Source organism: Scophthalmus maximus, chromosome 18, assembly GCF_022379125.1.
Source record: "Scophthalmus maximus strain ysfricsl-2021 chromosome 18, ASM2237912v1, whole genome shotgun sequence".
In the NCBI taxonomy this organism is placed as follows: domain Eukaryota; kingdom Metazoa; phylum Chordata; class Actinopteri; order Pleuronectiformes; family Scophthalmidae; genus Scophthalmus; species Scophthalmus maximus.
In genome coordinates, this window is record NC_061532.1 from 3,635,760 (window position 1) to 3,707,848 (window position 72,089).

The 72,089-nt window shown below is 43.4% G+C and overlaps 3 protein-coding genes across 4 annotated transcripts in view; 1 reads left to right on the forward strand and 2 right to left on the reverse strand.

The window, feature by feature from the left end:
* Positions 1-13,986, reverse strand: part of LOC118290093 (gamma-aminobutyric acid receptor subunit rho-2) — a 22,687-nt gene extending 8,701 nt beyond the window's left edge. The window contains exons 1-6 of the mRNA XM_035617459.2: positions 13,713-13,986; positions 11,055-11,206; positions 3,850-3,917; positions 817-1,040; positions 612-694; positions 1-7 (exon numbers count right to left, since the gene is read on the reverse strand). The exon at positions 1-7 is cut by the window's left edge and continues 134 nt beyond it. Coding sequence (XP_035473352.1) covers positions 1-7; positions 612-694; positions 817-1,040; positions 3,850-3,917; positions 11,055-11,206; positions 13,713-13,834 — 656 coding nt within the window. The 5' untranslated portion in view covers positions 13,835-13,986. The remainder of the gene's footprint in view (positions 8-611; positions 695-816; positions 1,041-3,849; positions 3,918-11,054; positions 11,207-13,712) is intronic.
* A 2,652-nt stretch (positions 13,987-16,638) lies between these two features.
* ube2j1 (ubiquitin-conjugating enzyme E2, J1) lies at positions 16,639-51,080 on the reverse strand. Of its 2 annotated transcripts, none has more exons than XM_035616733.2 (8): positions 50,705-51,080; positions 37,880-37,953; positions 36,401-36,532; positions 35,810-35,894; positions 31,191-31,296; positions 22,575-22,704; positions 21,937-22,071; positions 16,639-18,827 (listed from the first exon to the last, which is right to left on the reverse strand). In XM_035616733.2, exons 1-8 carry the CDS (start codon positions 50,733-50,735, stop codon positions 18,528-18,530), a joined length of 993 nt encoding a protein of 330 aa, XP_035472626.2. In that variant the 5' UTR covers positions 50,736-51,080; the 3' UTR covers positions 16,639-18,527. The 2 variants fall into 2 exon arrangements, with proteins under 2 accessions (XP_035472626.2, XP_035472625.2); XM_035616732.2 differs by having other exon boundaries at positions 16,639-18,830.
* An 11,238-nt stretch (positions 51,081-62,318) lies between these two features.
* Positions 62,319-72,089, forward strand: part of LOC118289750 (gamma-aminobutyric acid receptor subunit rho-1-like) — a 19,355-nt gene continuing 9,584 nt past the window's right edge. Inside the window, exons 1-3 of the mRNA XM_035616731.2 lie at positions 62,319-62,631; positions 69,597-69,647; positions 71,138-71,244. Coding sequence (XP_035472624.1) covers positions 62,525-62,631; positions 69,597-69,647; positions 71,138-71,244 — 265 coding nt within the window. The 5' untranslated portion in view covers positions 62,319-62,524. The remainder of the gene's footprint in view (positions 62,632-69,596; positions 69,648-71,137; positions 71,245-72,089) is intronic.

Here is a 72,089-nt window from a genome sequence, read left to right on the forward strand (position 1 = left end):
TAGGCATCTGGTGGACAGAAAGCATAGAGCATAAGGGATGAAGCAAAAAAGAGTTTAACCAATTCCAGTATCGTCATCATAATCAGCCGCCGCAGCAGTAGTTGGATCTCTGTTAAGATTGCGAGAGACATGAGAGAATAGAAAAGATGATTAAACAAAACTCAGCATTTGACTGAGGGCTGATTCTTAAATGAAAGCTGAAATTAGGGACAGTTGCTATGGTAATTGAATGAAACTATCGAGTGGTGTTGGTGCTACGCCAAACGGGATTTACAGGTAAACATGGACAGAATTAAACTGACACAGGAGCACTAAAATATTCCGAAACCGTATTTCCAAATCAGACATACTGGAAAGCTTCTATTGTAAGGCTGTTTGAATTAAAGGCCTGCTCCTCTGTACGGTCACGTAAATAAAGCGACTATTTTAGAATATTTGGTAACCAGGGGTATCGTTTGTGACAGTAATATCCATTTATGTGGACACATAAATGGAATAGTATCCAGTGTAATGTCTGTGTGCAGTGTCAGCGCGGTGCAGGTTGAGGCAAGGGCTTTGGGCCTTTAATAATTGGGGGCAAAATATGATCGTCGTCATTTGTGAATACGTACAGCTCTCCAACTCCAGCGTGCATGTCTGCGAGTCCAGAGGGAAGCGGCTGAAATCCATGTTGCACGCAGCGGTGACTGTAACCCTGGGGAATTAAAGCGGAATGTAAATCTCCCCGGCTCCACACATGCCACGTCTCGTTCGGTTTGTGTGAGGGCAAATCCCTGCGAGGGCAGATGTCCGCGGGGCACCTCCTACTGTCCTCACCGCAGGCTGTACAGGACGTGACCGTCGGGGAAGACCCGCAGCATGATGTTGTCGGTGGTGGTGTCGTGGATGAACGACCTCTTGGAGTGGACGAAAAACACGTCAGGCACCCAGATCTTCTTCACCAGCCGCCCGTCGAAGGTCATGCTCTTGTTGGTGGAGCTGGGGAAGGCCAGCCTCTCGTCCTTCCAGTAGTGCCTCAGATACAGGGTCATGGTGAAGTCCTGGGGGAGTAGGGAGGGAGGGTCGGGTGTCAGAAACAGTCTCTGGATTACGCCTCACTACAAGGATTCTCCTCGACGAATCTGGTTCATTACATTCCGCCGGGATTACACGGCTGCGGCCTGCGGCTGCTGGATTATATGGATTGTTTATGACTCAACATTCGCGGTGGACAGAAGTGCTGAACATATGTCAGCTCGGCACAGTCCACCGCTTCCATTGGTCTTAGATTACTCTTGTCTTCACGCCTCTCTCCCTCCCTGTTGCTACGCAGGCCGCATGTCTGCACTGCGCCCTGCCGCGGGAGATCATCCCCTATCCCATTCTCCTCGTGGCATTACATAACAGCAGATCAGTCTATAATAATGGCTGCAGCAACACATTGTACTCTTGGCACTCCCCATCAAAGTACCTTTGATGTTGCGTAAGATGAGTTCAGGGGCATGTCGGAATCCCTCCAGCTGAGTAATAACTGTAATGTATTAGAAATGTATTAATTGAAGTACTTGGTATAGTAGTATGAGCAGAAGGTAATGGTGGCTAATGGTATAAAAATCTTTGCTGTGCAGCTGGATTGACTAAGCCTAAATCATTTATTATTTCTATTATTATTCCTTACTTGCCACAAGATGAAGAAGTACTCTATAGCAACAACAAAAAAAAAAGCTTAAACTTTATGCTCCAGCCTCACTTGTCTGGTGAGAGCATGATGTTGGCTAAACTTAACCAAAGACAAATATGCCATGCAACTGACATTACTGGGTCACGGCTTGATAACTCTTCTCTCCTTGTGCTAATTGGGGCATTAACCATTATTATACCATAATTGTTCAAGAAAAAGCCTCTTAATATTGTGTAGTTCAGTCATCTTGAAATTCATAATACTTATTAATTGGTCCAGTGGTTTGCCTCCTAGTTAAAACAGTAAATGGGTCTTTCTCTGTCAAGATAGGGAGCTTCTCCTCCTCTGCTGCCCCAATCACTTGTGGAATACCTCAAGGTTCCTTTTAGGGCCACTTTTATTTACTTTGCTCCCCTTAGGCTCCAGCTTCCTTCAGACAAAGACATTAGCGTTGTAACCACTAGTGCTGCATCTAACGAGTATTTTCATAATCCATTAATCTGTCGATTATTTTCTTGATTAATCGATTAGTTGTTTGGTCCATAAAATGTCATCAAATTGAGAAAAATTAAGATCGCGGTTTCCCAAATCCAAATATGATGCTTAGTTTTTTCCCTCATATCAAAGAATTCAGAAAATATTCACATTTAAGAAGGTGAAATCAGAGAATTTTGAACCCATAAAAACTACTTGAACCTATTAATCGATTATCAAAATAGTTGGCGATTAATTTAATAAACGATTACTAATCGATTAATCAATTAACTGTTGCTGCTCTAGTTGTAACATTAAGTGCACAGTAATTCAAACGATTGCTTGAATAAATCATTAGTCAGTTAAGCTCACTCAAAAACAAAAAGATCGTCTGTCAAACTATGGTATGTTGTAGTTATAATTTACGTATGGCATTATGGACGTAAAATCTTTATAGCAGCCATCGAACATATGCCCTCCTTCCTCCTTATTGGAGTGTTGTTTGCTAAAAACCACATCACCCAGCTGTTTTAGGATTTGTGTTTTTTTTCCAATCAGCAGCCATTGGGCTCGGGGCTAAAAGTCACAGACGGGACAGGGAAATCAGAGGCCGATTAACATGTTGCTCTTAGTTTATTCATGGAATTAGGGGAAAATATAGAAATAAATTCAGCCTTTAAATCTTTTTTTAGCAAAAAAATGTTGTGAAGCTTCCTGGAGCTTTGTGAAATGACATAATGTCATTAACCCTCATCTGGAATCATTCTTTTTTCTTTTTTCCCCCCCCTCTGTTCCAAATCAAATAAAGACAGCCCTGGGATCCAACTGAAATGTAATCCGTGGTCGTCCTCGCACACAGCAGTTTACACAACATCCGGATGACAGTTTTGGATCCAATTTATGGTTCCTGAACAGAGGGTTGATTTAATTACATTACTCAACATTCATTTGGTATGACTTTGAGTTGAATAAACAATTTCTAACATTGAGCTTTCATAATCTAATTCTGATTATCCAAGTGAAAACAGTTTAATGACTACAACTAACAGGATACAGTCATATGTCTTTTCAAACAGAACGGAATCCCTCAAATTCCAATGGCACAGCTGATATATGTTCGTATCATTAGTGTTTATTATTATGTATTAGACTATGTTTGATTTGGTGTGTCTAATTAAAATATATGCAGGAGACAAGTGTTACCACAGTCTTTTATTCACTATGGTGCATGAGTCCATTCTTATGCTGTTAATATAGAATCTTCCTGTAACGCCTCTATAGCTGCTTGATCTGACGAGAGCTTCTTCCCCTGGTGTTGAAGCAGTGTCATTTGTTAGTCAGGGATTTACATAACTGCAAACTGAATATAACACAGACTCACTGGTTAAATCTGCCACCGGCGACATAATCCACTGGAATAGTAGCAGTCACGATGAAGTTATGTTTTTACTTCTCACCATAATCTCCTCATTTTCAGTTTCTGCTGGTCTTTGTTTTCAAACCTGATTGAAAGCGAAGTTAAAGGGACAGAATAATCCAAGTTGTTCCACGTTTCCTCCCACGGAGTTAATCCATTTCAATTAGTGTCATTTTCAGCATCTGCGGCAGATTTCAGTTCTTTTTTCGCAGTATGATTACAACTTCTTGTAATCCGTTTTTTACCCATAACCTTACCAGGTGTACCGTGTGGCATTTAACATGTCCAAGCCGCTTACCATGTCGACCTCTGATATGCTGTCCAAGCTCTCCACCTGAACATCCACTCCGACTGGGACAGCAGGACCTGCAGATTTACAGCAGTTAAACAGATTAGAGTTTGCATTCATGTCGTTCTCTGAGGGGGGCGGGGGGTAATATCTGGTGTGAGTTGTGTGAACATATGGACGGGTGATGATTTCAGTATGCACGGCACAGTTGGAATTAAGACTTAAAGAAAAAGTCAGTCCTAAACTACAACCACGTGTCCTTCAGTCACATGCGGTGTTATATGCAACAAGTGGGTATCAAACCTTATCACCCGAGAGATTTGAAATGAGATAATTCTGCAAAACCCCAGATTAAGTTTTCAAATATGCAATGTAAATGTTTTGAAAATATTTTCATTTTAAAGCTACAGTATGTAAAATTTAGAAGAACTAATTCACAGAAATGTAATATATTGTCCATAACTACGAGTTTATATATGTATATGTGTTTATGTGTATCTATCACCTGCAATAAAGAACCAATGTTTTTTCGTCAACAACTAAGTATAGTTACATGAGGTGGACCCGACTTCCGCGTAAGTCGCCATGTTTGTTACGTCGCGTTGAATACGGTTGCACAACGGTTTACCACTAGACGCCGCCAGAAAAAAAATCAAAAATTACACACCGGGGCTTTAAATATATACTGCATAATATCTGTACATGGCAATTACAGAATGGAAAAGTGATGATAGTGGGAAAATAAACTGGTGAAAGTTAGTGCACACATTGCATTGGCGCTGAACACCCGGTATAGGTCAGTCTCGCTCACTAAGTTCAAGGGGGATACTCAGCTGAGGCTGTGAATTGTCTGACCACCTCCAGTTAACTATGTATATCTCGTCTAAGTAGTTAGCCAAGCATTTTTCCTTCATATCTTCATAATGACTTGGTGGCCTTTCCTCCAGCCCCACCAGCAGGTCAACACGTTCACTTGTTTGAGATTGTCCTCATTAGGAAAAGGACATCATTTCTAATAGGCCCAAATACCTAAAATCAGCCCAAGTATTAATGTAATAGAGGTGGAAGATCAAAAGAATGCTTGTTTCTGTAATGGTAATAGGTTACATTTTGAAAGATGCAGAGAAGGAACTCTCATCACTTTCTGATTTATGTAAAAGGTCTGGACATATAAAATTCTAATGGACAGACTGTCACTGAAAATGAATGAGCGCACTCGTTTACTTGAACTGAAGAAGAAGTGAACAGTCACGAGTTTATATACACAGATGAATGGAAGTTGAGGACAGTCGGGAAAGAAATGTGGTTCTTACACACACAGAATGAATGGTGGCAAGTCCCAGCTGCCAATGTCAACCATCTGATAAATCCAGTAGTCATTCTCTTTTACCTCTGTGTTTGGTCTCCACCAGCCCCCGAGGAATACATCTGACTCTCTGGCTGATAAAAGCTCCACAGCGTTAACCAGCTAGTCTCGCTGTGCCTGTGCGCCTGCTCTTTGTCGCTAAGCTGGTAATGTACTGTGGGCTTTTTAGAGCTTTTTCCGCCGAAGACAGCTGCGTGCTGCTGCCTTAAAACACAAAACTGTGGGAGGCTACCACAGCAAAGACTTCACGTTGCTGAACTATAGGGCGAAACCTACTTTAAAGCCATTTGACACATGACAAATAATGAAATAACAAATCCATTTGCAAAGATATTATTTTGCAGTCACTGTTGCCTTTTGTATTCCTGTCGTCAGCCCATCCTCTCTCGCACAGTCCAAAAATAACAACCGTATCCCGCTAGGCCATGACTAAGAGCTCCAATCATTTCATATGGTAACTTGCATTACACAGACCACAGCGTTTGCATATTTGATGATGTGTGTTGTTCAGCTGATTGAGACGTCTATATTTAATGCCATCTTATGGAAAGCTATCCCATCGGCCTCATCATCACTGGCACAAAAAGGAAAAAAACTCCCTCACCCTTCGGTCATTTGTTGTATTGAAGTCACATTGGCCGCCGTAGTATTTTTTAATCTGCGGCAGTAATGGTGCCAGCCTTTACATAACTGGTGGCACAGCAAAGCTTGCTACCTGGACGAGGGGATATTAATTCGTGCCCGGTCCCAGCTGTCGGGCAGAGACTCCTCCCCACTCCCTCTCACACCATATGCCACGCATCACGTGCCAGACCCGGCAAGGCCCCGGCACCTGCTGAAACCAGGGCGGCCGACGTGCAACACCAGACACCTGCTCAGCAAAAAGAAAGAGAAAAAAAGCTCGGAGCTCTCTCTCTCTCTCTCTCTCTGCAGCTGGGTCACAGGAGGCCTCCGAAACCAAGAGCCCGGCGGGACCCTGAGCTGGACTGCACTGCAGGGCCACAGCGGCGAGCCTATTTACTCCGCTTCAGTGGGGACAATGTTGGCCACAGGCTGAGGCCGGGGAAAGCGAGCTTCATGCGTTCAGACGGGACAGCCCGGGCCTGCGTGCGGTGTTGCCAGAAGATTTTCCTTTTGCTATTTTGAGCGCTTGGGCATCAGCGAATTATTCTACGTCGCCGGGTTATCGGACGAGGCCCGCGGAACGCGTCACGGAGAGATGCTCCACTCCACAACTCGTGCTTGCCCCTGCGTGTATCCCGCCGCCGCACTCTTTCAAATGGGGCGTGGAGGAAGGAGCGCGTCAGCCAGACAATCGACGGTCCGGGCGAGCGCGAGCGCCACGGCACTGTGACGTGCCGACGCCACAGAGGAGCGAGCACCGAGGGTCAGGGTTCGAACGCAGGACAGACGTTCTCTGATGGGCCCGTGCAGCGCCGCAGCCCAGGCACGCTGACAGCTGCTCCGCTGGGCCTCGGCAGCTTCGTTCCCAAAAAAGGCCTCACTGTTTAAAATGAAACTGCCGAATAAGGCGAGAGGGGAGAAAATTAAAAAACAAAAAAAAAGCACATAATCCATGTGCAGTCATAATGTGACAAACAGGCAAACATTATATTAGCCGTGTGGGAGTTTGTCCGGCGGCAGGATTGTTTTTCGGGCTGGTGATGAGTTTGTTTGTCTGCTGATTATTCGAGTCTCTGTGTACGCGGGCTTTCAGTTCTCCCTGTGGACGAGGCTTCCTCACGTATCTAATTAAGAGATCATTAAAGGTATATTAAGTAAGTTTTGAGCATTCAAAAAAAGGCCCTAAAAATGACAAGAAACATGTTGCATATGTTGAGTTGAGTTCCCACGTTGTTTCCGAGTGTTTCCGGCCAATTTCAAACGTAGATATAATCCATATCTTGAATCAAGGAAAACAGTTTAATTTGGTTGCTTCCCAGTTGCGTCATACCTCGCGTCCGGGGTTGTCTCTGACTGCCGGAGGAGTCCAAATATCAAAACGGACATTTTTGGGTCTTGTTTAAAGGCTCTATTGCAGAGCGTATGGCTCTTCACTTGTAAGAGAGAAAGAAAAGCCGAGGAAACGTGGGCAGGGACTCCGAGTCGTCCTGTGTCTGCCAAACATTGTTGGAGAAATGCTCATTGTGAAACTGTGTAACTCCTTTATTTCTGCTTTTTTTTTACCTCAGGATCTCTTCGTCACGCCACAATGCAACTGCACAAAATGTCCTTTTTTTTGTTTGTGTTTTGATTAAAGGACCCCTATTGACAGAAAATTACACATTGTGCATGTGATGTGAGAAGAAAAGGATGAGGTTGGTGAGGAAGACCTAGCAAAACCAGCAAATGTTCACGGGTATTAAAGTGTAAAGCCTGAAATTAGGCAAAAGGGGAATATTTCCCTTGTGTGACAGCTTCCTGGGTTTCTACGCCTCTGAAGAAATGTGCTGCTTCACATCTTCGATCGGATCGTGATGTGGCTCTGAGTTTCTTAGCGCACGTCTAGCAAAAAAAGGACTTTAATAGATATTCATCCATCTGATCGCTCATGGATGTCAATCTGCGCCTGTGCATTTTGTGCAGGAGGGGGTCAGCTAAGCTTGAAGGCGAGAAAGATGGAAGGGAAACAGGTAGCCTGGCTTGTGTGTTGCGTCTGTGCAGCAGGGCCGGCCCAAGCCTTTATGGGACCCTAAGCAGAATCTGATTCGGGGGCCCCCGACCACCTCGGTGCCACCAATACTATTTGATTATTTTCAGTGCTTTACACTTCTCTACCAATTCTGACAGGGGCAATTGATTAAAGATCCCCTCCAGTCACGTTTTAGAGTCTATAAAAATAACATTGTTTACCCCCCCCCAAAAAACGAATGAATATTCATGATATGCAAATAACACAGGCCCCGCTCAGAATGTGCGCAACAAGACGGCCAGCGGCAACATCGGCGAGATTCAGCCACGAAACTTTCACGAACTGCTAATGCCGACGCGGACTGTCTGCTGACACACCTGCCGTCCTCTCGTGGACGCGCTGCCTCTGCGTGCACTTGAAGTTTCCAGTTTCCCTCGCCACGTTTACATTTCACGTACCAAATCTAGCTTGAACGGGATTCGTTTGAATTCTCGCATTGCAGGGAAGTGCAACAGGAATCTCCTCCTCCAGGAGAGGAATGCACAAACGCCTGTGTAGTGACAAAATGTGCTCAGATACAAGTCCCTATAGTCAATGTCAGACATTTTAGAGGACAGAAACAGAAGAGTAGCACTTTTTTTCGGAGTGGAGGGGGACATTAAAGCAGTAGAATAAAAAAAATAAAGGGGTAGTTCAGTGATTTTGAAGGGGCGTTGTATGAGTTACTTATGCATAGTTAATGTGGAGGTGGTCCCACCGGAAAAACGTATTATTATATACATTTAAAAGAAAAAAAACCTCCTTCAGCGTACAATTGAATGGGTATAGATTTTTTTTTAGGTAACGTTTTAAAATGTGGCGAAAGAGACGTTTTTTTCCCGTGGTCCCCTCTGCAACAGTGGGACTGGGACTAACGCTACTTCCACTTCTCCTCCAAACTCCATTAAATGACATCGCTGGTCACCATCTCCATGAGGTCACACATTAACTATGCATAAGTAACTCATACAACCCCACTTCAAAATCACTGAACCATCCTTTAACATGGCGACATGGGGTGTGTTTACATGGCGCTCTTTCTAGTCTTATCAACCACCCAAAGTGCTTCACAGAACGAGTCACATTCACCCCGTTTACACACATTCATGCAGCGCTGCTGTTTATCGCGCTTTTGTTGAGATCTAACCACTGACTTTTTACTATACATACATAAATAATGTCAAAGGCAACACATGCATTGTATATGTTGCCTTTGGCATTATTTCATTCATCAGAGCCCTCGTGTGGCCACAGGGTGAGTGAGTTAGGCTCTGGTGAGTTATGCTGTGTTCACATCTTGTTTTACTTTTGAGATAAAATCATTAAAATGTGTATTTGTGACAAATGCCAAAACATGGTGTGGCACAAAGTCAGTGAACTAAATCAGTGGCATCAGTTATACAACGATACGTGGGTTAGGGGTTACTGAGGGTACTGAATTGAGCAGAGGTGTGTTTTATTGCTTAATAATTCTTCTTATTTGTTCTTTTCCTACAGATTGCATAATTTGGCCGTGAGGGCTGCTGCCGCCCATCATCCTCTCCACACACGCCGAAGGTGATGCCGAAACACGAGCTCACTGTGAATGAGCCCGTCGGAAAAGCGTTCACGGTGAGCTACGGCAGACGTAACTCCGTTTGCAGCTGCTCTTCATCTAAGAGGTTTGCGCTCCTCAGTCACACACGTCCATACATACCAGGACTTGTCCTCGTGTAATTCCTGCAAATGTGTTCGAGAATAGACGGAGAAAAACACGGGATCCACTCCGCCTCGTGATACTGGACTGCTCCTCTGTTCATGGATTAGCATCTGTAAATCCACAGCTGGTCCCCCCCCCCCCCCCCCCCCCCCCACCAGCTGGGCTGGTCCATTAGGCACTGCACCGACAGGGCCGGAGAAACCCCAGTTGGAGGATGTGTTTTGATGGAGGGTGCTTCAGAATCCACAGGCTGAGATAAGGGGGGGGGGGGGGGGGGGGGGGGGGGGGGGGGGGGGGGGGGGGGGGGGGGGGACGCACGCTGTTCCTTTAATGCAAATGTGACTAATGCATGACAGGCCTATCCACCCCATCAAATGTTTGCTGTTGTTGTTTTTCAAACCTGCGGCAGACAGAGAGGTTTAGCTGCCATAAATAGATATACCCAGGGAATCAGAACTTGGTGTGGTGGCAGATATTCTGTTCAAACAGCCGCCGCCTCCTCCTCCTCCTCGTCTCCGTGCTGTGTGCCGCAGCGGGGGATCCCGCCCGATGACAACCTGCAACCTCTTGATAGTACAAACCACCTCCACCGTGGCTCACTGAAGGATACCGTCGGAGCCAAAGAATCATAACCAGGCAATTAACATTTCTCTACTCGGCATCTTTGTTCTTCTGGGATCGGGTTTCCCCACACAGAACAATGTATTGTGCTTGCTTTTGGACAATAACATGCTCCACGTTCGGGATTTTGTCTGATGATGACTTGGGAGTTTGCTTGTGAAGCCTTCGACACCCCCCCCCCCCCCCCCCCCCCCCCCCAATCGGCACACGAAAGCTCTCATTCTCCAGGGGATCCACCAACAAACAGGAAGTGGCTGCGTAAGAAGCTTTCATTAGTAACACTGCAGTCGCTCCTTTTGCAGTCCTGGAGGATCCATGGGGGCTGCTGTGCACACACACACACACACACACACACACACTTCTCCCACAGCCAATTGAACACTCGGCGGCATCACAGACGGCAATGGGACGCCTTCTGATGATGTTTGAACAAGAAGGTCCCATTCCTCACTTTCTTCTCCCCTTTGACTTGAATCTTCTGGCGCCGCGGATCCTGCTGACGAAGCTCCAGCAATCGAGAGGTGACGGATGCGAGGCGGAGAAAAAAAACCCAACCCCCGGTCCGCAGTGGGGGTCCCGCTCCCATCTGCGGCTGCAACTGTGGTCCCTAGAGGAGCATGAAATTCCCCCCTGCGATGATCCGTTCAGTTCATCACCCCCTCTTGTATGCACAAGAGGGGGTGATAACCTGTTTCTTTTTGTTTCTTTTCCAGGCACACTCAATGTTCAACACAGCGTGTGTACCTTGACACGTCAAGAGCAGAGAGTGGGTCTCGACAGACTGCCAGGCTGAAACGCCTGAAGGACAACGGCACAATACACTGTGATTGTCCTCGCTGCCAGCTCCAGGAGCTTACCTGCGAAGGCGGGCCTCATGGTGAAGTCGTGGTCGTCGATGCGCAGGAGGTGGCTGGTCTTCACCTTTCGGGATTTGGTTCCATCCGCAACCTTCTTCGACAGAGGACTGACGACGGGCAGATGGTCGGACAGAGAGACGTCGGAGTTCATCCTCAAAGGGGAAAAGGGAGGGGAGTCATTCCATCGGCGCAAATCACAGTGAAAGGCCTAAACATTTTTTCAGACTTCTTTACACCAGACCCTTAACCCCTGACTACAGCCAATGCACACATCTTCTGGTGAACACGGTGAGAACGCAAATGCTCCGAGTGTGTGTCTGCCCAGGAGGAGTGACAGTGTCACACTGCCGTGCCTTTGTCAAACTGACCGTCATTGTTCCACCCAGCTTTCTTTTCTTTTTTTTTAATGAGCATTTTCACTTAGCTAACAGAGTCTTAATATATTGCAAAACAAATATGAATGCTTTGTAGAGGTGGTAAAGCTGGTCTGTCTATAAAAAGGTACATTTGGCTGTACTGCAATGGAAACAGATTCAGCGAAGAAATGGTGACGTCGGTGTCACTCGAGCTCCTGGAGAAAGGAAAAATTACGGCGGGCAGAAAAAAAATGAGCGCCATCTACTGCTCATTGTGACGAAACAACTCCAAATTATTTTGCTGACATTCTGAAAATTTGCTCAAAATTGCTGATATCTTTGGATAGAAAAACCCAATTGGAACCACGACAAAGATTGTCTGCTAAAAAACACACATATATATATATATATATGTAATACAAACAAGGAGGCCCGAGGCATAAGCGAACTAAGCGGCTGCTTAGGGCCCCCATGGCCACCAGAGGGCCCTCAAGAGCACTTGAAACCTAATTAATTTGATTATATACATTTTATATTGTGTCAATGGCAATCATACAAAGTTTGCAGTGCACGGTACTACTCCACTTTGAATAGCCAAAGTATCTCCACAGTATACAAAATTTTCTCTGACCCAACATTAAAAACTATGTCCAGAGGAGAAGTTATTTGGTGATAACTATATCTTCATCGTTTTATCGCCCAGCCCTAGTGCAGAGAAAATATGGGGGCCCAAATCAAATTCTGCTTAGGGCCCCATATAGGCTAGGGCCGGCTCTGATAATATACATTTATTAGAAAACGCTATAGGGGGGAATAATGCAACAGTTGGGGACTATCTTTAGCGGCGGATTAATCCACACTCGGTCCTCTAATGGCTATTTCAGGCGGCAGCGGTGTAATTTATGTGGGATTGAGTCCAAATGAACTATACAGTGTGTGAGTGTGTGTGTGTGTGTGTGTGTGTGTGTGTGTGTGTGTGTGTGTGTGTGTGTGTGTGTGTTTTTCATGGTGATGAAGCCACATGTCACTATAAGTGCAACAGTTGATGTGTTTTTAATCATAATGCGCATGAGATTTTGTGGAATAGAGGAAAATGATAGAACATCACATCACTAGACATGAGTTATACTTAAAAGGAGAGGGAGGGAGGAGGGGGCGAGCCAGGCAGCTGTCCAAAATCTAATTTCCCTTTGCGCTTGTTAATAAGAGAAAACAGGTTTTCATGTTTGATTAAATGTGCATTCCCTGTTGTTTTTTTCTTCCAGGTGATAGATGTCCTGCAAACTTTAAAACGCGGCAAAGCTCATTTTTCCAACCGACTGCTGCAGAATTTATCAGGGGAGGAAAACTTAGGGGGGAAATTATCAACACCGGCAGCAGCAACTTTTGACACGACATTGATTCATTACTAACACGAGCTTGTTGCAGCTTCCCAATAATGAACCTGACGGATGATTTCAGGTCCAAGTTTTGCCCACTTCTCTCAATCCGTGCACTTGATTACATAACACAATAGGGGGAAACTGCACGCAGGGGGGATGTTTAATGCTCTTTGAAAAGCTGAAGGGGGGGGGGGGGAAACACCAGCCAAACAAAGGGTTTAAAGAGAATAATCTCCCTGGAATCCCTCTACTTTCCACGTCTCCGCTGTGTTACCCTCGAGCCGCCCGGCTGCACAGAAGCGACGGTCAGGGTCGCTGTGGCTGCACGCGCTCGGGAGATGGAGACGGAGCGCGGCGGGGTCGCTGCGCTCTGGCGCCTATTTTTACGCACGGTTTGGTGCGGACAAAGCAAACCGACACACAGCAGGCGTGACCGCGGTGTGTGTGTGTGTGTGTGTGTGTGTGTGTGTGTTTGGCGGCTCGTTTTTTTTTTTAGTTTAAAAAACCTCAGACAATAAATCGATCTGGACTCCCCAGACGGGGGATCTGGCCACCCATCGGGCAGATCGCAGATATTGACTAATCTGTGGAGTTCTTGGAAATGAAGCAGGGGGGGTGAAATCCTCTGACCAGCTGCCCGGGCATCTGACACTCTCACGTTTTTTTCTTCCTTAAAAAGGCTGAAACGAATCCTGACCGCGCCACAGACCAACCCTAACCCGTGCGGTGCCACACGGGTTAGGGTTGGTCTGTGGCGCGCGGTTGGAGCATGTCAGCTCTTCGACATGCGATGGAGACAGCGCTAGAGATTGACCCCTGGTGATCTCTCGAGAACATAGTTCTAATCACAGTGTCACATAAGAAGTATATATATATATATATATGTATATTATATATAAAAATAACATTCCCACACTTACTTGCCCTGTTTGTGAATCTCCGCCGGCGCCGAGAATCGCTTTTTCCTACTTTTTTGTCTCCGGCACTCCGCGACGAGGATCAGGCACCAAAGTAGGAGCAGGAACCTGGCGTAGCTCGGCATGGTGCGTTTAAAACTCCCGCAGCGGGTCGGCTAGTGACGACTTGGGTCCGCGTAAAGGACGCGCGGTGCACGGTACCATCTTCCTTTCGGAGGCAGGAGGGCGAGAGTGGGAGCCGCGGGACTGACTGACTGAGCGCGTGTGTGTGTGTGTTTGTGTTTGTGTGTGTGTGTGAACAAGCGCGTCGGCTTGCTTCGCAGAGCGAGAGAGAGAGAGAGAGAGAGAGAGAGCGCTGGAGTCTGAAACGCGCTCTGATTGGTTTGGTGTTCAGACTCCAGCTGAGGAGCGCGCAGCATCAGCACCACACACAGCCTGATGTCAACACTACAACCAAAAAAATAAACAAAAGAGAGGTGTGTGTGTGTGTGTGTGTGTGTGTGTGTGTGTGTGTGTGTGTGTGTGTGTGTGGTGGGGGGGGGGTGGTCTTTACAGTCTGCATGTAGAGTGAGAGGTGGTAAGAGAATGATGATGACAATGATAAATCCTACAGTATAGTGTTTAGGATTCAGCGATATCCAGTGGTGGGTTTGCAGGCTGCAGCCCTCTGAGTACCCCTTGCCTCACCCCCTCACCCTCTGGCGGAAGAGGACCCCCACCTTAATGTACAAATAGAGTGCCCTATTTTAAGGCTAATGAAAACACAATGATTTTTCATTGTTTCAGGTGAATCTGCACGAATGAAAACATCATTGTGAATATTATGTTACACCTAGAGCCCTGTGATTCCCAACACACTGGGACTTTAAAGGGAAAGTTACTTTCTTTTATAAAAGGCGTCTGCGTGAAATCTCTGCCGATGACAACTCTGTATTCAGAAACCTCAAGGCTCTGGTTTTATGATAAATCCATATTTATATATTCGCATTACTCCGTAGGTGTAAGGTACACTGTTCACCCCACAGTCCACAATCTCCAGTTTTATTCTGCATTTTTTAGCTGTGGGGTGACTCAATATCTTGAATGATTTCATCACTTTTTTCGCCATATAGCGATCAGGGCCTTTTGTATTGAAGTAAACATATTTCCGTCTCACTTGCAAAAGTCTCATTTGTCAGATTGGAACACCAGAGATGTGTTAGTGAAGATGGGATGGGATTTGTTTGTTAGGTTTTCTCTGTAATACTGTAACATTAACCTCACTATGTAAAGTGCCTTGAGACAATGTGTGTTGTGATTTGGCGCCATACAAATAAAATTGAATGGAATTGAAGATGATGATTATCTTTGCAATGTATGAGGGCGTCATCATCTTGCACTGACATCACAGGCCCACAGGCTGGAGAGAAAAGTTCTTCATATGAAATTGCATTAGCAGCATGTGGAGTATATCCTTCTCAAACTCAGTTTATGAAGGAGTTATACTTTTTAAAAATGGGTTTCGTGCAAAAAGTTGCGATTCTCCTTCCCAAGATGCCACTTTCCAGTGGAGTTCTGATTTTATTGCCTTGACCTTTAAGCTCCACTTCACGGCTCTGACTCCTCACGCGCGCTCTCCACTCCGGCGAGGAACATTCTGTTCCGTCCGCTCGACAAAGTGTTTTTTTTTTTATCTCAAAAGATTAAAAAGGTATTATCAAGTCAAAATCGTATTTTCTAGACGACTGTGTCCGGGCCAGATTAGTTCTGAGCATTCAGCGCCTGGAGGAGCTTCATCAACAAGAAAAGATTTCCCTCTTTCTAGGAAAAAAAGAAAAGAAATGAAAAAGGGTTTGAGGCTGACTGACCAAACTGTGGAACAGGCAGATTAGTTCTACCGCCGTGATTTTTTGTGCCGATTGAGCGCGATCACTTCTGTTCAAATTTATCGACAGACTTATAGTTCCAGAAACTGAAATTCGCTCTTCAAGTGAAATGTTGTATCTATAAAGAAAACTTGTCTTTCTTCAGCTTTTCTTCTCTGCTTGAGAAGGAAATACAATTTCATAGGCTTAATACATTTGAATCAAGTCTTCAAGTCGCAAGTTAAAGCTACACTATGTAATATTTAGGGGACTTTATTCACACAAATTGATTATACAGTATTGTCCATAGCTGTGTATGTACACCTGCAGCAAAGAACCGATGCCCCCCCATTAGCTTTGAATGAATTAATGGACTTGACTCATGAGTATGTTGCCATGGTTGCTCCGCCATGTTGACCACGGTTGCCCACAGCGGACAAACACTTCAAGCACACACGTTGAACTTTCAGCGCGGCCGGAAACCGGAAGAGAACTAAGTTGACTAACTTAGACTGCGGCGGCCCATCATAGACCTATATGTCCCGCCACCGGTTCATAATAAAACCCCAATTTTTGACACACTCATAATCACCTATACGTTGGTGTTCTGTTCATCGCTCACTCCGTCGGCTCGCTCTCTTCCTCCCTCTCCCTCTTCATCAGCAGCCGTGGGAGAAATGCCGCCCGCCATCAAAACATCCACAAAGAGTTCGCCGTCCTCGCAGGTTGTTGCGACTTCACCACCAGATGTCGCCATAAATGAAACACTGTAGCTTTAATAGAAAGAATTCCAGGTCCGTGGAAACATCTCGACCCTGCTACTCTACGTTTATGCAAGTTACACTGTTACAGATTACTAGTGGTACTTTTTTGGTTCTTCACTGGGTTTGGATTTTTTTTAAAGTCTTTTCTTTGCAGTTGAGAAAATGAGACCTCTAACTGAGGTTCCAATTTCTCGGGGTCATGTTTTCTCAAACTTTTGTGAAAAAATCAGAACCTGGAAGTGACCCAGTCAAGCAGGAGAGCAAGATACTCCCTGAGGTGTGTTGGTAAAACATTATTAAACCTCACACATGACAAATACATTGTCTCATTCAAGTCATTTATTTTCCGTTTATATGCCAGTAAACCAGCCGAACTGAAGAGGAAGATATGGAGAGGTTCTGTGAATAGTCAATGGATATTCACAGAGAATCTTGTGCCGCCTTCAAGTAAAAACCTGGACACAAACAAACAGGTGTAAGATGTTGCTGAAAGAAGAGGAAGAAAAAAAACGACCAACATAACGTCGTTCCATCCAACCTCCATGTGGCTATTGGTACGCTGAGATGCTGCTGTACATATTAAGAAGAAGAAAAAAAAACATCCAACAGAAGGAATTCAAATTGCCTCCCAGGGTCTCATCAGAGAGATAAACCCCTACTCAAAGTTTATCAAAGAGGGTAAATGTGAGACGGTGTTCGGGTCTGTTTGTACGAGAGGGAGGGGGAGGCGGGGAGCTGTGTTTGCATACAGCTTCAGAGAGTGTCAGTCAAATGAGATTAACGCATGGGGGGGGGGGGGGGGGGGGGATTTCTGAGATACACGCAGAAAGAAGAAAAAAAAAGACTCCCTGATTCAAACAAAAAAACAGATGTCGACCGTTCCAGGTGTGGAAGCAGAGCCGGGCTGAGTCGAACCTGAACTGAACCCGGCCGGTTTACCGATGCAAATAATCCCCTGCAGTGATCTCATCAGTACACGTTGCCATGGCGATATTTCAGCTGCCCTATTCTGGAACAGTTGCCTCATTCTGCTGACAACCGTCCGTGGAGAGCGTGGTGATGTCCACGCCCTGCAGCCCTGCAGTCGCACACTGCAAATGGTCACAGATTATGGAATAATGTGCTCAGCCTGCAATGATCCGTAAGTGACTCCCGTGGATTTCTAACAGTATACGTTATCTACAGCTGCTTCAGGCTGTACAGGGGGGGAAAAAAAACAACTTCTCACCCGGTTCATCGAGTCCCTTGCAGAGGTCTGAAGGCAGCAGGACACAGTGTGCGTCCATAAGTCTGCGGCCTCTGATCGGAGACGTGCAGCCGCACACACACGCGCGCGCGCACAAACACAAACACCAGGGTCCCACATCAGATCACCAGGCCTCACCGATCACTGCCTCCTTTCCTCCTTTCCAACATACTACAGTGGGATTCTATGCTTTGTTCTTGAAATCACATCGACTACAACGTGATGTGACCATTTACAATGTGAGTTACGGTGCAGGAGAATTAAAGGTGACATATCATGCTCATATTCAGGTTCATATTTTTAATTGGGCCGACAACTTGAAAAGGTTTACATGCTCTGATGTTCAGAAAAGGCATCAGTGTTCTTATACTGCCCATTCCTGCAGCTCCTCTTTTCACACTGTCTAAAACGCCTGGATTTCTTTTCGCCCCGCCTCCAGATAAAACCCATTCTGCTTGCTGGCTCAGTCTGTTTTGATTGATCAATCGATTTCAAAACATGTAGGAAATGTCACGCCCCTTCACCAGAAAATCCTGTTATACTGTCATTTTAATTAAATAAAGATAATAAGCAGCAGACAATTACACAGAAAGGGGGGGGGGGGGGGGCTTATCACAAGCAACAAAACTTCCCATTCTTTAAAAAAAAAAGAAGAAAAAAAAGCATGATACTCTGGAGAGTAAAATTCACATTGATTAAAAGACACCCTGGAGGTGCTGTGGTGAGTGGAGCGCCTCCCCCTACAGGAAGCAGAGTTCCTGGAACCCTCCGCTCGGACACCACAGAGGGTGTGTTGGCCACTGCCCTCGGCCCGGCTTCCAGTGCAGCTGGTTGTAGTTCAGTCAGGGTGGCGGCAGGAAGGGCTGACCCGGGGGTGAGGAGGAGTGGTGGTTGTGGCCTTTGTGTGTGTGTGTGTCTGTGTGTGTGTGTGTGTGCGTGTGTGTGTGCGTGCGTGCGTGCGTGGTCACAGCTCGTAGTCAAACTTGTACTCTTGAGCCAGGTAGATCCTGCGAAAGATGAGCGCAGCCAGGGCCAAGGTGAGCACCACGATGAGGACGGCCGAGCCCGCGTGGCTCTCCTCCTGAGGCTGGCGGGCAGCCGCGGCGAACGCCCCCCCCGGCCTGCTGGCTGGCTCTCTGCTGTCTCTCCGAGCCTGTTGGTCCTGCTGCTGTGTGCGACGCTGGCGGGGGCTGAGCGGACGTCCGGTGCCGGGGGCCGCGTGGGGCTGTGATGCCTCCACTCCTGTGGCTGCAGGCGCCTCTGGCTGCTAAGGAGGACAGAATTGGGAGTTACTATCAGAGAAAGAAACACAACTAGGCAGAGGAAGTGAAAACAATAACTTTATGTCCAGTGGAATCTGTGATTGTTGCCTTTAAGTAGAGCTACAGCTTATTCACGGTGATGTTTGCTTATGTTTCTGAAGTCTGTTTGTGTTTATGTTTCTAACATGTCAGAATCACAACCTCTGCTCTTTAGCAGCCACATTCCAACCTAATACAGAGCTCATTTTCTGTCAGTTTCCAGGCTGAACAAGCATTACTACATGGTGCGGTCATTGTCTATCACTATGTGATCCATGATGTGGTCTAATGAAAAGGATTGCCCCCTGGTTGACAATTGTATGCCCCCGCCAACAACTCAAATTGTCGTTCATATCCACGTTCGTCCAGACTTTTATCACAAACATAACAGCGCCGAAATATTCGGGTGCTACACTTCAGCTTGAGTACATCATTTACAAATGTTCACAGGTTTGGAGATTGCTGAGGATTATTTATAGATGTCTGTTGCTGTGTCCTCTCTACTTTGCTTTAAACAACATCTGTTTTCTGGCTCGCATAATTTCTTAGTTGTCAATGACAGTAATCTGAATATCTTTGTGTTCTGAACTCACACACAACAGCATGTTTGATGTCATCGTCATGGGCATTTGTCAATTATATTGCCTCTTTTTTTTTTGTCCAGGCAATTGATTAAATGAGAAATTAATTCGTAGATTAATCAGTAACAGAAATTATCATCATTTGCAGCCCCACTCTGCAATTATGTGCTCGCACGCACGCACAAGCATATGTGAAAAAGTGTCTGCCCATAATAAATACGTAAATAAAAATGGACAAAGTCAAACGTGGCTAGAAAATGAAGGAGGAGTTTATGATCTCAGTCGCTAGTTTCTTCTCCAAAACAGCGTGATGTCCATATCGTAAATTATGGTCTCACGATAGAGCACCGTATGCATTGGGGCGTGGATGCAGCGTGATTGACAGCTGGTTCGTCCAATAGGTGTATGGTTGGAGGTTCATGTGGACGCACAGTGGAAGAGCTCTCAGTCGGACCCACCCCCAATTCTACATCCGGTTTCAAAATAACCCACGGAGAAGCTCGATGCTACAAGACGTAAACCAACAGGTGACGTCAGCCTGGGTTGCCGCTTGGCTAGAACCCTGAATTCAACTGTTCTAAATGTCTGTGAGACATCTTGTTCCTTCAGAACAGAAATGATGTGTAATTCATGAACCCTTCCCTGCTCAGCACAAATTTTTTTTTTTTTTTTTTTAAAAATCGCTCCCATTTTTAGCATAAATAACTTAGTATCCGTTCGGTTATGATACTCATGTTCGTTCAAAGTGACCAGTGGCGACAGTATGAGTCGTCAGAGTGAGGGTGCGAGGAGGACGACTAACCAATGAGCTGCGCTGAGGGCCCCAGCTTTTTACATAAAAAATACTAACTTCCCCCAATTAGAGAGGGGCTGGAGGGAGACCGGGGAGAAACTGGGGGAGGCACTGAGCAGTACACAGACATCTCACATATCGAGGGACTGCGGGCAGGCCTGCTTCCCCCCCACCCCCCCCACCGAACCACAGCGACAGATGGCGGGTCTTATTTTTGACTCACAAACATTAATCTAAGTTCGCCCTCTGCTCTGCACCAGACGGACACTGTGGTTCTGTGGGCAGCAAAATCAATCCTCTTTAGGCAACCACGCTTTTCCCCAATCTGAAGCCGGGGGGAAACCCATGGCATCCAGCTCCCACAACACATCGACTACGATGTTGAGAGAGAGAGAGAGAGAGAGAGAGATGATGTCTGCGCTTGATTTCACACACTAACCCGCTGCAAATAAAACACGGCTGGCCCCGCAGAGTCATTTCCTTCCACGCAAATTTAAAATGATTTTGGAGCGCGGTGGGACGACAGCAGGTGGTGAAGAGTGCCACCAATTAAAAGGGAACAATGTGAACGACGGGTAAATGTCTGCCTTTTGATTGCACACCGTGGAGCTTCAGGACACCCCACTGCTCCGACCAGTACGTCGGAGCTTAAGTGGATTGAGAGGCAAACTACAGAACGCTGACGACAGGTCTGCTCCTTGATTATGCCAAACATCAGGAGAAGGAATTAGTGGGGCTTGGAGACAAACAGAGACGTGTCATATTTTTCAGTATGTCAACAGACGGCATTTCTGTCCCCCAGTAACAACACAGAGGAGCCAAATTGAAATTTACGGACAAACCGTTATCTGGAACAGTGTCTACTTGGTGCTTTTCATCCATGTTTTTCATGAATGAAATTGAAAATGAAAATTGAGCATGAGTGAACAGGGACCACCCCCCCCCCGACTCACTGTGAATCACTGCAGCAAGGTGAGAGGTTAAACATGTAACATCATATTTAACATCAATTTTCTTACACTATTCATTATTAGCATTTTAGCTCTCCCTTTAATATCTCTGGTTGTATTAAGACATTACTGGCAATGCTGCAAATTAATAAACACAACTGTTTTAGAGCAGCATTGGATTTTTATATAAGGCTGAACATTTAATTAACTTGGTAAAATAAAACATAAAAACGGACAGAAATGATATGACAACGATATTACAAACGTAAAACACCTAATTTGTTACAAACCAGAATAACTCTGCGGAGATGTTTCTGTTTACTTTGATCCCTAGTGGTTTGTTACGTAGGCAACAACTACTGCGGTGCACTACAAAGACAACTGTAGCACAGTACAGTACAGTACAATATATGACATTGGCAGACATGATTAAAAAAAAGCTTAATGCACAAGTAAACAAACTAAATATAACCTTGACAAAAATGTATAATTATAAAAAGGGTCTCACTGTGATGAATCTCAAGTTGAGTGACATAGCATGATGAAATTAACTTAAAAAAAGGGGCTTGTTGGAGGACAGTTCAACCACGAGACAACGGCGTGGTTTGTGAAATGGTTGCCGGTGATGTTAGGACATTTGCGTCGCCAATGAGGTAAAGACACGGTGTGTAAATCCAGAGGGACGGTCTGCTCTGTGGGTGGTGGGTCGGGCTGTGGGCGGGTTATTATGTGCTGTGTGAACGCCTACCTGCTCAGCCTGGGGCCAGTCAGCAGCTTCCTGGCCGGCGGACGTGGAGGCGTCTCCCTGGGTGAGCGTGGACGTGGACGCCGTGGCTTCACCTTCGCAACTCTCACTCGCCTGTCTGGATGAACTGGACTCTGTCTGCATTGACACCCACAGAGAACGGCAGTCATCGACATGGCGACAGGATAATATGAACTTCAACTGCCGTCAATAAAACTCATCACTGTATCACGTTTATATAGTTTCACATAAACGTTCATAAACTGTTGAGTTTCTTTGACAGGAGCTAAACGAAGATTGAAAAATGTTTCCGTATTGTTATTAGTATTTATTACAATTTACATTAATTAATATTAGTATTAGAGAACAGCTACAGAATATAACATGCAGTTAATTTATTTTGTCAACATCTGTTTTCAAGGAACAATTTAAATTTTAAACAAACAAACTGCATGTGATATCCTTAGAGTGCTTATTAAAATATATATATGTGAATATTTCGCACTCCCATGACAACTGGACAAACTCACTAATGATCATGTGAGATCAAAATCCCCACAACAGCTTGTGCGTGGCCCTTGTGGTGGCAAGTCAGACGCGGCTGTCTTTTGTGACCCGGTGTAAATTTGCAGTGTTCGTACCTTGAAGTTGATTTGCTGAGCCAGTTCTTTGGCCTGGTGGTCCTCGGCGCTGGGGTGGCTGTTGGGGGTCAGGGCCAGGAGGGCAGAGCGCATGGAGCAGCCACACGTCTCGCAGCAGAAGTCCTGGGACCTGCAGGAGAACGGAGGGGTACATGGTGAGGTTATCCTGCTGCAAAGTCACCTTTCAAAACATTTGGAGAACACTGCCAATTTCCTTTAATAAATTACAAATATAATTTTTTTACTCAAATGTCACACTTCCCTTCCCTTTATGCAATGCTATGGCGTGAAGTGCAGTTTGGTGTAATACAACAGACCTATTTCACTCCACTGGCAGCAGCACCTTCTCTTAAACACACAGCTGTGTGACAGCTGTGTTCTTCAAGGTCAATTCTGGTAGTTACTCCGGTCTTATTCTCCTTTTCATTTAGCAACATGTAGACGCTGTGGTAGCACCTGCTATGAGGAGTTAACTCATTGTAGTTAATAAAATAGATACGGATTATAACAACGCTGTCAGTGTGGGCGGTGTAGCTAGGTAGCTGGCAAGTGATGCAGGAGGATGACGTTGCCGGATCGTAACACCAAACTATGAGTAGGTGATGGTAATTCAAACTGCTGGAAGACGTCAAGTGGGCAAAACACCAGATTCTGGTGATTTTGAATCTCTGAATAAATCAGACGTGTGTGTGTGTGTGTGTGTGGGCAGTAATCCACAAATCTGGAACCGCACTGAGGTCTCATTACTTTGGTGAGTTAAACTTCTCAAAAAGACCCTTGAAGAAGTGATGATTTCCCAAAAATGTCCTCACTAGGGCAGTGAAAACATCCATTAAAACACGCACGCACGCACACACACACAAAGAGCTCTAATTACTCAGGTATTTTAATGTTACATCACACAAAGTTAGCAGCCTGTGCAGAGGCTGATATCATTGATTCATCTGGACAAAATAATGTAAGGAGAGGAAAGTTTATTTGTATACCTCATTTCAATTCAAACAAGGCAGTTCAAAGTGCTTTCTATAAAATACAAAAGGCGTCATGAAAAGCAACATAAGAAAAACTAAAAAGACGCGTTTAGAAAGAAATTAAAAAAACGTAAATTGAGAATAAAGAAAAACAAGAAAATAACAATACATAAAAGTAAACAGTGCAGTGCGGTGTAAGAAATGAGTAATTATCTGATTTAATAAAAGGCTGTGGCGAACAGGAAAGTCTTCCGCCTTAATCCGCAGCAGACCTGCAGGTCTCTGGGAGCTTGTTCCACATATGTGGAGCATGAAACCTGAAGGCTGCTTCTCTCTAGGCTCAGTTTGGACTCTCGGGAGAGAGAGCAGACCCGCCCCAGACGATCTGAGGGGTCTGGGCGGTTCAAAACCTAGCAGATCAGAGATGTATTTTGGCCCAAAACCATTCTGTGCTTTATGAACCAACGGCAGTTGTTTTGAAGTCAATTCTTTGAAAGACGGGAGTCAATGTTAAACTCTGAGAACTGGATTGATATGATCCACTTCATTTACAGTCGATAATAACAGTCGTCAAGTCGACTGAAGATAAATAAGAGGTATGGACAAGTTTTTTTCAAAAGCCAGCTGAGACATGAGTACTTTGATCCTTGATATGTTCTTAAGGAGGTAGTAAGCTGACTTTGTATTTTGTTGATCTGGCTGTTTAAGTTAAGCCCTTTCTTTAAAGGTGACCTATTATGCCCATATTCAGGTTCATACTTTTAATTTGGGTTACCACTTGAAAAGGTTTACATGCTCTGACGTTCAGAAAAGGCATCAGTGTTCTCGTACGTCTGTCTAAAACACCTGGATTTCTTTTAGCCCCGCCTCCCGATAAATCCCAGTCTGCTCTGATTGGCCAACTGGCCCAGCCAACTTATTCCTATAAAGGTGTAGGAAATGTCATGCTTCACCCTGTAAGAGAAAAGTGGAGATTCTCAGATTGCAAGCTGGGTCACCCTAAGAAGGCCCAACTGTGGCATCAGGGTGGGAAAGAAATCTGAACCAGTTGTTCAGAGCTTCAGGCTGTAGGGTTTAGCCAGCTCACGACAAAATAAAAATCACAGGGTGGTCTTTTTTCACAGAAAATGGGATTTTTGCATAATATGTCACCGTTAAATGGTAAGTGGACTGTATTTACATGGCGATTTTTCTAGTTTTAACGACCACCCAAAGCATTCTAAAGTTCAAATGAAATTCACCCAATGAGACAATCACCCTTCTTTTTTTAATCACATCATTCTTACACTGGGGCAATTTAGGGTCAAGTGTCTTGCTCAAAAACACCGGAGGCCACAGGGATCGGACCATCCACCTTCTGGTTAGTGGGCGACCCGTACTATCTTCACAGCCATACATCCTTGTTTATGAAGTTTTACAGATGTTTAGACTGAGCTGCCCATACAAGACGTGCATTGGCATCTGTGTGAAGTAAACATGAGACTGTGCTTATGGCACTGGGTGTTGCCTGGTTCTTTGTCTTCACCACCATATTAACATGCCAGGTCCTTGCTAAGGTTTCAGACTGTGGCCTGCACCTTTCGGCCCTCGTGTCAGGCCTGGAAGTGGGACTGAGTGCAATTTTGCCAAGAGAAGGATCAACACAGCCGCTTTAGTGCAGTAATGTGAAAAAAAACAGATCATAATGCAACACATGAAGGAGGTTTCTGTGGATTTTTCATGTAGAAGCTAATCATCCTTTTCAGCAGCTAATGGACTGATGTTATAGCTGATGAATCATGCTCTAACTCCACATCACAGCTGTACAACCCCTCGGGCTGAAGCTGGCATGGATACATTTGGATACATTATTGGTATTAAATGATCCAAACCGCCATCTTTCTCTGGAGCAAAACGGAAATTGGATTCTATTTAAGGGAAGTGAATACGTACACGGGGAAGAAGCTGGGCTTAATAGGAGTCGGGCCTTTTGCGAGGCTCAGCAAATGTTTCCTTATGCCTCCAGTCATCTCGCCACTGGACTATGACAGCTAAAACATGCAGTCTATTATATGTCTCCTTCAGTGGACGCCATGCAGACAGGCTCGTGTCCCCTTTTAGACACAAGCACTGATCATCAAGAACACATCTCAGCTCAGAGAGATGCCAGAACCGGAGATTTGGTTTGTAAAATCCGAGATGCCCACTGAGAGGACGGCATGAGTGAGTGACCCGATCACCGGTTCGCGAGTCATGAAGTGGGAGGGTTTTAGAGTCCAGAGGCAGTGATCTTCAAATCCTTTTTAACAGCAGCATCAACTCACATCCTGATAAAAAAAACCAATTCTGGTAAAGTTCCAGAACAAGACAGCCCAACACTCGTGTGTGCACAGGCAGAGATTCGAGTGTAATCTTCGCTTATTCTTCACTGCCTTCATGTTTTGTGTGGCTTAAAGTGTGCGCACTTGAATGATTGCTCGAGTCAAGATTACAACGACGCAGAAAAACATGGGTGTTTGGAGAGATTGTGGCAAGGCAGTAGGATGCGGACGGAGGGAGGCTTTAATAGAAGTCTTTTTGCTCTTTCTTTCGAGCCTTTGAGAGTGGCCACTCAGAACAATTTGTCACTTGGATGTGGTTTGACTTGCCATATCTGTTAATTAATTTCATATGGACCACTCGGTTGGAATAGTCTTATCAGAAAATAAAGGGTTGTCGAGGAAAATGGTGGACCTTAAAAGTTTGCTGCACCACAATGCCCTGGCTAATTAAATGTGTGTTAATGCACATTCGTTTTAGATACTCCAGGTAGATATGTTGGAGGATAAAATTGGAATTCAAAGCTGCTGTGTGTTTGCGTCTCAACGCTCTCTAAACTCATAAGGCGATTATTAAGGGTGGGCTTCATGGACTGAATGTCATTTGTAATTGGCACCTACTGACATGTTGCAAAATGATTAAGATTCTGCAGAAAACACTCTTTCTTGTGTCAGCCCCAATTTATCTGTCGAATTGCCAATTATTAATGCACACTGTGACAAGTGCCCCCCTGGCCCACCACAGGCGAGTCATGGTCTACGGCCAAATCACTGCTTACACAATGGCAAGGAACAGGAACATGTTGGCGCCGTAGCCCAGGGGTAGAAGAACATAATTACTGTACTGAACTACTGTACCCAACACACATATTGTATCTTAACATAATTCAGCAACTAACGAGAGGATTAACCATTATGAGCAGCCTTTGCCATAGGTAAAAAAAATACTAAGGTGGATGGACACACACAAGCTCTTTTAGCAAAATACATTTATATTTATATCTTTTCAATTCGGATTTCTTGTTAGGATTCTTTGACACAACATGAAGGAAAAAAAGTGATTGCCAATAGATGGTGGTAAACTGTGGCCATAAAGGGACGAACAGAGTCAGCAACAATTGCAGCACCACCAACAGCCTGGACTGTTGACATAAGGCAGGTTGGGTACATGGATTCACGCTGTTGATGCCAGATTCTGACTGTATCATCTGTAGCCTCAGCAGAAATCCAGATTCTGACCAGACCGACCAGGCTACATTTCTCCAGGCTGTCGAGGGGGCTGTTAGTCTGTGTCTCAATGCAGCCTCGGATTTCTGCTGTTGGCTGACGGGTGGAACCTGACGTGTTCTTCTGCTGTTGCAGCTGATGCGCCTCAAGGTTTGACATGTGCATTCTGAGATGCTCAGCACTCAGGCTTCGTTATCAAAACTTTTCTGTCAGATCAAACCTGTCTCCTCTGACCTCTCTCGCCAACAAGGTGGCTCTCAGAAATGGTGCAAATAAATGCAAATGACTGAGTGTGAAAATCTCAGGGGATCAGCAGTTCAAAAAATACTCAAACCAGCCCGTCTGCCATCAACAATCATGTCACGGAGATCACATTTCTTCCCCCACTCCGGTGTTTGATGTGAACATTAACTGACGCGTGTACTATCTTGAACTGTATCTGCAGGATTCTATGCTTTGCGCTGCCTGGAAAATTGCATGAATTACCCGGTCTACAGGTGTTTGAATAAAGTCCTCTGAGAATGTATATCACATTCAACAGTTTTGTCAACCTTTTTTTTGATAATATTAATTTTAATTCATATTAATTCATATTAAAATACTTCCGTTTTGAGTTTTAAAATGGAAAGACGATAAAAACAGAATGTTGATGATTTCTGTAAATGCTGTTTAAAAAAGTTTTAAACTCGAGTTCGTGTGACAGTTTCAGCTTGAACCGACAAAGGTCATGTACAGGAGAGAATCCACTGTCAACGCTCGAGCTGTCATCTTCTGCACTGTACTGTATCTGCTGTAATAAAAGACACTTCAGGGAGTGATATCACTTTGAGCTCAGCATGACTGGAAGCATCCCATTAAACTTAGCTTGAGCTAAAAAAAGAAAGAAAAAGAGAAGAATGATAGTAAACTGATCCCCAGACTGCCCTTAAACATTACTAGACTAAAACATTTTCCCCACTGACTTCTGCTTCCATCATGAGCTGCAATTTTTCAATGACCAGGGGAAAACATCACACTTCCTCTGAAGGCACGGAAAATAATTTTTAAAAAAAGTGTGCTGACTCCTCTGAAACACCATTCATCAAATCCCACACTGTCAGACAATGTGAGTCAGTAGAATTGTCAGAAATGTCATCTTTCTCATGTTACCTGTATACATTTGAATCATCTGCACTAGTGAGTCAGAACTAGGCGAAATAATCTACACAAGTGCATACCTCGCCAAGGCTATCGCCTGATTTTACCATGTTGAAGAAAATGAAAAAAATTCCTTTATCTGAAACCCCTTCCAAAATGTAATGGGTTCTTCCTTCGTGCCTCGAAACGCTGATGAAAACAACCCCCCCTCGAATATAATTATTCACTGTGCACGAACATGACTTACCAGATGAGAACATGTAGTTTGATTACCTCTACCTGTGTGCAGTTACTTTATAATGCACACCAGGCTAACAAATCCTGCACGTTTTAGTTCATATCTCCTTTTACTGCTCAAACATGTCCGGAGTGTAGCCAAATGATCTGCTGCTGCGTGAGCCACCAAAACCATGCAGCTGATATCACGGTGCTCTGAGATGAGAGCGAGGCACTGACGCTGTGACTGAGAGCAGGTAACTTCTGCACGACGGAGGCGTGGGCCGACAGTCTGGGTCTGAGTAATAGGAGCCCGCCATACACTGACGACAATCATCTGTTCTCACATATCAGCTTCTGAAGAGCTTTAAGACGAATGCCAAGTCAGCTTCCTTTTACATGCAGCAGCCTTTTGACTGTGTGATTTTAATACGGACTACAATCCCATTTATCTGTGAGGGTTATTAAGGAGAATATTACCTCAGTCGCTGACAATCTTGAAGCTGAAATGAAGAAAAAGAAGGCTGCTGGAGAGTTACCTGCTGCTACTCTGTCCAATGAATATAAATATCCACCCCCTCAGTCACTTTAATTAACCAGCTCATATATTATATTATACTTAGGTTTTACCTCACAGCGACAAACACCACCATGCTGAGAGCTACGCTAATGTTTAGAGCTGCAACGGTTAATTGATTGATTGAAATTTTGATAATTGATTAATCGGTTTGGGTAGTTTTTAGGGAAAATCCTGTGATTTCAGGTTCTTAAATGTGAATTTTTTCCGGTTTCTTTGCTCCGCTTTGACAGTTTACTAAATATGTTTGGTGTGTGGACTAAACAAAACGACATCTTGGGGTTTGTGAAACACGATCGTCAAAAAAACGTATCGCTTAATCGAGAAAATAATCAACAGATTAATCTATAATGGAGATAACCATTAGTTTCAGCCAAGTAATGTTTCTCGCATACCCACTCGCTGATTACATTAGCATTAAAACTTTTACAAACTCCACTGTCACAATACCCACATGTGTTTATCCTCTGGAGAGCACAGTGAGCCATGATTACTTTACTTTGAGTCCAGGTCATGGATATGATTAACCTCACTTTCTGCATTTACTGTGTTTACGTAGCTGCAGCTGTATTGTGTCTGACCTGCTTGCAGCTGCGTTCTGCAGCGTTACCTCTGCTGCTTGTCTAAAAGTGGGATTAAAATTGTGCAAAAGAGTACTTACATGTCTCAAGTCAAGCATAATTCCTGGGAGACTCCGCGCACAAACAAACTGCACTGCTAGCAAAACAAGTTCAGACTTGTGTTGTTGTCAGGTCGACACACTGTACAGTAGGAACTCCTCATTCTGCCATTTTTCTGTGGAGTTTTGTGAAGCTTTAACTCCTACTGAGAGTTGAACAAGAGTCAACACAGGAAATAACAAGTTGCAGTAAATGTGAAACTTATTTGCGTGACTCAAATTAACAAAAAGAAAAAGGATGATTAATATGGGCAAAGAAACTGCACCACTGATGATATTTTTTCACTATATTCTTCAGCAGCCTTGTCGCCAGTTTTCAAGGGTTTGATGTGCAATTTAATTAAACTCAAACTATCCTCATGTGTGTAAATACTGTCTTTATTTGGCAATGAATATCTTAATTCAGTATTTTTGCTAAAGCCTAGCTTCTATCTTTTCCAGTAATTCGTTGAAAGTTTATTATCTTGAGTCTACTTTAATTTTTCAACGGTCAACATGACCCTCTGGTAAAAACATGCAAAATGACCTCCAGTAATATCATGATATATGAAACGACAGCAAGTCTTGTGTTTTTATGAATCGGGCACCCGGCTGTCAGGAATGACTGACATTTTTCATATTTATTTCTGTGACTTCCCTGACCTCCGCAAGGCCCCACGTTTGTTGGTCCAGCTACATCTCAGGCTGGCCAACTCCTGTAGCAGTTTCCATGTCAGTCGTAAACTCTGAGGGAAATTTTGGACAGGAGCCTTTTTTCTACTGTGCTTTCTCTGATTGACAGCTCTCCCCGATCACCAGGGGCATGAAAACAGTAGATGAGAAAACCAAAGGGAAGTGCTGTCTCAGCCTTAGACCGAACAGAGAGAAAAAAAAAAGTTTTCCATCAGGGAGATAAGCAGCCATGTATTTATAGCAAAGAGTGTCTTAGAGTCTATCTCATCTCCATGTGCTAATGAAACAGCCGGCTGATCAAGACCCCGTCTCACCCACTAATAGGAGAGTGGCTTTAGCTGGAGCCTCTCATATTCTGGCTTTGTACCATTTTTTCTCGGGAGGGAAACGCAGTGTGAAATGAGGAGCTATGTGCCCACTCATGCTCCCCCCAGAGACTGGGTATTTTGGCGATAATGAATTTGTCATCTTGCAATGCGGCTGACTTGGCCGGGCTCCTTTCCCTTTGTGACCGGGAAGTTATTAGAAGGAGCCACGTCCACGGAGGCCTCGGGTGCTGATTATGTTTACATGTTTGTACAGTTTGCTTTGTTCCCATCCTCAACCTGTGTGTTTGTAAAATCCCACATGCAAGATCATATCATCAGGGAATCGGTCTATCAATGCATTGCAATATATACTTTTTGCCAATTCAATATTGATTCAGAAAATCTGTAAATCAATACCCAGCCCGACTCCTCACATTCCCCTCATTGTCGTTCTCGATCCACAGCTCTGCATTCACAACGCACGCTCTGCCCAGAGTAAACACCATAAATATGTTCATCCACCAAATCTTACTTTTTGGCAAGGGCCCTCCTCTCCTCCGGGGTATAATCAAGAGATCCTATCGCTCCCTCTCCTTTTGTTGGCATGAATCCGATTATAGCTATTAGGGCGGTTCGGACTGGAAGAGAAACAGACAAGAGAGACAAAACAAAAACAAAGAGGAGATGAGATGAGGGAAAAATTTGAAAACAGAGCACGTTAAACATTGCTTGTTAAAACAGAGTTGGTCAAATTACACGACAGGCTGCACATGTGGTCATGTTCCGAATCCGCGTTACATAAGTGGGAATAGTGCTTTGTTTTCCGAGGGTAAGCCTGGATTTACCCCGATGCCTGTGCAGACAGTCACCACCAGTCTGTCCTCACACGTTCTCCAGCTGGCAGGGGACACATTTTACAATATGGTCAGGGTCAGGGGTTTGCTGGGGTTGATCCAATACACCGAATAAAGCATCTGGAAGCCCATTATATGTGTTTCTGATAGATAAGCCCACTTTACAGGTTTTTTTAAACTTTGAATTATATTTTAATAACCACCAAATATTGACACCGACAATCGCATGGACACTATTTTTCCAGAGTTTAGATGTAAAAGAACCATTCCAGTGACATTGCTATTATAAGTCCAGTAAATCCTCTGTGCTCGCAACTTACATTATCCACAGCCATTTAACAATTAATGTGGTGCCGTGATTTTTCAAATGAGATGTTGCTAGCGTCCAGGGGCTCATTGGTTTCAGTTGATTCATAATTCATACAGACTTGAACATGGCTAATGTCTCATACTGAAACACATCTGCACTGGTTACGAGCTGTGACAGCGGTATTGTGAGTATGTGTGTGTGTGGGATAGATGATAAATGCAGTCCCGCAGACAGCTTCTGTGGTGGGAAGTACCACACAGGCAGTTCAAGTACTTTGCGGTGTTTTTATGTGTTTGTCGACACAAAAGAATCACAGTGGTGCAAGACACATGAAAGCTTACAGGTGTGTGTGTGTGTGTGTGTAGTTCAACAGGAAGGCCAGTCTGACGACAGAACTTCTCCTCACAGCTGCTACGTGGCTTTGGTGTAAGGAAAGTCAACATGTAAACCTTTATCAGTTTGTTTGTCTATTTTAAAAAGTTTGTTAATATAAAAATACATACAAGCAGTAAATGCCCAATTCCTCTATATCAAACTCTTTGGATGGTCAGACCTGGAAAGTTTGCATACTAGTTAGTAAGCAAACAGCGGTCAGCACTGGATTAACACTTGCAAAGTAGTGACATTTTGAAAAGAGAAGGTCAGGCCAGCGAATATGCTTATGAGGAGTTCAGACGAGGAGATGATTACACTTTCTATGGAATGACTTGTGCCATATCAGTTGGGACCAGAGTGTACTGCCGAGGTGAGCAGAGACACAGGGAAAGGTCAATAAGAAGGGGACACTGCCTCCCGACACCGTCTACTCAACCTGAACCATGCACTCTGGAATGAGCAGACAGCAGCTGGAGCTGTGCAGTTGAAATATATGCCAAAATATGACGGATAATCGCTGAAGCCCTGATGCAACGCACAGAATGATTCTCTGTATTTACTGTGCAGTCAGAAAAGACTGTGGTGTACAGTATGTATCTGTTATCAGTGCTCTCTAGAATCCCCTCTGTATAGTAAAGACTAGTCCTGTTTGTGGAGTAAAAAAAAAAGACAATTTGCTCTATACAATGTTATAATATTGTTGTACTGCAATCAACACTAAGTTCCTATAAGAGTAAATCCTTTAATGAAACGTATTTCTTATTGTGCTCTGCGTTCTCCGACTATTGTTATTTGGCTTCAACATACAAAATCACTGGAATGAGCCTTTAACAAATTATTGATAAAAGGCCGTTTCCTTTTGCTGAAATGCATAATTTATTTTATTTGCTCTGTGGTTTATTTGTCCCCTTTTTTTTGCTTCCACAACACAGGTCCAGCTGCTCACACGTTTCAGCTACGTGGCAACAAAGAGTAAAAGCAAAGGCAGATTTCCTTATTCTCTACACCTGAGAGCAGCCAACACTTATTGATAAAGTCCATTAAAGCCGCACTCAATTAACATTCATTTGTGTGACGGTAGATATATTTTTTTTACATTTTTGTGATGTTGATTTGTGACGGGCTCTAAGTCTTAGGGTCTTTCCACAGGTTTTCAGCTTCCTTTTAGTATATTATTTGCTTTTGACTACCAATCACTGTGGCCTGATTTCAACTGGAGTTCTCCAGGTAGCATATTCAGGTTTCTCAAAGGTATGAGCTCATACGAGCGCTTATCCATGAATCCTGAATCCAGGATATGTTTACATAGACGAATGCATAACCACGACACTCATAAAAAGTCATAATCAGGATTCTACTTCATGTAAACACACTCCTTTATAGTAACCATTACCATGAACACATTTTAGTAATTACATCTCATCCTCCCATATGGTGCGTATCTTAAAGGGGCAGTAAGCGATTTGGGAGAGAACATGTTTCTCTCTTTGTTGTTGTTGTTGTGATTTTCCTGCTCTGGCCCGTGACCTTGGGTATGTGAGACCTATGCGCTAACCACTAGGCCAAAAGACCTGAGTTGCTGCACTACCCGCTAGCATGTCTCTTAAAGTTTCGACGAGGGATGTTTACAAACTGCACTCGCAGCGAGCCATTTGTTTTGTTTCCGATTTACGGAGCCGGGGCTGAGACGAAAAAACGGATTTTTGATTTTTTGACATGCCGTGTAATTAATCACATAAAAATGTCACGGCAATGCTCACTGCTAAAATGTACATTTAAGATGCCGGCACTCTTACAGTATTACGTACAAACAGTGCAGGAAAAACAGCTGGAGGGGGAAAATGTACAAACACATTGGTGAATAATTATATATTTATATGTGTCTCTGAATAAATAGGAATATGTAAAGTGGGAAATAACAAATCTCCTCCAACGTGACATCAGAGGGAGCGTTTGAATTACTTAGCCACACTTGATTGAATGCGTTGGCGCAGCATGCACAGTCAAGCAGCAAGCAGCAGCCAACAGTAGTGAGTGTAACCAGGGAATCACTACAGCCGGCCGGCCTGTGAGGTCCACCACTCAGCCAGGCCTCCTGCAGTCGACCAAAACACCGTGAGACACAACTTGTATACAGCCAGAACACAGGAGGGGAAGTCAAATCTCTGAGACAGGTACCGTGTTGGCTGAAAGAGGTTTAAAACATCCATTGTCTTCCAATTAATTGCGTTATTGATTTAAACCTTTTCTTTTGGTTATAAGGGGGAGGCAGTAGTGTAGAAAATGAGCTTTGAGGCTGATGCCCTGTCTCCCGCTGAGTTCCCGCGGAATGAAGTCCCATGCTGGGGAAGTAACATGAAAGCAGAACTCAGCAAAAGGATGACTGGCCAGTAAAAAAAAAAAAACTTATTAAAAGTTCTTGGAAGAATCATTTTTTTATTTTTTTACTTTGGAGGCCAAAAGAAAGAATGCTCACTATTGTCCCAATAGGCAGCATCACCATCAAATATTTAATAAATATTCATTACTTGCAGTGACCAAAACCAAGGCCTCATGGAAATCCATGTAATTTTTCAACAGGATTTGAATATGTGGTGGGTACATGTTGTACAATATACTGTAGATGGACTGTAATGCTGGATGAAAAAAAACCTGTCAACCATCAACTCTTAATGATGCGATGCCTGTCAATTTATCAAATACATTTTTTTTTACCTCAGCTAACTAACCAGTTTGAACGGGTTTTATTTATAATATCCCCTTTTTTTATGAATATACATTGTAAGTTACTGTTCTGTTTAAATTTGCTCTTTTATTGCTCCTCTATGTTTGCCTGTTGTCTTGTTAAATTTCCACGGGCACCACTGCCTTCAGTACAACAGCGGACTTGTGTCTTACTCACCACTCGGCTGCTGATCTGGTCTTTTGAACTGGAAAATTCTGTGCATGCATAAATTATTTTGAGTCACTTTCATTTGGTCGAGTTTTTTTTTGGAACGCCAATATTCTGCATCAACGAAACGCAACACTTCCAGTCTGGAAATCCACATAGAAGGCTACTAGTATCACAAAGGACACAGTTTCCCTCTGTTCCATTAAATTAAATATTTGCAGGACACATCCAGTTTCCCTGATGGTAGTGAATAATTCAAAGAAGAAGAAGAAAAAAGAGTAAGGCGATGCATCGTGAGCAGAGTGGTGAGTATTAAATGAAATGAATGCTGTTGGTCACATCAAAAATGCTGTATTTACCATATGAGCGATTTAAGAACAAATAATAACATCCCTCATTAATGTTTTTAACTCACTATTTGTTTAGGCTGGCCACATCCTGGCTATTAATTGAGACTTGTCATCATCTGAATACTGAGTTGTGGTAATGTGACTTATGATAAGAATGTACAGCAAAGTCACCGTTAAGATTCTAGCACATCCACACAGGACATCAACCATCATTTTCCTACGTCTGCTAGAAACTTTGGTGAATCATCAGAATTCCAGCTCTACAAATAATGATACCCATTTTTTACAGAAGAACTTTTTAAGAGGAACTCAACCAAGAAGAAGAAGAGGAAGACGAGGAGCTTAGGGCTTGCCATTGAGGATACTTACTGCTCCACGAGGGCTGCCAGGTCTCTGGATGATGGCCAGAGATGCTCAGACAAATCTTCTTCCCAACTTCGAATCTCCCATTCGGCTAGGAGGAGAGGCAATAAAGAGGAGGTGGAGGTGAGTATGTGGATGGGGGGAGAAATGAAAAGAAACAAACAAAAGAGCAACTGAAATGGAGGCTTGAAAGAGTAGGAGAGTGGAGGAATGCGGTCTGCTCTTCTGCAAAGTGAGAGTTTGCAAACTATATCTGAAAGATCACAGGAGGAAGTGAATGACGATAGTGTCAATCAACACGATTCAAGAGTGCAATGACTTTTATCGGGCCGTAATTAGTGCAAGTTGTCATACAGCTGTCTGAGCAGCATAAGACGATGTCGTGTTCCTCACAAAAAGCAGCTCAAATCCCTCTGACAGTCTGGTGACAGCCCGGGCTTTATGCTGACAACTGTCACCAGCGTGTGATGCAGCGAGAAACAGCTGAAGGTTAAATGACGTGCCATCAATTTTCCACTCTTTGATCATCTGATGCGATGCCTTCCTGTTCCACTCGGGCAGGAGAGTAATTGGATTGCGGACGAGCTGGGTGCTTACTGTGAGGAGGATGATGCTGGGGGGCTTCATGGGGTACTCTGGGGGGAGCACGATTCGGCCGTGGTACACGCCCCCGTCGAAATCGGAATCCGGGGGCCCGCGCACTGAGAAGTGCCATTCAAAGAGGTTGTCCTGCGGAGAGGAGAGGAGGGAAATGTCACATCGAGCTACATGGCACAGACATGAGAACCCTTTGACTTCTCGTGTCTGCCTGAAGTGACAACACTGACACCGACATAACTATATATATACACATATATATGTAAATAAATAAAATATAAAGAGATATGTGTGTATGCACCTACACACACACAGAAACATTCAATTCATCCTTTTCATACACTAGGAGCAATTGGGGGTTTAGCTTCTTCTTTCTACTCACTTTGATATAAATATTACGACGTAAATATTAATATAAGGTTTAAGGTTAGGATACTAAGCTGGGACATAACTGGACTGTTCTTGTTCGTTTTTGCCTGATGTGATAATTACGTTTATCGACTTACCGTACGACACATGAATATGACCTCAATAATTTCATTAACCTCAATGACAGCCTTTGTGTCTACATGCGTGTTTGTTGACATAAGAATGAACGTCAACAACAGTCCGGCAAAGTGTCGCCGCTTCTGTCCTCTCCTCTGTTCTCGTCATATGATTAACAAATCACTGATTTGGTCTATAAAATGTCAGAAAATATGGATTTCTTAGTATTTTTCTAAAGCACCATTTCTTCGCTTTGCTTGTTTTGTCTGAGGCCTAATACAAGTCTAAACTGTGGATAACAGTTCTCTCAGCAACACAAATCGTGTAGCACCAACATACTGCAAGCTCACAGAATCAAAAAATGGTCTCAAAATGCCGATAATATTGTTTATTGCAATAATTTCTTGGACACTACAATGTGCAACAAAAAGTAGTCATGGTGACAGGCCTAAATGTAACTAACTTGGGAGACCGTTTATGACCAATGTGATAGTCTGACTGCTTGTATTTCCCCGACCCACCTGACTTTTATTTTGTGATGTCACCATGTTCTCACATCTCATTAGTTTGGTAAGTACAGTCTTATCATCTCCACCGAGGAGGTTATGTTTTCATTGCTGTCTGTCCAACGGCAGGATGACTCAACAACTACTGGACAGATTTCCATGCAATTTTGTGGAGGGGTGGGGCCTGACCCAAGGAAGAACCTATTACATTTTGGAGCGGATCCAGATAAAAAGGCGGATTGGGGATTCATGTTTCACTTTCTTTAATGTGCTGAGATAAGGCGTTAGCCTTGGCGGAGGTATGCGCTCTCTGCGTGCCCCTTTGTTACAACTGATAGATATGATGCACATTACTAAAGATAGAAGTTGTTTGAAAAGGGAATATTTTAGATGCTGTGGGTTGTCATGGTGATCCTCAGCTGCTGAAGTAATACAGTACGAATAGCGTCAGGTGTTGCAGCACTGCCGTGCTCGGTGGCGAACTTACTTCCAGTGGCTGTGCGTGGTAGTGCTCTGTGGGATCCCTCAGCTCGGCTGCCTCTTTCATGAGCCTCTTCACCGCTGGTTATTCAAAAGAAACAAGAGTACAACACACAAAAATGAGGTTAGTATCGGCAGAGTAAATTATGATAATTACTCCTTAGATCACTGGCCTTATTATTTTTTTTTCCATGGAAGCATCACTGGCAGAACAGACTCAACAGAAGAGCCAATTTTATAGCAAGAAAACTGTGCTCTGAGCGATTTCACCTGAGACCAGACACTACACTACTGTTGCATTATTAAACACAAAAGGTCGGATCTGTGGAGGACAAACAAACAATTATGTGTCCTTCCTCAAAATATGCTCATTTGTATTGCTCGCAGCCCTCCTTTTTTTTGTTACTCTGACCACATGCAGTTCGCCTGCTATTCCCCACTGTGGCGTCTTCTTTTTGATTCTCGGCTGCTGTGTGCTCCGGCTCCTTGTTTTTCTTTCTTGTTTCTCACCATCTTGATTGTGACTTGGATTAGAAATTGATCAAAATGTTGATTGTTCATGTGCTACACGTTAACAAGCATGATCGCCGATTTCATGAAACTGCTAGTGAGTCGGTTGCTAGATTCGGTTTCCTCTCCATTAATTCAGCAGCAAAATTAAGATATTTAATAAAAGCTCGTACAAACATTAAAATAAAAAGTTTTTGGCGCCACCAAAAACAGGCAGCACCACAGTGAGTCAGGATTCTGTGCCATGCTTCCATCTTGTATATGAATAATTTTGTGACATCTTTAGAAATGATGCATACTGGCCAGTGCTTTGCCATAATTATTTGCAGCCCTGCCAGTGACACTATGGCAGCGCAATGACTAACTCTCTATATCCTCAGAATCTGCAGCAGTCCACCACCATATCTTGTGTGTGAGACTCTACAGTTCCACCCAGTCGTGTGAAACTATTTCCAAAATGCAGCAGTTTCACAGGCCAAGATTCCTGATATTCCCCCACGCAGAGAGCAGCGAATGTGCTGTGCTTCTGGGTGATGGGACGCTAACACAGATGGACAGATGAGCGGAGCACGCAGCGAGACATGTGCTCCATGTACTGGCGGGTGCACACAGTCCGCTAAAAGAAACACACTCGATCACGCTGGCTGGAACAACAATGCTTCCTCAAATGTGCAATCCAAAAGCCACCTTCGGAACAACTATTTTAATTAAACGCTTTCGCACTTCGTCTCCCACAAAGCCTTTGGGGAGCAGACTGGTGTTCTGCGTGATTAAATAATTTGTTTGATTAGGCAAAAGGCTGAGAGGAAAAGAGGTGCACATTTAGGCACCGTGGATATCTCAGCTCTTAATAACATCTGATAATATCATAATTGTTCAGTTGTTGGGATATTTCATCATATATCAGTAAGAAGCGGATTCTGAGAATACCACCGTCTCTCCCCCATGTTTACCTGTTTTCTTTATAACTTCAGTCTGAAGAATATTTCCGCAGCATTAAATCCTACATAGTCATATCGTCCTCACCACTTGGCTGCTTGCAATTAATCTTGTTAAAAGCTGACTAATTAGTTCCAGTCCATTCACCTTGGCTATTTTTTGTCAGCCGTTAAGATGCTGTCACAATACAAGGTTTCCAGCAGCTCCCTTTCCTGTTGTGCTTTTAATGTGACATGGCATGATGTCATCCACAAATGCTCTTCCTCATGGTAAAGTGATGAAACTCTCATAGCCAGTTGACATGTCCATATAGAGTAAAAAATAAGACAGCAGTGTTTCCTTTTTCTTGTGCTAATGATTGTTTCTTAGAACCTGAAATGCGGTTATGGATGCGTGTTCCTTCCTCCAGCAGACTATTAATGAGAAGTATCTGCTGGAAGCATTGAGCCTTATTAGCAGCAGCTTATAAGAGCAAAAAATTAATATATATTTAAAAACAGCAAAGAAGAAACGACTGTCATTATCTATACAAGATCACTCGATGATTGATCAATATACTATACAAACAAGTTTATATAAACTATATAAACTATACCCCCACTTTTAAGGGGATATCCAAGCATCCCATAGGACTATACATAACCTGATTCTTGTATAAATCGAAAATAATTAATGATTATATGGTAGGAATTATGTCATCATGACATCACTCTGAAGTCACAAAATGATGTCATATGATGTAGTAATAAATAAACATTTGCAACCAATGAAATATACTATCTAAAATGAACCATCGTCATATGGTATAAGTTACATCATAACAATATTGTATTATTACAATATAAAAAAATTACCCTTGCCTGATTGTGGAACATACAGCATGAGCACAGGTCATGCATAGTCCTAATGGTGTAGGTACGTCCACCTCCCTCAATGACTGTTTATGTGCCATTTCTTCTTCTTTTTCAAAGAAAGTACATTTTAGAAATGACAGGATTATTGTTGGTCTCAGTACATTTAGCAAACAGCCTACACAGACACACACACACATCACTCACTGTGGTCAAATTGAAAGATTGCTTAAAGTTGCTCATATGGGATTATAGGGCGAGTAGCAGATGACAGCAGCAGTAATGATGCTCCTCCGGGCTACAAACACAGCTGAACTTCTAACCCCTGGCTCAAGGCGGGAGGAAGAGTAAACACGTTTTCGGTTGTGTTTACGAGGTCAGTCACCACCCATGGGGGCATTTGAGTGGGTTGGTGTGCAGACACAACGTGCTCTCAGAGCGAGGGGGGCCAGAGGAACATCTGCTGGTATTAACCCTGGTGTCATGACCTCGCCCGCAACACGCACAGACCTTCTGCGTTAATCTGAATACAGACGGCCGAATCACTCAAGGAAGGAAAGTAACACAAGTGATGATGATGATGATTGCGGGGGAGGGGGTTACTCAGTGCCCTGGCAGCAAAGGACATGAGTACTGTTCTTGATGTAACACTGACTAAAAGGCTGCGGCCGCTCCAGTCAGAGTACAGGGGCCAACAAAACAACAGTGCTGATCTCAGACTCTTACGTTGACAGCGCTCGTCACACGTTTGAAAGTGGCAGTTGAGCTACTGGAGAGCAAGGTCAATTTGCTTGCTTTCGCTCACTCACGGGATGCTCCTCAGAGCTACCAGTGCACAGCCAGAGGGATCGGAATGGGGCTGGAAATTGGAAAGCAATTGTGACTAGGAAAGCAGAACTAAAAAGGTGTTCACAAGGGGCAAAATTGATTTTGGGATCCAATCGAGCGTGGATTGCAAGGGTGTTGAACAAGAAACGGAGACTGTGGAATGAGGAGAAGAAGACGAGGGGGCAGCGGTAGTGTGAGGGTAAATAACATGGCGGACGGCCAGGCAAGCTGAGAGGACGTGCAGGCTGCGGAGGTGGGGGCGAAGCAGTGGGGCAGAGGGACGGCCCAACACCACACGGCTTTCAGAGCACGTGCCCTGCTTATTACGCCGGAGGATAGACAATCTCCAGTGTAAATGTGGACCTCAAACACGGGGAAGAGGCTGCAGGCATTTTCGTGGCTTGCCCTGCCTCCTCCTGTTTTAACAAGCGTGTCTTCAAATTATTAAGACACAAGGGCAGATGATAAACGGATCCCATGTAAATAAATCCAAACCTCCAATGCACCGGCGTTCTCAAGCTTCTTGACCCACAGCTGATCAAGATAGACCTCATGTTTCAGCACTTCTGCATTGCAAAACTATTTCCTAAATTCAGACACAGAACTGATGCCTATTACACTTAATGAGAACTCCTACCTGAGGGATGTTACTGCTGGGGTGTGATTGGCATATGCTTTTTAATGTTGTGGGTTAGATTCCTCTGCCTCGTGTCAGCTCTGCTTTCACTGCGCATATGCACGCATACATAATACCTCCTTCATCAATCCATCCAGATTTTTTAAAAAAAGAAACAGACATGCATTAAGCCAACAAATTTGGTAACAGACAGGACGCTTGACTGTGCAGTGAATCGTCAGCCCGACAATCTGCAAACAGCTGAACATGTGTCTGCGCCGGTGCTCAAACTGTGTGAGCTCCATCCATCCGTCAAGACTCTCAATGTGACATTACAAATTCAGAAATGATGAGGCTGCTGCAGGGCAGCCTACCTGTTCACAACCTGTAGCTGCAAGCTGAAAATGAGACTGGCAGCAGAGGAAATGAAATTTTCATTAAATGTAGCTGACACTACTGCACAGCCAACTTTACAGGCCTTTTTTTCTTTTTTTCTTTTTTACTTGCTCAGTTACATTGTGAAACTGATGCAAACCAACTCCTTTCGTCTTGTTGAACGACAAGAAACACAGTCCTTTTTCTTTCTAAAGAGGGACATTCTATGATAAATATATTGCACCAGACATGGCACATTGCAATTTTCCATCTGATGCCCCTTGGCGTATTTACAATGTAAACGCAACGATATTTGTTTTTGCATAACACATAAATACATCTGGAGGACAGCGCAGTGTACAGTATACATTCAGAGAGGCTTAATAATGGTTTAAAAGGGCAGTAAGCGATACACGTTTTGTAAAAACGTGTTGGTTTTACACTCAGCCCAGGCTCCGTAAATCTAAAACCAAAAAATTGGTGCATAGCGCACCACACAACACATTTTGTAAACTCTCATAACAGAGGTCGCAGGTTTGCGGTCAAGCAAGAGCAGTAAAATCACAATAACAACAAAGAGAGTGACAAGCTTTCTCCGAAATTGCTTCCTAACCCTTTAATGGTCACAGGACTGGCAGTCTTTCAACCTTTTAGTTTCAACCAGTTTAGCAACCACTTAGTTTTGTATTAATAGCACACCACTCTTGTTGCTGTAATTGATAAAAAAGTATAAGCAAATTGTGTCGAGCAATGTTTTATATCACCGTCTCCCCTCATTCATGATCTGGTTTGTCTTATTCCACCACAAGCTGTTGAAACATATCGTTTATGGAGTGTCTTATAAGTCAGACGCAAGGAAAGATGTTCAAAGCTCAGCAAGTTGAATTTTTTGATAGTATTGCAATAGCTGTATGAGTTTGGTCTTCAAGTCTATGGCTGAGTACAGACACCAGCTTGCAGAGTATATTTTGGAAACTCCACATACTAAAAAAACAAAAAGTACTTCCAAAATGTCTCATGCAGAAAAAAAAGGAGATAAGAGCAGTGGAGGTTCTCTGAAAACAGCCAGGAGCCTGGACATCACCAGCCATGCTGTGTGCAGAAAAATCTCACAAGACCATAAAGGAGATGGGCACCTTTGATGTTGGCCACAAACAACCAAGTATTGCCCCTTAGAATTCCCATCAAAACCCAACAGCACAAACGGCTGGTGGCCTGGGGATCAAGAATCACAACTCAAAAAAGTGTCCTCAAAATGTTCCCGAGGCCAGAGGATTGTTATTCAAGAGAGGGGAGTGAGAGTGCGGTGCGTGGAAAAGAAATAATTACCGAGGAGAGGGGGACGAGCTGCGGAGGGGAATAAAATGACAGCAATTAGAATGAAGAGATGGTGAAGGAGGAACGGCTGCGGGACATGTGTGGCATCGCTGAGAGGTTGTGGGGGCAAGTAAAAGCTGCGGAGGTCTAATTCCTCCGTGTGTCTCTCTCTTACTCTTTGTGGGTGTATTCCTTTTATCATAGGGTTCCTATACTCCCGTTTAATAAATATATATATATATATATATATATATATATATATATATTTTATAAAAAAGTCTCTGCTCAATGTTCTATGCCGATGAAACAGTAGGTGGTATCCTGGAGGCCTACTAGGCCATATAACTCTGTAGAGTTTTCTTCAGAACAACAACTATGTTGGTTAAGTGAAGGGCTTTGGTTGCACTAGTACAGTTAATATGTAATTATGTGTGTGGTGGGAATCCGGGACATATCAGAAGCGTTTTGCATATTCTATTCATTCTTTCGAAATAAAACATTTGTCTCCCTACTTGGGGTTGAACGATTTTAGAAGAAATGAGAAAAAAATTATTTGACTGAAACATTGATATGATGCTATCAAAAGTTTAACAGGTTGTTAAACTGTGAGATTTCGTCTTCTAAGGACCGACAGACAAAGCAAAAATCATAATTCCCTCATCCCTGGCTGTCCCTGGCAAAGCAGTATACACTTTTGTGACGCATTCATTCTTCCTGCAGTGGACTCAACCAGGCCGGTGTTTTCTTATTTGCTTCGAGTCTGCTGCAGTTGTCAAAAGTGGAAGTGTACGAAACTAGACATCAACATTTAACCCCAGCTGACCGAGGTAACTAAGGATGAGGAGAATCAATGAGCTCAAAGCCCAGTATGACAGATCTTCACAGTTCCTCTCCCATTCCCTCGCAGCACAACAGCGAACATACAAGTGTTCATTGGGAATACAGTGGATTTTAGGACAACATTAAAAGCCCTTTACAGGTGAGGGAATACTTAAGGAATGCTTGGATGCGTTCCCATGATGTCTGTAACAAAAAAGGCGTGAACTGAGAAAAAACATTAGATAAATCCCCCTTTCAGGGGGCTGTGGCACAGGAGCTAGAGAGGGTTGTCAACTAACCAGATGGATGATGGTTCGATCCCTGGGTCTTTCAGTCTGTGTGCGAAGTGTCCTTGGGTAAACCGGTGTATGAAATGTATGAATGATAAGTGATGGAAAAAGAGCTGTGTAAAGAAGTGCTGTATAAGAAGTGTGTAAATAGGAGAATGGGACTTGTAACTGTAAAGTATAACGGAGTTTTAGGGCCACAGTGAGGAAAAAATAAATAAAAGTGAGACTTAAAAAATAAAGTTGTAAATTTACGTGAAAAAGTCTTAATATTATGAGAATAAAGTCAGGATTTCATGAGAATAGAGTCGTGATTTTACTAGAAAAGTTTTAATTTTATTTAAAATTATATTACGGATATAAACAGCAACCCAGGAAACAGGCATGAGCCCTGGCAACAGCTTTCTCTGGTGTTGCGCCACACTGACAACAGGTACGTTTATGTCATGTTACCAATGTTAAACGCTTTTAGCCCGTTGGCCCCAGACTGAAGTACAGCTTCACAAAGTTTCTACACGTTCCTCATTTTAACGCATGGGACCGCTCTTCTGACATTTCTCCATTAAAATAACAGACCAAAAAAACAAATTTACGACTTTAATTTCATAATATTACGACTTCATTCTCATAATATTATGACTTCATTCTTTATATTTCTAAGTCTCCAATTTTTTTTCTCTTAATGTGGCCCTAATTAAGGATGGCCCAATCCAATATTCCATATCAGTATCGCTGCAATATCGGCCAAAATGACTGGATCAGATATCGGAAGAAATAAGAAGTAAAATCAGATCTGATTACAGGAAGCAAACCAAATAAATGCCTATTTACATATCTGCTAAGCCTTGAACGACAGTCCGGCATCATATTTTTATGCAAATTTATTATTATTTAATTAACAGTTTACAGTTCAATTTTTTTTTTGCTTGTTTGAATGGTGCAGACCAAAAAAAAATTCGGCCACAAGTTCTGTGAGAAATAAAACAGCAGTATTCCATAACTCAGTCATGTTGCTGGCTATGTATGTCTTCCTTTAGGGGGAGTTGATTATTTGTCTTTCAGTTGAGAATGAGGTTTCAGCTGGCTTGGTTAAGCAAAGTGAATCCTGAACAATGCATCATTAATATTTTATTTTACGAGTGGGGTAAAGATTGTATCAGATTAGTAACGAGTCGGTAACGGGACCGACACGAAAAAGTGGTATCGTCCCATCTCTAGCCCTCATACACCGTTGTATGTAAAGCGATTTGGGTGGTTGATAAGACTACCATTCACAAAACTGATTGATTTAATCTGGCAAAAGGCATTAGCCCGTATTTATAGGTATCTAATGGTTCCGACCTCTGCTGGGGAGGAGGGTTGATTTACTGGACCTCTTGCGATTAGAACCCTGGTCCAAGGAATGGCCTAAATGTCCTGACAGCATAAGCACAAGTCAGAGACACTGGGCCTCATTACCATAGCAGCAGCAGCAAGCAGCAGCAGTAAATGAGGCATTAAGCTGCACATTATGTCTGGGAGGAGTAGGACTGAGTGTGCAGAAAAGACAGACACCAGAGTGATGCTATAAACAGGAAAATACCATTTGTGAGATCCTCCCTACCACAATGATCAATCTTCACATACTACATGCACATGCAGTTTGTAAAATCACACCATTTTATTCAAACTTCCTAAGACAAAATTGAGTCATATTTTTCTTTGTCTAAAAAAGTTTTAGTAAATCAAAGAAAAATATAAATATATATATATATATATATATATATATATATACTGGTGGCATGGGTGAGAAAGACACATAGGGACACTTCTAGGTGATGGCTGGATGAAGAGGCTAAAAGCTATTCAGGTTAAACCGTCCACTCTATCTTTTTTGCCCAGCGGTCAGTCGTGATTTTCCACTTTAGGAATCCATCAGTGGCCCGCAGTGGAATCAGGAGTACTCCGAGGTGTGATGGGCTATCAGGGCTGGACAGGCACTTCAGAATGAGAGATGAGCTCCTTGGGAGGGCCAGCTTTGAACCTCGTCCATCAGTTTCTTCTGGGATGGGCGCTGGCAGCCGCGGCTTTGATGGCAGGGCCAGCTCTGCATCGGGCGGGGACTCTGAGCCCTTCGGGTCAGGGGCATGATTTCCTCGTGTCTACTCCAAATCACAGCGGGGAAAACGTTTGATCTCCATTGTCAAGTTCTGCCGGTCCACCTTGCCATCCGCTGCCATGACTCCTGTTTACTAACTCACCTGATCGGATGATGTTTGGTGAATAACAAATACAATCTTAATTTTGTTGCATTTGGCCAAATTGGTCATGATAACAAGTAGGGCTAAAATGACAATGGATTTTTTTTAAAGGCAGGTATCAATATTGTTATTTGGGAGTTAAAAAATCATGACGCATTATCCATTTTTTTAAACATAATCCCATGATAGAAATTGGGCTGAAGTGGCTTATTTAATAATACTGTACATACTGAAGGATTGCAGGAGGATAATAAGACCTCAGATCAGATGAGACAACCCGCTGAATTTAATTCTATTTAACTATTAAATTGAGGGAGCAAAAGTAGTATCGGCTCCAAATATCGGCTCAAGAAAATCGGCAGTCCGTATCGGTCATCGGCTAAGGCTGATTAAAAAAAAAATCTGTATCGGCATCGGCCCTAAGAAATCTGTATCGGTCGACCCCTAGTTTTCAGAGCAGTAAATATGTCAAATGAATATTGCTCCGCCACTCTCCACTACCCAGACCCTCACTTTGCACTTCACTACATAAAGAGACAGCACTTCCTACAGTACAATGACAGACTCATGTAGATTCTGCATTGTAGATCTGTCAAGTGTAGAACGTACTGTAATTCCTTTTGGATGCTGAGCAGGGAGAGGAGAGGAGAGCGGCGGCGGCATTCACCACTCCCTGCCAGTGCCCGGATGAACTGTGACAGCCGCATCATTTCCCATGCCCATTTTTGGTCCGTCCTTCCGGTAACAGTGAGCAGAGTTGACAAGGAAAAGCCCTTTTGCCACACGTGTGCCTTTGGCCTCTGGTGGCTTTGCAGAGGTCCAGTCAGTAGCTCAAGGCGATGGGGTGATAATCCTTGTATTCCACATCATCTTATATAACACACATTTTGAGTGTTTGCCACCGGGACTGATTCACAGTTGGTCCAGAGGGGGAGAGGGGAGATACTATTGCATAACAACAAACTCTGAAGATCTAAAAAAGCATAAAGCCTGCGGGGAGGGGGGTAAGAGGATCTTCCAAAGTCTGGGCGTTTTTTTTATTGCTCTTTCAGCTGCTGCTGCTGCTTCCACCACATTCAGCTAAAAAGGTAAAGCCAGGAGGACAAGAAAGGAACTAATCCCACTCTTTGAGTCAGCTCCCGAATTTTGAGAAAGCGGAAGGGTATGATAAGGTACAGTAAAGGGGGGACGGAATGACGTCAATATAACACACCAGACAGCACAAAAAGATTTTTTTAAACATCACTGAGCACTGAGAATGTGACCACCAGGAACATGCACAAAAAAAATTTAAAGTCCAGCCGGGAGTCAAAATGGACACAGCTGGCAAACTCAATAGTGTCTATCAAGGTTATGGCATCAGTGTCCATTTGGAAAATTACAGCTGGAACAGTTAATTGATTAATCGATTAGTAATCGACTGCTATATTAATTGCCAACCATTAATTAATTAAAGGTAGTTTTTATGAAGAAAAAAACGTCAGAAACCTATGATTTCAGCTTTATCAATGTATTTTTTGTTATTTTTGCTCCTCTATGACATTAATAGAACAATATTTTGTGGACAAAACAAAACATCATCTTGGGGTTTTGGGAAACAAGCTCAACATCTTTTGGCATTTTATGGCCCAAACAACTATTTGATTAATCAACAGATTAATCGATAATGAAAATAATCGTTAGTTGCAGCCCTATAGAAAATATTAATTTTCCTACCACAGCCTGTTACATTTGCAGTATATAACCTCATGTTACTAGCTTCAAGCTACAACAGCCCTTCCTCAGTATAGTCTTACTTCTAATGTGAGGATATTAATTTGTTTAACAGCTATTGTTTCTTATTATGCTCTTTGGTTTCTTTTCTGTGCTACAAATCACTCTCCAGACTCACCAGCAGCTTAATTACTGCCACAGCAGCTGATTTGGCTCCTTTCATTTCTTTCATTCTCACAGTTAATCTTGACCTCATCAGGATTTTACTCTGTAATCATTTGTGACTTCTGTGATTGCGATTCCTGCGAGGAGTTGTCACAGCAGGGCTGAAGCCTTTCAACAGAACATAACCTACACTTATGTTTTTGTTCTGTATTCTGTAGGTTCACTAATACACTAACAGTTCAACTGAAACAAAATCACTAGATGCCAAGTTCCATTTTTGCTCTCCCTAACTCACAGTTATCGCACTCATCGCTGTGACTTAGAGGTCAGAGGTCATCGCCAAGGCATTAGGAGACATGCGTTTTCATCTATTAGGCTTCAAAGTGCACGTTTTGAGGTTAGCGAGGACTTCAACTCAGGCATTCAACAGGAACTGCAATTAAGTTGGCTCTAGAATACAGTCATTCTGAAACTGAATATGAAACCTGAAAAACTGACAAACCAGTTCTAACCCGATAGCCTTTAAGAAATAATGTATGCCTGGGTAGTAAGCACCTGCTTGTGTGTGTGTGTGTGTGTGTGTGTGTGTGTGTGTGTGTGTGTGTGTGTGTGTGTGTGTGTGTGTGTGTGTGTGCGTGTGTGTGTCCTTGGAGCGAGAGTTGTACACCAACAGGACAAACATTAAGCTTACATGATATGGCCTAACCTCAGTGCTCCATTTATTTTACTGGTTTTTTTTATGCCTGCTGACCATCTAAATTTTGAGCTTCAGTTTATTAAAAAGGAGAATATACAAAATCAAAGGTTGAATTTATTAATGTTCTACATTCAATTGTTTGAAAAATGTTCTTTCTATTAATTGTTTAAATTATATTCTGTCGCGTTGTGTACTTACATCATCACAAACTTTTGTTTGATTTGGTCGCCTGTCAAATTGTCAGTGGCATCACATTCCCTTCATGCATTGCATCAGTGTTGTGGTTGCCAACCAAGTCTCAAGCCACTTTTTTTCCCCCGCTACAATTTTCAGATCTTTGAAGTTTTTTTTAAACAATTAATATGAAAAGGATTCGGAATTCTAGTCATCAGACCTCTCGATCTTAAGTTACCAGGGGCGAGCCGTGCAAAAACATTAGCAGCAACTCCCATGATCCCACGCAACTTCCCAACGTCCCCAAACCCCATCTTTTGTCAGTGCTTTGTGATTGAGAGACCCCTAGCAGCAGAAAATGCCAAGTGTGCTCAGCTGGAAAATTAACTTGTATGGCGTCGTGCCATGTTTGTCTTTAAGTTCTGGGTTAAGTGCAAGGCCACATATTCTCCGATGGCCAAGACGGCCCGTTTGTTCAAAAGCCTGAACAAAACCAAACAAAACAAAAATCAAGAGAATAGTCCCGTGCTAATTAACATGAAAAAAAATCTTTTGCAGATTTATCCACTTGTACATGCCACAGTGTTGTCAAATGAATGTATGAAAACTTGAACCGTGACACACACATTGTTTGGGCGCTTTAAGAGTAGATGCTCCTGTAACTGCGGCACACCGAGTGTGTTTACACGCACATTGGGAGCCTTGGTTCGGAGTCTTACCCTGGCTTTCGATCCTATTCAGGACTGACACTGTGTCAACATGTTCACCAGTCGTCTCGCCACTGTGGCCGTGAACAGGAAGGGGTTTACATTTGAAGCCTTTGAATGTTCGTCTTCGAACTAAGCCTTGATTGCCATAAAGTATCCGCGGAACACGTGGAGCTTTAGATCTACCTGTGACTAGGCAGAAGAAGAAGAAAAACAACGGAGAACCAGGAAACCAGTGTCCGTGACTGAAGCCCCGCGCTGCCGACGTGTCCTACTCAAAAAGGGGTGCGTTGCACACGTCAACACCACGTAAACCCAGGAAGAGGAGCGCCGCGGCGTCGTGGTAGTTATTATGGAAGCCGAATGTACATGTGTCGTTTTAGTTCTGAACACTGCAGGGCGTATATCCATGTATATTTCACAAGTGGAAGAAGCTAGCGAGCACACGAGCTGGTATCAGTGGACTATCTGCATCCTGGCTGACGCCGATCACAATCGTGGTATAGTCATTAAGAGATGACAGCGGTTCATTTGTGTCAGAGGTGTTAGCAGGCTCGCTGCTAGCGGCGGCACAACAGGAAGACAACAGCTTACCGGGACTCTTCAGGTTGTATTTGTTCTCCATATCGACTGGACGCGCAGTCGGTTGATTGCTGTGGACTGCCGCTGAGCTTCTTCTGCTCACTCGTGAGTTGGCTAGCTTCCAGCCAGCTACGCGACGCTAGCTCAACTTAGCGGCCCCGGCTAGCTCTCTCCTTCAGTCGTCAGCCGCGAGCGGGACAGGTGAACCCGCGGGTCGTCCACTCTCTCCGGCGGCCCTACCCGGTGCAGTAGCTGAGACAGAGGCGATCTGAGGGGCAGTCGTCACAGGAGCGCCGGGGAGTTGTTTCTCCACTTTCTCCGTTGTTAGGGATTCGAAACTGTTTGTCAGACGTTGTCCACGTGACGTCATTTGTAGGAACATAAACAGGAAGTGAGTGGCTAGCTAGGCGTTGCTCCACCCTGACCCCGCCCCGCGCCCTGCCTCCGATTGGCTTATTTTGCTATTCTGCCCTACTTTTGGCCAATCACAAGTCTTCATTCGCAAATGTAAGCCAATCAGAGGCAGGGCTGGGGCGGATGTTCACCCACCTCGGGATGGTTAAGGTCGGGGGCGATAAAGCAGTGGCAAGATGAGCTTTCTTCCCTTTTCGGCAGATATACACATATACAAGACTATTTTTATGTTGCAACTGCACTTAATAAAAAAAAATTGAGATTCCACTGAATGCATAACACATATTACCCGTCTGTATGCATTTATTAGGTTGGAAATTCTCTTTTTAGTCCTCAGTTTCAGGACAACAACATTTGGAGTTCACAAATTCAGATTGAAAATTCAAGTACAACTAAGATAAGATGAGATATTATTTTATTCGTTCCACAACTGGGAAATTCGGATGTCAATGCAGCAAAATGGATAGCAGAGTATTAACAAAAAAGCAAGCAACAGGTACAAGATATAAAAAAATATAAATAATACAATGTATACAGAGCAGTCGCAATAATTCCAAATGGAAAGTAAGTATTGCACATTCAGTAATTGCAAAGGTTGAGTCATTGTGTGTGTGTGTGTGTGTGTGTGTGTGTGTGTGTGTGTGTGTGTGTGTGTGTGTGTGTGTGTGTGTGTGTGTGTGTGTGTGTGTGTGTGTGTGTCATATTTAATGCAGCAGTGGCAGGGTACCTAAATATAAAGTCCAGACATGTCATGGTATACACAGCTTGAGTCTTTTTGTACACCGGTTTATATTCCTTGGAATGAATATGTAGCTCTATTTGTTAGGACTTATCGTCTCATAAATTAAAATTGATGATGTGCCCACATATCAAGCTAGTCCCTTGTTCAAAAAGCAAGGTATCCACGTGTCCCCTAGCTGAAGGGACACAATCGTATTGCTGAGTGCAGAGGGAAGCTGTTACCGAACAGTGGAGGCTTTTTGAGGCACTGTCAGTTGAAGAGGGGGGGAAAAAAAGCTATTCCATGTCCCGTCTCTGCTTTAATGTGGCCTACTTGTTATTGCAACTGTCACCACTCTGACGCTAGGCTTGCCATCTCCAGGGGTGGTTTTGAAACTGCCTCACCACAAGACGCTGCTGGCACCTTTCAAATCCTGCCAGGGATGAAATACACATATGCTATTTCTCAGTACATCTTTATGTTTGGTCTGCCTCTTCCTGCCACCAAAGGTGAAGATTTTAATATGTCAAAATGTCTTTGGCAAACCCCCTTTCCCTTTAGCATTAATGCAGTCATTCAAAGGATGAAATGTCAAGAACATGTCAGTTTCGAAGGATGAAGCAATACACAGAAATCTGTGAGTCGCAGACCAGATTATTTTACAGATACTTCACAGAGAATTTACAGAAGCTTTAGAGGCTTAATGCAAGTTATTGAAGATTACTTTGACCTTGACCTGTTCACTTTCTCTTTAAGTATTAATGATGTTTGAACCAATTTATTCAATACAAACATATTCAGGTTTGTATCATACAAATCAAATACTCCTGTGAGACTGAATAGAAAACAATCCTGAGGTTTCTTGCAGTTTTCCCTCTATTTCTCCATTAACTTTTACTTGCTATGGTGCATTTGTAAGGATGCATGGCAAAGAAACACCCAAAGGTTGAGCCAATGGCCCACGTGCCAAGTAACATTTCATTGTATTCAAACCAATCACCGGGGGGGTGACCTTTACATCTCCAGATCACATTGCAAAGCAACAAGGGGACGCTTGACCACTGACTCATGTTGCACCAAATTATTCTGCATGTGTGCCCACGCACTTCAACCGTTACTGTTGATTGCTCTGGTCATATACTGATGCCAAGGGCATCAGAAACACACCACTGCAATGTCAAAACCGTAGCCATCATGGGCATGCCATATACAGTAGATCAGTAACCTTTGGTTAGGTGCAATATTCAGAGAAGGAAAGTCTTCCCACAGAGTGCTGCACTTAGAGCTGCTTAAAGAGACAACATTTTTTACAGTAAGTATTGCAAATGATCGCTATACAGCTTGAGGGAGAAATTGGAAGAATGAAATCTCCAGAGAGAAGACCAGGTCATTGCAACCCTTTATAATGATAATGAGAATCCTTCCAAGATTTAAGAGTAGAATGGATACTGCTCTACCATCATGGACCAACAGTAGCATTTCTGTGGGGTTGGCTGGATTCAGAATTTTCAGCACTTAATGTATCACAACCAATCGACAATTTGGAGCGGTGCATGACATCACATGTGAGAGCTGAGGAGGAACAGTGACAGCTTTCGACCCCAGAGACACATCTTTGAACAGTGACACCCCCCTACTCATATACACCCACCTGTTATTACGTGAAGGAAATTAGATATGTAGGACACTTGTGCCATCCCCTTTGGTTTAAGAGATAATTTTCTTTGAAAAAGCTAATAAGTGGACATTGAGATGACTTTGTCACATCCAAGTTTAAATGGCAATAGGATTATTTCCCTGTTGTTTTGCAATTCCTTTAAGTTAAAAATTGTAAAGTACATTAACTTATGTAAAACATTATACCATGACAATAAGTGTATAGTGCAAAGTACTTTTGCTCAAGGCTACTACAGCAGGGCCTCGAACCTCAAATCTGAGTTGACGTCTATTCTTCTGGAGACATGAGGAAATAAGCCATGTCAATGTCACAGAGTGCTCACTCACCATCTCATGCCATGAATTCAAGTGCCTCTGACACGCTCAAAATGTCCTGAGCTTAGTCCTCAACTGATCTCTTCACCATTTCTGCAATTTCCTTAATGTCACATTGCTGACAAACGGCAGCGTAAACAAGTAAAGTGGCAGATCCTGAGAGAATTTGCACCCACCATCAACCGTTTCCCCAAGCTCTCCATCACTTCTGCTTCTCTAGACAGCGATGAATGACAAGAAATATGGATGTAAAATGAATGCCGACAATAAACCTAAGTAACCGGCGCATTAGCATGCCACATGCTTGTTCCTTTTTAAAGTGTGTCGTGTGCACACACATGGGCACGCGCGCGCACACTCATCCATACACATAACCCATAGGACTCACACGCCTCATCAGTGTTCTGAATAAAATAGTTAGATGCGTAAAGGTGAGAAGGGAAATTGATCGGAGAGGATTTAGCTTGCAGGGGATGTTTCAACAGTTGGTAGTAGTCTGTTTAAACTTTGAATCCAGAGAGGACCCACACAATGAATGATAAAATATTTGGTTAACTGCTTCACTGTGTTCACAGGCTAGTTCAGGCGCCATGTTTGTTTGCATTCTCGTCCCCGGCGCATGTGCGCATGTGCTTCCTTTCCAGTGATCGGTGTCACGCACGTCATAAAAGACAACATATGGTGGTCGGTTGGGGAGTAGTCTGTCATGTCACATGTCAAACCGCCGCCTCCTGCTGTTAAAAACCAGGATGATGAGAGTGGTGAGGCCGAACCAAAGCAGTAGCTGTGCACTGTGCTCTCTGAGAGAGATGGCGTTCAGGTTACATGCAATCATTCAATTTATTGTTGTTATTAAGAATGAATCTAACACCTCAGACCTTTAATTTAAAAGCTTGGTGAATCCAGTTGTGACCCCTAAAAAATAGATGCAGTGCGTCATTGGACCAACCAACTTGCAAACCCAGCTTAAAGCAACAGTATAACATTCTTCAGAAGTGTACCTTTTTGCTTTCTTTCCGAGCAGATGTAACTCACGTATGAGTACAAAGCTGGTTAACCTAGAGGCCTCGCACAGTTCTATTTCTCATGTGCTACGCCCTCTAAGAAGCCACACGTTTGGTGTATTGCCTCGAGGCTCTGCTTCTGCACACTGAGACAGATCTTTGAACTCAATGCCTGGTCAGGAGCCGGCAACCGCACACTATGAAACCCCTTGTTGCCAGGGCCCAGATGGCAGAGTGCTCTTCTGCACTAGGCTACTGTCACTCAGGCTGTGTCACTAGCTAAAAACTAATGATCAAACTGTATTCAATTCAATTCAATTCAATTCAATTCAATTCAATTCAATTCAAGTTGTTTGTCATATGCACAGTAAGGAAACATGTTTCCCTGTACAATGAACTTCTTCCTTTGCTGTCCACAGAATGCCAGACAATGTAAAATCTACAATAGAGCTAGTAGTGCTGCCGTACCACACGGTAATGCAGCTGGTCAAGATGCTCTCAACAGTGCAGCTGTAGAAGTTGCCGAGGATCTTTGATGACATGCCAAACATCCTCAGCCTCCTCAGAGCATACAGCCGCTGTTGGGCCCTCTTAATCAGCTGTGTGGTGTTAAGTGTCCAAGTGAGGTCCTCACTGATGTGGAGGCCCAGGTATTTAAAGCTGCTCACCCTCTCTTCTTCAAGCTCCTGGATGTACAGTGGCCGATGAGGTCTCCTCTTCTTCCTAATGTCCACGATCAACTCCTTCGTCTTGTCCGTGTTGAGGATGAGGTTGTTTGTACGGGAGCTACATCATTGCAGCCATTCAGATTAGCACTGCTAACAACCCAGTGTACCTTGCTTAAAAGCGGTCTAGGTAAGTGCATTCAACCTACAGCAGGCACTTTCTACAGACAGGTCCAGGTTTTCAAAATCCGGACCGAATGGGATGGGAGGTCGGCTTCAGATTCCTTTGAAGGGCTTGTTGACGTTGGCACGAGTGACAGCTTATTGTCACATCACCGAAGCACAGGCCGTTTGTCAGTTGTAATACAGATTTCGTTTAGTGGCATCCAACCCCGGAAGGGGGTTGCTCGAAATGACAGCTCTCATTTCTACACTGAGCAAAACAAGAGCACTACCACCATGCTACACTGACGTTTCATGGTTTAGTTAGAAGTACCCCAGAAGTACTCCGGTGAGGTGATCTGAAGGTGTAGTCTGATGTTCGTTCTTCTCTGCCTTCTCATCCTCCCGCTTGCCGGTTGTTCTGCATGATGGGTGCACAGGGAGGCGTATTAATGCTTCTCACTGTAAGTCGTTTTCCGGAGAGGCAGCCCACTCTGCCTTACCTATCTCCCTGCACACCACGTGGGCATCACTATTCCATGTGGATAGGAATCAGTCTTAACTCCCTCAACAGTTCCGTTGGGAAGGCGGCACTGTAAGCAGAAACGAGGAGAGGAGCCTTCACTGCACTAGATTCTTTATTTAGATGTGCAGCTCCTCTGATTTTCTGGTTCATGGAATGTTATTTCTCCCGGGAGGTTTTTAGAGCCGCCGCCTTCCTATTTTTGGTTATGTTTTCCATGTGTGGAAACTGTGCCCAATCATCTTCAGTGACAATCCTACCCTGCATAGATGATTACCAATACTTGCCCCTTCACTTCATTAAGCCAAAGCCATCAGGTCTCTGGTGATTCTCCATCACATATCTGGGCTTTACAGCTACATCAGTCTGGTTCTCTGCCCGGATTGATGCACTCTGCACCTATTTGTCATATGAAATTTGTGGTAGCTACGCTTGGAACAACAAATGGCGACCACCGCTGGGGTCACGAAAGAGATAGTCATGTCTCTGATTGGAACAATTTCAACCACTTAGCTGGCGATGTGCCCAGGGTGGCCATGTAGTAGGAATCTTTGTGCAGCTGGGATTGCACCTCAACTTAGGTGCAATCAATACTGGTGCAGGCATGCGGCCAGTCATTTTATCCCACCACAATTCAAAATCACAGCAGCAGTGACAGTTATTGGCAAACTTAACAGGCTCGGGTTGAACAACTTATCTTTGTTGGCTCACTTGGGGAGAGGGCAAGTTATTTGGGTGTGGATTGATTGTGTTCAGATTTGGGCCCACCCGGGAAAACATCACCTCGCAAACAGCCTTCGCTCCTGGTGGTAACCAATAGCAAAGCCCATTAAAGGTGCACCTTGAACAAATCAAAAATAATAGTTCCTTGGATGTGACTGAAGTTCTGTGTAGTCCTCCATCACAGACTCAACTGTGCCCTGTTCTCCTCCAGTTGCTGAATTCAAAATGAGATGAGCAGCAGTTGCACTGGGATTTTAAAGTATATGGTTGCTGCCTCCTGACCGGGCAGTGAATGCCAATGTTTGTCTGAGGGTGCTGCAGTGGAGCCTCAATGGTTAGATAATTGGCAATGCCTGTTGTGGACCTATGTAGGTACTCAGAACTACTTATAGGAGTTGCATCCAGGCAACAACTATTTTTGTACAATGGTATCTATACAGTAGAGGCCGAAAACAAAAGATATGCTCACCAACTATAATTGGCGATCCACTCTGTAGTCAGAGATGCTGCACAAAAGCACTGCATGGATGGACATGGCTCCAGCATAACATTCCCAATTGTGAAAGTTACAGAATAAACTATCTCAGTTCCTGCCAGATAGTCTAAATGATTAGATATAAATTAGATTCAGAGGTGCCGGTAGGTATACTGGCTGCACGGTGGTGTAGTGGTTAGCACCTTCGCCTCACAGCAAGAAGGTTCTGGGTTCGAGTCCCGGTTCAAACCAACCAGGGCCTTTCTGTCTTTCATGTTCTCCCCGTGCATGCGTGGGTTCTCTCCCACAGTCCAAAGACATGCAGAATGAGGTTAGGTTAAATTGACCGTAGGTGTGAATGTGAGAGTGAATGGTTGTCCGTCTGTATGTGGCCCTGTGATAGGCTGGCGACCTGTCCAGGGTGAACCCCGCCTCTCGCCCAATGTTAGCTGGGATTGGCTCCAGCGACCCCCCGCGACCCTTAAATGGATAAAGCGGTAGACGATGAATGAATGAATGGTAGGTATACTCTATATTTCATGTATAGAGCCCCCCCCAGACTTCAAACCCTCATTATTGTTGACAATGTCATATATAGAAAGACCATACATCATATTTCCAAAAATATTGATCTATTTAGTTTGAGTTTTAGTCCAGATAAGTGTATCATAATTCAATTTATAGTTCAAATATTGACAGATTTTTTTCTGTCATGAAATTATTACATTCACTATCATTATTATAGATGTCAGTCTTGTAATTGGTTAAAATCTCTAAATATTATACCATATACAAACATTCTGTCAAAATAACAGGTTGAAAAACATTTATTTATTTTTAATTTTTAAAAACAAGGTAATCTGACGTGTTACCGGCTTATTCCGCAGTCCCATGCATCTCATTCACAAGCGCAGACTTTTTATATCCGTGGCTCTGCCAGCATGTTTTCTCTGTCAAACGATTGAAATTATGCACATCAATTGAAATGGCTTCTTGTAGGCTGCGACAGTGAGTTAACACTTTCTGCGGCACTGCTTCATAAAATGATTGTGTTTGGTCATGACACATCTGGACCATCAGCTGACAGTTGGTGTGTGTACAGATGATTCTCTAATGAAGAGAGACGGATAAAAGGCTTTATGTAATGTCATGTGGTTGGCTCTCCATCAAGTGCCGCAATCTTCCACCCACCAAATCCAGATTAATTCTCCGTGTGTGTGTGTGTGCGCGCGCGCATGACACGGTACATCTGTCAGTTGCTTAGATAAACTGACAGACAGTTTATGATAATTGTCAGTGCTGTGTGATTTGCAGTACAAAGATCTTGACTTTAAACTGACAAACAAGATGATGCCATACAATTGTTGGAGGTGAACATACATTGACCATATTAGAATGAATTTGTATGATTCACATGATTTTGTCATTTAAAATGCTGTGGTGTTTTTTTTTTTTTTTCAAGATGGCAGGCTTTCACAACATGACTCCACTACACGGTGCTCTGAGGGTTTAGCATTTGCTGCCCTCTATTGGTTTCATAGATAACGTGCAAAAAGACAGCGTTTCCCCCAGACATCATTAATCTGGCATTGTCAGATGTTTTTTAAATTTTTTATTTTATTTTAATAAACTCTAGCAGGTTTAGTTTTCCACAGATATAAAAAGATTTTTAGTGCTTGAATAGTAAAAACAAAGAAATAAAATGCATATCAAATTTTGATGAAAATGTACAAATTGTACAAATAAAATTATTACATTAGACTCTATTATCCCAGTTCTGGAGTTTGTGCCTAGTTTTAAAGTTTTAACGAAGACAAAAGAAATTGCTGAATAAACTAATAGAGCAATAATACTAAAATATTAAAAAGCCTTTCGTTTCTCAGCAAACAACATACATAATACATAGGAACACTATGAATATCAAATAATATAGAATTATTGAACACAAACATGTCAGCTCATTTTCCGTCGGAGCCTTCAACCATAGTCACACTGAAATATCCTCAACATCTGATGGAATCGCATTAAAGAACATTTTATATTCCCGGTTTTCTTATCTGGAGACATCGCAGCTGTGACACTGAAATACTTTTTCATCATGCAATGCATGCAGTGCAGTGTTCTGCACACACACCACTATCAATTAAGAGTCCTGGTGTATGAACAACTGAAGAATGTTATCTGGTCATTCAATATGTCTTTCTGTTCTATTCAATCTTCTTTGCTTTCATTTGTTCGTATTGTTGTGTTGAACCGTCACTAATGCTGACTTGATTCTACGTGTCATGATGTTCCTACATGCTATTTGCAGTAGTCAACAGTAGGTGGTGCTGTGTCACACTAAAACAAACACAATCAAACCTTAGCATGTGTTATCTCAGGTAATGTGATTTTTTTAATACTGTTTTTATCCATTGTTTGAATGCAAAACCCCTGTAAGGCCTGGTTTTGAGAAAAAGATGGTGTCATCCAGTCATACGTTCATACCTGCACAAACATTTCAATAATTGTGTCCCAGTAGACGTGACTACTGGGGGCTAAATGCTGCCGGTGGATCAACAGCATGGGCCATGTTACAGCTTGTTTTGATATGAGACATGGACTGGTATTAATGCATTAGACGTACATATAGTTTATAGACTCCTTGGTGTATATGACTTATGGAGATATGTCTTCCTCATTGGTATCCTCTCACTCAGGATACCGGAGGGTTCAAGGGAGTCCGCCTATCCAGTCTGTATATACAGTACACTTATAAAACCATAAAGGGTCTTAGTGTCTGGGTCAGTGTCCAGAGAAAATACCAGGGTTGTGTCTTGTTACCTTTGCGTTTCTTATTTTTCATGGATGGAATCTCATGGAGCAGCTGAGGGATGGAGAGTGCACACTGGCGACCTTCAGGATGAGATCTGTGCCGTAGCTCTGCTGTCGCTCAACAAAGCACTTCAACGAAGTGTGAATATTTTATTCGAATTTGCTACACTTGGGCCTTGAAAAAAAAAGTCAAAAAGTGTCATCCAGAAAACTAAGGCAAAAGTCATCACAAAACTCACAAGGCAAACAAACAGTAAGACGGCATTCAATAATATATCAAAACACATGCGCCACACACCGACTGAAGGTCTGCCCTCTCTGAATATTAATATTTAGAAAAGCTTGTCACATCACAACTAGCTTCAATAACACCTCGGATGAACACGCAGAAAGGCTCGACTCAGTGGAGGAGAGAAGGCAAGAAAAGTAGTTCACGTCTGACTTAAATGTTCATTTATAGTCTTGGGAAATATTTGTCTGTATATATATATATTTACAGTATATATTTGATGTGGACTAGTTGAGAGCAGTGGCATCTTGAGTAAAAAATTTTACTCAAGATTTTATTAGTTCTGACAAAATTGTAAATAGTGAATGCACTACTTTTGAATATGTTGTTTTTATCCAAAGTGTTCAATGATTTTCCTCTCATTAAGCTATTCACACACTCCACACTCAAGTCTAAGATAAGATAAGATAACCCTTTGTTAGTCCAGGCAACTATGGTGACATTGTCACTCTGCCATGCAAAGAGCCAACCCGACCATTTGAAGAAACTGGGTCTCAGCATTTATTATTTGTCCGGGACAATGCAAAAAAACATTGTAGCAGGTTACAATAACATGATACAGATGTTTTGCATATTCAGTTTCTAGCCTATAGGCTAATTTGTTAGACCTGTCCCGGGTTAGGCTTGTCTAAATCAAAATGTAAAGGGCAGATTTTAATGAAATTTACCATCATAACATTTCCTGCCTATAATTCTCCCAAAAGGAGAAAATGAAGACATTATAGACCTTATCATTTTTCCTCAAGCACCACTGTCAGGACAGACTTAACATTTTTTATCCTGATTACTGGTAAGGCTCTAAGAGTAGAAACTAAATACACTGTCAAGTCCATCTAACACAAATTCTAGGGCTGCAACTAACGATGATTTTCCCAATCGATTCATTTGTCGATTATTTTCTCGATTTAATCGATTAGTTGTTTGATTCATGGAATGTCAAAAAAAGAACAAGATGATGTTGTTTTGTCCACACCCCAAAGATATTCATTTTACTGTCACAGAGGAGCAAAGTAACCAGAACATACTCACATCTAAGAAGCTGAAATCAGAGAATTTTTGACCTTTTTTTTCATAAACACAGATTAATCGAATATCAAAATAGTTGGCGATTAATTAAGTAGTCGATTACGAATCAATTAATCGATTAACTGTTGCAGCTCTAACAATATCTACACCTTTCAAACACACCTTTTCCGCTGATATAGAAAAACGTAAGCCTTGTTGTATTCTGTAAAATCTCAGTAATTTGTGGAACTAGACGCATGTGCACAAGCTCCATTTCCACTCCCACGGATTCCCATAAATGGTAAGTATAAATGCCCTTAATCGTCTGTCTGATTTTTCATACCCATTCATTAGCAGTGAGCACGGCTGCTGCATCTCCTTCAGCCATTCATTCATTTGGCAAGCACACATGCTACATGTACAAACCACCATTGCTATGATATCTAAGCCCTCATTATTGAACATAAGAAAGATGATCAGTCCATTTATCACAAAATTGCACAGCACCCCAAAATCCCTGCAGAACTCCAATTATCCTAATCCTAATTCTCCTAGGGGGCTGCACGGTGGTGTTGTGGTTAGCACTTTCGCCTCACAGCAAGAAAACAAATCAGGAAAAACTGTTGCGTTAGTGAAAACCATTTTTTTTCTCTCCCTCATCCACTCTTTGCATGGATTTACGCGGGGATGGGCGCGTACAGTACATTGCACTAGATGCTGCACGGGGCTCAGCCTTTAACCTTTGTAAGTGGAGGTGAAGGACTCCGCTCTGCAGGCAAGGGGTGGCTGGGGGGTGGGTGGGGAAAGCGTGCGTTACACTCCACCGAGCGCACGGAGAACAAATCCGAGCCATCTGACGCGGGGATTTGTAGGTTTAGGACCCCCTCCTCTGTGAGATGCAATACAGTGGCTTCCACGTATAGTTTCTCACTGTGGTCGCGGCGCGAGGCAATGCGGGGAGCGCGCGTCCTGTGCGCAACGAGCGTTCGGAACGGCACGCCGTTGTGAGACTTTCGGAGGGGGCCGGGGTCCGGTGGGCGCCATCATGCACACGGATGTCTTGCTACTCAGCCTGCTGCTCTGGACGGTCGGTGTGTCCGGGCTGACGCGCCAGCAGAGGGGACGAACCCTGCAGCCGCACAGACGCCTCAGGTCAGTTTGAGAGCGATGGGAGCGCAGGGCCATTGTGCGTAAAGCTGAAAATTCGACATGAAAGCGTGCGTAAAACTCTTTACACGCACACCTCTCCCGAAAGGGGTGACACATTCTGCCAATAGGATTGGGGCTCTTTCTTCACTGCACCTATGGAAGAATATGCTCTAAAACATGGGACATGGTGAGTGGCAAATCAAAGAAATTGAAGAGACAGCTATTCACAAAAAATAATGTTTAAACTCATCCACTTACAGGCTTGACTCCACTCCACAGAGTTTGATCAGTGGCTGTGGAGATCCTGTCAACCTTCTGGGTACTCCTAGAAGAAGAAAAAACATTTATTTCTTCTTGGTCAAAAGACAAATTAGTTCTACTCGGTCTCATGGAGACTTTGGACTCACCTCCTATATAACTGTTATTGTTGACCAGTCAATACAAAGTGCTGTTTCCGGTCTGATGTGGTGTTACCCATCACATGCGTGGTTCCAGCTCATGCCTGCTTTTCAAACCATCTCACAACTCGTAAACAATTTCACCGTGGCATTGCTAATTCAAGCGGGGGAGTTTTTTTGTGTACTTGTTTTCATTCGACCGTGAAAGCTCATTCAGTCTGTCTGCTGATGAAGACCGTGAGGTGCAGTTAAAAGCCGATAAACTGACCTTGAGTCAAGATGAGCATTGTCAAAATGGTGATGTGACGGTGGTCCGAATGTATGCCCCTGTGACTGCTTTAGCACTGGGAAACGAGATGATTTCTGATTTCTCTATTTGTCACTTCACAAAGCCCAGTTATGAGATCAGCGTTTGACACTGTGACATTTGGTCATAAGGCAGTTAGAGGGCATATTCTCCTCAGTTGCACGGGCTTCCATCGTGATGATGTAATGTTATTTATTCAGATTAATTCTAATTTCAGGGATTGCATCCGTTTGACACTGGTACTATAAAGCTTCTATCTGCAAGTAATGACTGGGGAAATATCTGCTAATAGAAATATAATATATGCACAGATATTTTCATACAACTACAGTGCAGAAAAAAAGCAGAGCTGGATTGACCTGGGCCCCAGGCCCTGTGTGTTCTGTTCCTTTCAGTCAATATTATATCATTGCTCAGGCATATAGCATGCAGCCAAGTTCCCCACATTTGTATGACATGCCGGGGTGAGGCTGGAGAAACACTCAATAGACCAGTCCTTCTGGATACAAAGCCAATTCAGAATCATCCCCGCAGGATACCAGAGGAACAGAATGTCAGACTTTTCTCTGGTCGGTGTTTGTGTAAAACGTCAAATGCCCTGACCCCTTCCTACATTAAGTGACTTTACTTTCCTTTCGGAAAATCCTGCCAAATCCTCAAGAAAATCCTCTCCAAGAGATTGTACTGTAGCCTTTGGGCGCTCAGCTTTCTATGCGAGAGCCGCAAATCGGCGGAACGTCCGGCGAGACGACTCAATCGTGAGTTGTGGTCCTGTCGACAGATCTACAGTTGATTTGGAAACTCTGTTGAAATCTACTCAACGCTGAAACCACTGACTCTTTTTTTATCTATATAAATTTAGCTGGACACTGCATTTCATATGTTTTGCTTGTTATGAAAATATCCTTGCTTTTCATTTGTCTTATACACTCATAGTGCTGACACGGCGTGTCTGTGTGCGCGCGTGTGTGCGTGTGTGTGTGCGTGCGTGCGTGCGTGCGTGCGTGCGTGCATCCTGTATGATATGTTTTGTAGACCTGTGTAGTGACTGTGTAGAAGCTTCAATTGGGACCTGCCTGAATTAGGACTGCAAATGAATATGAGTGTCGAGAATGAATAACTTCAGAAGGACGATTTCTCCAGCTTGCACGAATTTCTTCTATTACAAAAAGAAACGAGCACCTCGGTCTGCAGGGTAAGGTACTGAATATTGATCATAATACATTTATTTTCATACAGCTTAAAGATCCCTCCTCGGCCATCCATGTCGCCCCCTGTCACCAGGGCTTAAGCCCTTCGCCACCAACGGGTTTCTTTCTCCGACGAAGCCTGCCAATCTATGCTTCGTGTCCAATAGCTACAAAAGGCCCACTACTGACGTGGTTGGTTCGATGGTGGCGCGGAAACCTACATCTCTCTAGTTTCAAACATGAACATGATCGACTCACGGCTTATCACTCTTTGATATTTCATGGCTTTTTCATTGAGTTTTTTTCATCGTTTCTGGTTTTATATGCGTTAAAGGAAGCACCAGCTGCACAATCTTTGCCCTGCAAATTCGGGTGCGGTGCATCACATGGTAACATTCAGGTGTAATTTCCCACATGCAGAGGTGTTCAGGTCTCTTTGTGGACGTATCCGTCGGTTCCTATGACACGCGCACGTGTGCATCCACACAGTTAAGTCGCAGCTTGTTTCGAAGGTTATGTAACCGCCGCTCCTGTGGCGGCCAGTTAAAATGCATTCAATCTGAGCACATGATCAAATGTTAGACTGCCTATTTTAATGGTGTTGAGAATATTAAACATCCAGCTAAGTGGTATTAGAGCAAACAATGGATGTAGTAGGTTGTAATTAATGCGGCATTATGCAACATACGTGAATGTAGGTGAAATCATTTGTGTATTCAGAGTCAGCCCAAGTCTGACAAGCTGGTTTTGAAATGTTTCTTCGCGAATGCATCACGTAGAGAAACATAAAGGAACAGTCAGGAGAGTGAATGACGAATGGAAGGATGTTTTGCTGCCTTTTAAACTTTACTATTAGACATTAGCTGGGAAGAAAAAAATATATACATATTTCACTGTATTGCATGATGTTGTGAATCAGTTAATTCACCTGAAATGAGAACATTTCAACTGGATTTCCTCACTTGAATTGAATTGAAATAAAACTGAAAATGTGTTTATTGTGAACATGTAAAGGAAAAAAACAAGGAAAAAACAACAATAGAAAATAATGAAACAAGTGGACAGATATAGAAGAGTGATATTCACAAACAATAAGAGCAAAAAGCAAAAAGAAACTGTCCAACACTAGCTTGACATGTTCAAAAAGGGCCGAGAAGAAGAAGAATTTATTTAATCTCAGCCCTTCTCCCCAAGTAATTCATCTATAATTAATAATTAATCAGCTTCCTTTTTGATTGAAATCAATTAATATAACTTTTATCTTTATCTCTAAATTCATTATTAATATAGTTATCCTTATCAAAATATATCTTTTTCTCACTCAAAATAAATTCATTACCAATTTCATATATCTAAATCATATTGTCTAGTTATCTTATATTGTCATATACAAACATATAGTCACATATGCCTGGAAAAAAGAACGAGTATGTTCCCCTCCACTCAAAAATGTTTTTCGCTTATTTCTCTTGACGTGGATGTTTGAGCTCCGGGTCCGTTGCCTGCTGTGATCCGACCTTGCGATGCTTACCTGCCTCTTGATGAAAACGGACCCCACTCTCTGAATAGTCCCTGTCGTATCTATTTTCAACCTGTTTCCAAGAATTACATTTAACCAACTAAATAGTTATCTGTAGGAGAACTGCGGTCGCTCAGATCACACCATTGTTTGCCACATCAGAACAATGACCCTAGAATATCCAGTACTGAGCGGTTGGACACCAGTTTACTGACAGATCAGGCTCCGTTTCCAGTGTCAGCTGACGTGATGTACCATCCGCCCGGAGCACGCCCACGTGCTTGGCAGTCGAGGCTCCATTTTTGGCTGACGGCGACAAAAGGCGACATGTGCCTGGTCAGAAAAAATCACTTACTCTCGTTATGTAATATGTCCTCTGACTGTGTTAATATGCTCTCTGGGTTATTGCTATTGTTGTGGCTTTGGCAAAAGGTTAGCCGGGCGGAAGGGAGGCCAGCAGTTGAGCAGCATTTATAGTAGAGCACAAATATAAAAAGCATGTCTGAATTTGTTAACATTCAGTCTTTTTCAATCTCTTGAAAGACAACAGAAGCTGAATTGACCTGACTAGATATAACTTTGGATTTACTTAGTACAGGTACTTGTTTCTGTATATCTAGCCACACCTTGTTTCATTGAGGGCTGATGGATGGCGTGTCACAGGTATTGCTCTTATTAGAAAATCAAATGCAAATGAATGTAGTCTGGGACATCAAAGTTCTGTCGATAGCTTGCATTGTGTACCCCTTATCTGTCTTTTAATTTCCATACATGAACTTAATCATGAGAGAAATTAGACAACTTTAAGGACATTTTTTTAGTCCAGGGGTCAAATATCTCACAAAACAAAGCAAACATTTTGCCAAAGGTATTGAGAAAATTAGGCATATCGATCTATCCATCGATTCATCAATTAATCTTGGCACGACCCCTCTGATTTATATTGTGGCCCTTTGGAGGGGCACAACCCCAAGGTTGAGAACCACTGGACTAAACTGCCTGTAAACCACCAACTACGCCAGTAAAATACATTGGCCAAACAGTATTAACAATGTCACATAGATTGCTTAAGTACATTTTGCCATTAACACTTTTACTGGGGGTTGGATTTTTAATGCAGGACTTTTACTTGAATATTTTGACATTTCTGTTCTGATACTTTGGCAGGACACTGATTATTTGCCATCACAAAGGGCGTAGGAAAACTTTTTAAAGTTGAGCAAATGATCAACGGCATTGTTTTTATTGTAAAGACAGTCTCGAAAAGGTGTTTTTTGGGGGGGGTTACGACAGGCTACAATCAAGTTCGGTTGTGTGCCTGAATTGGCACCGGGTTGGATTACACAATTCTCGGTAATAAGCCACACTTTTTTATTTCTGTGTATGTTCGGTAATGCTCATTTGTACGCTTGCAGGCGTTCTGTCATTAAAAAATACTGAGTATCCTCGAGTCAACTTGATTGGAGGTTCAAAGGCGATGAAGCGAACCAGACGGTGCCCTGACAGCTCATGGGTTATTTGACCTCTCTGTGTGTGCCACACTCAATCCGATGCTTAATCATTCCCCGTTACGCTGCATTGAAGCTGGTGAGTTAAGGTAAACACAAGGGCTAAGTGGGACTAAAAAACAGCCCTGGACTTTCCCCCCAAACAGGCCCAACCGCCACTAACTGTGCAGATTGACACGTAGCACCCTAAGAATTGGAAAATTCCGCTGTTCGTTTTGATAGGCAGCATAATGCGAGCTTGTGACCAGCTCTTGAGCAACTTGATCAGGGACGAATGGGTGTGAATTTGGATGTCGGCTGGGTTGAATGACACAATCAAAATAATAGCAATAAATAATTTGTCTTCATTCATTTTACTACAGTGTTGTTCAGGGTGCGATTTGTGAAAAGACTTATGTCTCTTATTTGCTTCCATAATAGACAAGCATAAGGAAAGATAGGATAAGATAAGATAAACCTTTATTCGTCCCGCAATGGGGAAATTTGGGCATTACAGCAGCAAAGTGGACTGAAGAATATAGAAAGAAATTTACAAAAAAGCAATGGCATGTACAAAATATAACAACATAATAACATTAAATTAAAAAAAGATATATAAATACCATATACAGAGCAGTAGCAGTAGTTGCACATGGAGACTAAATATAAATATTGCACAGTTGGTTATTGCAGTTGAAATGGCTTTGAACCCACAACCACCAGGACATAAGACGTGCGCGCAAGCAATGACGCCAAAAGCCAGAGCCCTTGTTATGAAGGGCCGCTAGCACGCCGCATAATATGTCGGCGAGTGAGGTTTACACACTTGCGCAGCACAACACGCGACTGACTGTCAACAAGTCAAAGCATGCAAGAACTAAATCGCCCTTCCGAATAGCAGCCGGTTCTGACCTAATCTTCCAGTCCGAAAGAGTTGACCTTTCCTAGTAATGTGCCCTTCCGAATTCTAGTCAGGGGGCGTGAACTCTGTGAATATGATGGACAGATGCCACATCAGACGTCAGCCAAGACTACGTTCGAAAGGCAATAAATGACTTACTGTGTTGGATTTTAATGATCTAAGTGCATCGCCAAGCCGCCCGGAGCAAGGGCATTTTGGACGTGTCAAAAGGTGTAACAGCAGGCAAACAGGTGCATGGGTCAAAAGGTTGCTCTGTCTTTTAATTAATCATGGGTTTGTTTTTGGAGATAACGTGTACTAAACCAATCAGAGTGCCATGTCCAATTCCCTTTAAAAGCCAGGTGAGCTTGCGCCGTGGCACATTGCCATAATAATGGTGGATTTGCAAGGTGCACGAAAATTAAATACCGTGTGCAATTTCCATGATTGGTCAAATGATTAGCCAATTTCAGTCATCGTTACCCCTGCTCGTCCGTGTGTGTGTGTCTTTTGTCTGGGCAGAGTCTTTTCTGTTGTTATTTTCACACAAATCCAATTACATCATATCATTACAGTACATAGAATGAACTTGTGTGTTTTGATATTTAAATCTGCTTGATGTTGCGTCATCAGCAAAACGCCGTCATTTTGGTCATCACTCATAATTCTCATCATTTTGAGGAAAACGTATTTTTTCACCCACGCTGTCCGTAGCTCAGCGCAGCTGTTTGATAACTCAGTCGTCCGTCATTGCCTGAGATGCTTTATGTGATTGGTTATACAAATCAAAGCAATGATGCTAATAAGGTTACCTAATATCCCACAGGCATCTGGGGAGGGAGTGGAGATTATCTCGTTTCCTAAGGCTTAACGTATTTAAAGTACACACTCCCGCCCTGCCCTCATCTCCTCATCACTCCACCGTCAGGTGTTTCTAAAGGCTCATACCTTGTGCAAATTCGATCTAATGGGATTTTTCCTCTTTTATTAGTTGTAAAGTATCGCAGTTGTTCATGTAATAAATAATTCCGACTTCCAAAATCTTGATTCTGTTGCTCACCATGCCCCCCTTGTAAAGATTTACCCAATTTACCTTGAGGGCCGTCTAACATTGCATAATATTTTTGTGAAATTGCATAACGTGTTGTTTTTTTGCCCACTCTCAGATCGAAAAGAGAAATGCCTCTAACGGAAGGATCCGGTCGCAAGATTGGCAGGTATTACGTGCATGTTTTTTCTTTAGGCAAATTAGAACAATAACAGAGGCCAGACCAAAGAATATAGTGGAGATTAAAGCAGCACGACCGGACTTCAAGGCACACGATCAACCTTTTAATCACACTATTGTGTGCAGGAGGAGGACGGGTCGCTTCTGGGTATCCCACTAAGCCCAATATAATCCATTCTCATCCTTCAGATTTGTGAAGTCCATAAGTAGGGTTAGGGTCATGTATGGATTCCGTAATGCTGTAGGAAAAGAAAAACAAAGAGAGGAAAAAAAGCTGATATGTGTTGCGCTCTGAAGCACCGGGGCACATTACTGCGTTGGGAGTCTTTTACTTGTTTGGGTTGTGCGCAGTCGGAAGTTTCTCGCCAGATGTAGGCCGTCTGTGTGAATGTGAGGTAGTCGCGCCTCAAAGCCCAAATTCTGAATTAATTATGACACAGACTTGTGCCATCAGATGTAAATGATTCATATGCAACAGTAACTTACGTGATGACCTGCGTCTCTTCTGGGTCATATTCATACTCTTACACTTCTACGACTTCTACTTCGGATTGAATCGTTTACGTCCGTGCACGGCGCGTCACGTTAAATATCGCTGCCGCAATGAATTGTGGGGCGTCTATATCTCCTTTCCTTCCGCATAGGAAGGTCCAGTGTACCCTATGCTGAAAAGGGTTTGGAAAGGAAGCATTGAAGCTCCTTAACCCTATGCATTAAGAAAATCCGAACAGCTCTCATCATGGCTGCTGATCCAAAACTTCCGGGTCACTTCGAGATTTAGGAAACCTCCTAAGACAATACGACAATTCGGCCTCACCCCTGGAGCTCGGTGACCGTGGAGAAAATAAAGAGCTTAGCAGAGAGCCATTTCTAGCAGAGTCTGACAATCTCAGCTGTGTGCCACGGCCGGCAGACGAGTAGTTAGATGACCTGGTCATGTTGCCGAGGGCTTACCACAGTTCCTGAGGGAGTGCTTGAACCAAACTTCACGGCGATCCATTTGATAGATGACAAGGCAATGTACCGAAAGACACAAATGTCTGATCTGTCGTGGTCCCAAGGCCCTACTTAAGCCTCTCCTTCGGTCCTTGCAGTTGTCCTTTGCAATGGATGCTGTAACCCTCTGTTAAAACGGAAACAACGCTCTTATGACTCCGTCATGGCTGAATGCGACTCCTTTTGCCCCTGTCAGCTTAAAACACCGAACAGGTCTACAGTGCAGCTACAGACTCAACAAAACTGCAATACACCAAGGAGGTCAAATTTAGTTGCCGCTGACAAAGGATGGGCACCTATGTTTTTTTAAATATGAAGATAATAACTCGACCTGAGTGAAATAGCATTGAATGCTTCACTTAAAATCCAGCAATCGTACAAAAAGATTGATAGAAAAAACAGCTCACAACCCTATAAAACGTTCTATCTCGTGGTTCAGAAATGAACTCTCAAATTGTTGTTTTCCCCAAAAATATCCACCAGCCACATGCTCAAGAGGAGTCCAGATATGACTAAAGCCTGGGGTACAAAGTCGGAGCAGCTGCTGCGGATAGATGACCATGACTTTACCATGCGGCCGGGGTTCGGAGGTAAGGCTTTCAGTTTCTGAACCACCTGCCGTGCAGGTAGCACATCTGATCCGTGTGCTCGTGGACGCGTTTGTAGTGTCCCGCACTGGCTTGTAGAGATGACATAATCACAGTGGGATTATGTCTGAGTCACGCCGCCGCGGGCCAGTGATTAATTGGGTTTCAATAACTCTCATCCTAATCTGCCACATTAGCAGGGCGAGAAGCCCGATGTCTGTGTGCCTTCAAATGCTCACACTTGAATTTTTCCTCGCTACCTTTCGAATCTCGGATTTGTGGTTCTCGTAATCCCTTCACTCGGCAGGCTTTGATAATTATCATATTTTCTTGATTAACAGCAGAACACTTAAGTCTTTGCGCTGTTAATCAGGGAAAATTAAGGCGGATCCGGATCGAGTATGAATAGTAACTTGGGGGGCGGGGGGGTTGTTAAATTTTGAAAATAGAAAATCAATTAACTTCCTCTCTTACCAAGGCCCTTCTGCCCTGATAGCTCAGTTCAGAGGAGATAATCAAATTAATTATTTCAGATTATTTAAGCGCTACAGTTACGACTTCAGTATTAACCGGGGCCAGGGTCTTTTAGTGAATCGAAATTTGTCGCTGCACAGTCCTCGGGTGCCAAAGTGTAGGCCAGTGCTCCTTGTGTGCATACACAGGCACGCTCCCAAAGTGGTGCGACGTGCGCTGGACTGCGATGTCTGCCAAAGGCAATATCGCTGTGCCAATGTGCAAAGTTCTGCCCTTTGCTGCAGCGACCTCTGACCTTGCAACCGACACTGTTGATGGCGAGTTTTGAAGCAGCTTCGCATCTTGCAAACACACAGTCGACGTACGTCTTGCAC

Coding starts and splice junctions, on each gene's coding strand:
- ube2j1 (XM_035616732.2), bottom strand. CDS start 50,735: ATGGAGAACAAATACAACCTGAAGAGTCCCG. Junction 36,533..37,879: donor ACCACGCACAGCCACTGGAA/GTAAGTTCGCCA, acceptor TCCTCTCCGCAG/GACAACCTCTTTGAATGGCA. Junction 31,297..35,809: donor CTGGCAGCCCTCGTGGAGCA/GTAAGTATCCTC, acceptor TTTCTCTTCCAG/TCCGAACCGCCCTAATAGCT.